We start from the raw sequence: 71,255 nt of genomic DNA on the forward strand, positions 1-71,255 counted from the left end.
CATTCCTTCTTTTCCCGGAGTCAGAAAGCTTATTTGGGGTGACCAAAAATGGCCATGGAAGGGGCGGCCTGCATGGCTGGTCCAGGGCCTCGGAAGTACAAAGCAGGTCCTCTGGTGGCTGATAAACCTAGGGCGACCCACACTGGCCAGCACACTTTGGTGAACTCCCAGAGGGAGCCGAGAAGCCTCCAGCAAAGCAGTATCCTGTGTTCTTTTTTTAGGACCCAGGACTCTGCATTTCTGGACAAAGCGCCCTTTTCCCATATAGTGACTTTGGAAAGCCCATAAACGAAAAGGATTTAATGAAGGATTGTGGGAAACAGAAAATAACCTGGCATCCCGGGCACACTCTGAGCACGTCTGGCATTCCCTCTTTCCCCCGGGTCTGACAGGTCGTTGTGGCAACCAAGGATGACCTGGAAGGAGACGGCCTGCATGGCTGGTCCAGGTTCTCGGCAGTACCAGGCAGGTGATCCGGTATTTGTGAAGTTAAGGGCGACCCACACTGGCCAGCACACATTGGTGAACTCCCAGAGGGACCTGAGAAGCCTCCAACAAAGGAGTATCCTGTGTTCTTTTTTGGGAACCAGGACTCTGCATTTCTGGATCAAAAGCCCTTTTCCCATATAGTGACTTTGGAAAATCCAGCAAACGAAAAGGATTTAATGAAGGATTGTGGGAAATACAAAATAACCCGGTACCCCGGGCACACTCTGCGCCCACCTGGCATTCCCTCTTTTCCCTGAGTCAGAAAGCATCTTTGGGGCGAACAAGGATGACCTTGAAGGGGACGGCCTGCAGGGCGAGTCCAGGGCCTCGGCAGTACAAGGCAGGTCCTCTGGTCGCTGCTAAACCTCGGGCGACCCACACTGGCCAGCACACTTTGGTGAACTCCCAGAGGGACCTGAGAAGCCTCCAACAAAGGAGTATCCTGTGTTCTTTTTTGGGAACCAGGACTCTGCATTTCTGGACAAAGCGCCCTTTTCCCATATAGCGACTTTGGAAAGTCCATAAACGAAAAGGATTTAATGAAGGATTGTGGGAAACAAAAATAACCCGGCACCCCGGCCACACTCTGCGCACACCTGGCATTCCCTTTCCCCGGGTCTGACAGGTCGTTGGGGCGACCAAGGATGACCTCGAAGAGGACGGCCTGCATGGCGAGTCCAGGTTCTCAGCAGTACCAGGCAGGTGATCCGGTATTTGTGAAGTTAAGGGCGACCCACACTGGCCAGCACACATTGGTGAACTCCCAGAGGGAGCTGAGAAGCCTCCAGCAAAGGAGTATCCCGTGTGTTGTTTTTTTCGGACCCATGAATGTGCATTTCTGGACCAAAATCCCTTTTCCCATATAATGACTAAAAAAACAACTTTGGAAAGTCCAGGAAACAAAAAGGATTTCATGAAGGATTGTGGGAAATGCAAAATAACCTGGGAGTAAATTTCACTGGATACTGCGTAATTCAACAACAGAGCTCTTCAGAAAGTGAGGGAGAAGGCGGGAACACCGCAGATGCAAGCAGCAAGTAAACACGGGATACAAGCAAAGAACATGGAAAACGCAAAAGAAAGAATGAAAACACTGCCTCCAAAGGGAAACAGTCCTACCCTTTCATGAAACCTCTATACAGTCCCGGAAGTCTCCAGGATGAGGAAGACAAGGACTGCAAAGAGAAAAACAAAAGCACCGCGGAGGGGTAACAGGCTAGCAAAGTCACACAACTTCAGACCTGTAGAAAACCAGCCCAGGGAACTAACCACCCTGGAGAACGCTGTATGTTTAGAGAAACCACAGAAAGGTTGTGCACTTGCTTGTCTCTTATTCTCAGATTCGATAGGAACCAACACGGTCCTTGTCGTCTCTGAATTAACCCCAGTTGGCCTGGACTGATTAACGTAGCCCTTCTGTGTTTTGAGAATGAAAGAAAGAAAAAAAAAAAGACATTTTTACCCGTGTTTAAGTCATTGGTATAGGGCGGTGGCGTGGGGCAGGCCTTGATTTTCCGGTCCCGCTGTACCCCGTACATGCCCTGCGCCCATCTGGCATTCCCCCTTTCCCTTTCGTCAACCAGCATCTTCGGAGCAACCAAGGATGACCAGAAGGGGAGCGGCCTGCATGGCGAGTCCAGGGCCTCGGCAGTACAAGGCGGGTCCTCTGGTGGCTGCTAAACCTAGGGCGACCCGCACTGGCCAGCACACATTGGTGAACTCCCAGAGGGAGCTGAGAAGCCTCCAGCAAAGGAGTATCCTGTGTTCTTTTTTTGGGAACCAGGACTCTGCATTTCTGGACCAAAAGCCCTTTTCCCACATAGCAACTAAAAAGACAACTTTGCAAAGCCCAGCAAACGAAAAGGATTTAATGAAGGATTGTGGGAAACAGAAAGTAATCCGACACCCCGGGCACACTCTGCGCCCACCTGGCATTCCTTCTTTTCCCGGAGTCAGAAAGCTTATTTGGGGTGACCAAGAATGGCCATGGAAGGGGCGGCCTGCATGGCTGGTCCAGGGCCTCGGAAGTACAAAGCAGGTCCTCTGGTGGCTGATAAACCTAGGGCGACCCACACTGGCCAGCACACTTTGGTTAACTCCCAGAGGGAGCCGAGAAGCCTCCAGCAAAGCAGTATCCTGTGTTCTTTTTTTAGGACCCAGGACTCTGCATTTCTGGACAAAGCGCCATTTTCCCATATAGTGACTTTGGAAAGCCCATAAACGAAAAGGATTTAATGAAGGATTGTGGGAAACAGAAAATAACCTGGCATCCCGGGCACACTCTGAGCCCTTCTGGCATTCCCTCTTTCCCCCGGGTCTGACAGGTCGTTGTGGCAACCAAGGATGACCTGGAAGGAGACGGCCTGCATGGCTGGTCCAGGTTCTCGGCAGTACCAGGCAGGTGATCCGGTATTTGTGAAGTTAAGGGCGACCCGCACTGGCCGGCACACATTGGTGAACTCCCAGAGGGACCTGAGAAGCCTCCAGCAAAGGAGTATCCTGTGTTCTTTTTTGGGAACCAGGACTCTGCATTTCTGGACAAAGCGCCCTTTTCCCATATAGCGACTTTGGAAAGCCCATAAACGAAAAGGATTTAATGAAGGATTGCGGGAAACAGAAAATAACCCGGCACCCCGGCCACACTCTGCGCACACCTGGCATTCCCTTTCCCCGGGTCTGACAGGTCGTTGGGGCGACCAAGGATGACCTCCAAGAGGACGGCCTGCATGGCGAGTCCAGGTTCTCAGCAGTACCAGGCAGGTGATCCGGTATTTGTGAAGTTAAGGGCGACCCACACTGGCCAGCACACATTGGTGAACTCCCAGAGGGAGCTGAGAAGCCTCCAGCAAAGGAGTATCCCGTGTGTTGTTTTTTTCGGACCCATGAATGTGCATTTCTGGACCAAAATCCCTTTTCCCATATAATGACTAAAGAAACAACTTTGGAAAGTCCAGGAAACAAAAAGGATTTCATGAAGGATTGTGGGAAATGCAAAATAACCTGGGAGTAAATTTCACTGGATACTGCGTAATTCAACAACAGAGCTCTTCAGAAAGTGAGGGAGAAGGCGGGAACACCGCAGATGCAAGCAGCAAGTAAACACGGGATACAAGCAAAGAACATGGAAAACGCAAAAGAAAGAATGAAAACACTGCCTCCAAAGGGAAACAGTCCTACCCTTTCATGAAACCTCTATACAGTCCCGGAAGTCTCCAGGATGAGGAAGACAAGGACTGCAAAGAGAAAAACAAAAGCACCGCGGAGGGGTAACAGGCTAGCAAAGTCACACAACTTCAGACCTGTAGAAAACCAGCCCAGGGAACTAACCACCCTGGAGAACGCTGTATGTTTAGAGAAACCACAGAAAGGTTGTGCACTTGCTTGTCTCTTATTGTCCGATTCGATAGGAACCAACACGGTCCTTGTCGTCTCTGAATTAACCCCAGTTGGCCTGGACTGATTAACGTAGCCCTTCTGTGTTTTGAGAATGAAAGAAAGAAAAAAAAAAAAGACATTTTTACCCGTGTTTAAGTCATTGGTATAGGGCGGTGGCGTGGGGCAGGCCTTGATTTTCCGGTCCCGCTGTACCCCGTGCATGCCCTGCGCCCATCTGGCATTCCCCCTTTCCCTTTCGTCAACCAGCATCTTCGGAGCAACCAAGGATGACCTGAAGGGGAGCGGCCTGCATGGCGAGTCCAGGGCCTCGGCAGTACAAGGCGGGTCCTGTGGTGGCTGCTAAACCTAGGGCGACCCGCACTGGCCAGCACACATTGGTGAACTCCCAGAGGGAGCTGAGAAGCCTCCAGCAAAGGAGTATCCTGTGTTCTTTTTTTGGGAACCAGGACTCTGCATTTCTGGACCAAAAGCCCTTTTCCCATATAGCAACTAAAAAGACAACTTTGCAAAGCCCAGCAAACGAAAAGGATTTAATGAAGGATTGTGGGAAACAGAAAGTAACCCGACACCCCGGGCACACTCTGCGCCCACCTGGCATTCCTTCTTTTCCCGGAGTCAGAAAGCTTATTTGGGGTGACCAAGAATGGCCATGGAAGGGGCGGCCTGCATGGCTGGTCCAGGGCCTCGAAAGTACAAAGCAGGTCCTCTGGTGGCTGATAAACCTAGGGCGACCCACACTGGCCAGCACACTTTGGTGAACTCCCAGAGGGAGCCGAGAAGCCTCCAGCAAAGCAGTATCCTGTGTTCTTTTTTTAGGACCCAGGACTCTGCATTTCCGGACAAAGCACCCTTTTCCCATATAGTGACTTTGGAAAGCCCATAAACGAAAAGGATTTAATGAAGGATTGTGGGAAACAGAAAATAACCTGGCATCCCGGGCACACTCTGAGCCCTTCTGGCATTCCCTCTTTCCCCCGGGTCTGACAGGTCGTTGTGGCAACCAAGGATGACCTGGAAGGAGACGGCCTGCATGGCTGGTCCAGGTTCTCGGCAGTACCAGGCAGGTGATCCGGTATTTGTGAAGTTAAGGGCGACCCACACTGGCCAGCACACATTGGTGAACTCCCAGAGGGACCTGAGAAGCCTCCAACAAAGGAGTATCCTGTGTTCTTTTTTGGGAACCAGGACTCTGCATTTCTGGATCAAAAGCCCTTTTCCCATATAGTGACTTTGGAAAATCCAGCAAACGAAAAGGATTTAATGAAGGATTGTGGGAAATACAAAATAACCCGGTACCCCGGGCACACTCTGCGCCCACCTGGCATTCCCTCTTTTCCCTGAGTCAGAAAGCATCTTTGGGGCGAACAAGGATGACCTTGAAGGGGACGGCCTGCAGGGCGAGTCCAGGGCCTCGGCAGTACAAGGCAGGTCCTCTGGTCGCTGCTAAACCTCGGGCGACCCACACTGGCCAGCACACTTTGGTGAACTCCCAGAGGGACCTGAGAAGCCTCCAACAAAGGAGTATCCTGTGTTCTTTTTTGGGAACCAGGACTCTGCATTTCTGGACAAAGCGCCCTTTTCCCATATAGCGACTTTGGAAAGTCCATAAACGAAAAGGATTTAATGAAGGATTGTGGGAAACAAAAATAACCCGGCACCCCGGCCACACTCTGCGCACACCTGGCATTCCCTTTCCCCGGGTCTGACAGGTCGTTGGGGCGACCAAGGATGACCTCGAAGAGGACGGCCTGCATGGCGAGTCCAGGTTCTCAGCAGTACCAGGCAGGTGATCCGGTATTTGTGAAGTTAAGGGCGACCCACACTGGCCAGCACACATTGGTGAACTCCCAGAGGGAGCTGAGAAGCCTCCAGCAAAGGAGTATCCCCGTGTGTTGTTTTTTTCGGACCCATGAATGTGCATTTCTGGACCAAAACCCTTTTCCCATATAATGACTAAAAAAACAACTTTGGAAAGTCCAGGAAACAAAAAGGATTTCATGAAGGATTGTGGGAAATGCAAAATAACCTGGGAGTAAATTTCACTGGATACTGCGTAATTCAACAACAGAGCTCTTCAGAAAGTGAGGGAGAAGGCGGGAACACCGCAGATGCAAGCAGCAAGTAAACACGGGATACAAGCAAAGAACATGGAAAACGCAAAAGAAAGAATGAAAACACTGCCTCCAAAGGGAAACAGTCCTACCCTTTCATGAAACCTCTATACAGTCCCGGAAGTCTCCAGGATGAGGAAGACAAGGACTGCAAAGAGAACAACAAAAGCACCGCGGAGCGGTAACAGGCTAGCAAAGTCACACAACTTCAGACCTGTAGAAAACCAGCCCAGGGAACTAACCACCCTGGAGAACGCTGTATGTTTAAAGAAACCACAGAAAGGTTGTGCACTTGCTTGTCTCTTATTCTCAGATTCGATAGGAACCAACACGGTCCTTGTCGTCTCTGAATTAACCCCAGTTGGCCTGGACTGATTAACGTAGCCCTTCTGTGTTTTGAGAATGAAAGAAAGGAAAAAAAAAGACATTTTTACCCGTGTTTAAGTCATTGGTATAGGGCGGTGGCGTGGGGCAGGCCTTGATTTTCCGGTCCCGCTGTACCCCGTGCATGCCCTGCGCCCATCTGGCATTCCCCCTTTCCCTTTCGTCAACCAGCATCTTCAGAGCAACCAAGGATGACCTGAAGGGGAGCGGCCTGCATGGCGAGTCCAGGGCCTCGGCAGTACAAGGCGGGTCCTCTGCTCGCTGCTAAACCTAGGGCGACCCGCACTGGCCAGCACACATTGGTGAACTCCCAGAGGGAGCTGAGAAGCCTCCAGCAAAGGAGTATCCTGTGTTCTTTTTTGGGAACCAGGACTCTGCATTTCTGGACCAAAAGCCCTTTTCCCATATAGCAACTAAAAAGACAACTTTGCAAAGCCCAGCAAACGAAAAGGATTTAATGAAGGATTGTGGGAAACAGAAAGTAAGCCGACACCCCGGGCACACTCTGCGCCCACCTGGCATTCCTTCTTTTCCCGGAGTCAGAAAGCTTATTTGGGGTGACCAAGAATGGCCATGGAAGGGGCGGCCTGCATGGCTGGTCCAGGGCCTCGGAAGTACAAAGCAGGTCCTCTGGTGGCTGATAAACCTAGGGCGACCCACACTGGCCAGCACACTTTGGTGAACTCCCAGAGGGAGCCGAGAAGCCTCCAGCAAAGCAGTATCCTGTGTTCTTTTTTTAGGACCCAGGACTCTGCATTTCCGGACAAAGCACCCTTTTCCCATATAGTGACTTTGGAAAGCCCATAAACGAAAAGGATTTAATGAAGGATTGTGGGAAACAGAAAATAACCTGGCATCCCGGGCACACTCTGAGCCCTTCTGGCATTCCCTCTTTCCCCCGGGTCTGACAGGTCGTTGTGGCAACCAAGGATGACCTGGAAGGAGACGGCCTGCATGGCTGGTCCAGGTTCTCGGCAGTACCAGGCAGGTGATCCGGTATTTGTGAAGTTAAGGGCGACCCACACTGGCCAGCACACATTGGTGAACTCCCAGAGGGACCTGAGAAGCCTCCAACAAAGGAGTATCCTGTGTTCTTTTTTGGGAACTAGGACTCTGCATTTCTGGATCAAAAGCCCTTTTCCCATATAGTGACTTTGGAAAGTCCAGGAAACAAAAAGGATTTCATGAAGGATTGTGGGAAATACAAAATAACCCGGTACCCCGGGCACACTCTGCGCCCACCTGGCATTCCCTCTTTTCCCTGAGTCAGAAAGCATCTTTGGGGCGAACAAGGATGACCTTGAAGGGGACGGCCTGCAGGGCGAGTCCAGGGCCTCGGCAGTACAAGGCAGGTCCTCTGGTCGCTGCTAAACCTCGGGCGACCCACACTGGCCAGCACACTTTGGTGAACTCCCAGAGGGACCTGAGAAGCCTCCAACAAAGGAGTATCCTGTGTTCTTTTTTGGGAACCAGGACTCTGCATTTCTGGACAAAGCGCCCTTTTCCCATATAGCGACTTTGGAAAGTCCATAAACGAAAAGGATTTAATGAAGGATTGTGGGAAACAAAAATAACCCGGCACCCCGGCCACACTCTGCGCACACCTGGCATTCCCTTTCCCCGGGTCTGACTGGTCGTTGGGGCGACCAAGGATGACCTCCAAGAGGACGGCCTGCATGGCGAGTCCAGGTTCTCAGCAGTACCAGGCAGGTGATCCGGTATTTGTGAAGTTAAGGGCGACCCACACTGGCCAGCACACATTGGTGAACTCCCAGAGGGAGCTGAGAAGCCTCCAGCAAAGGAGTATCCCGTGTGTTGTTTTTTTCGGACCCATGAATGTGCATTTCTGGAACAAAATCCCTTTTCCCATATAATGACTAAAAAAACAACTTTGGAAAGTCCAGGAAACAAAAAGGATTTCATGAAGGATTGTGGGAAATGCAAAATAACCTGGGAGTAAATTTCACTGGATACTGCGTAATTCAACAACAGAGCTCTTCAGAAAGTGAGGGAGAAGGCGGGAACACCGCAGATGCAAGCAGCAAGTAAACACGGGATACAAGCAAAGAACATGGAAAACGCAAAAGAAAGAATGAAAACACTGCCTCCAAAGGGAAACAGTCCTACCCTTTCATGAAACCTCTATACAGTCCCGGAAGTCTCCAGGATGAGGAAGACAAGGACTGCAAAGAGAAAAACAAAAGCACCGCGGAGGGGTAACAGGCTAGCAAAGTCACACAACTTCAGACCTGTAGAAAACCAGCCCAGGGAACTAACCACCCTGGAGAACGCTGTATGTTTAGAGAAACCACAAAAAGGTTGTGCACTTGCTTGTCTCTTATTCTCAGATTCGATAGGAACCAACACGGTCCTTGTCGTCTCTGAATTAACCCCAGTTGGCCTGGACTGATTAACGTAGCCCTTCTGTGTTTTGAGAATGAAAGAAAGAAAAAAAAAAAGACATTTTTACCCGTGTTTAAGTCATTGGTATAGGGCGGTGGCGTGGGGCAGGCCTTGATTTTCCGGTCCCGCTGTACCCCGTGCATGCCCTGCGCCCATCTGGCATTCCCCCTTTCCCTTTCGTCAACCAGCATCTTCGGAGCAACCAAGGATGACCTGAAGGGGAGCGGCCTGCATGGCGAGTCCAGGGCCTCGGCAGTACAAGGCGGGTCCTCTGCTCGCTGCTAAACCTAGGGCGACCCGCACTGGCCAGCACACATTGGTGAACTCCCAGAGGGAGCTGAGAAGCCTCCAGCAAAGGAGTATCCTGTGTTCTTTTTTTGGGAACCAGGACTCTGCATTTCTGGACCAAAAGCCCTTTTCCCATATAGCAACTAAAAAGACAACTTTGCAAAGCCCAGCAAACGAAAAGGATTTAATGAAGGATTGTGGGAAACAGAAAGTAAGCCGACACCCCGGGCACACTCTGCGCCCACCTGGCATTCCTTCTTTTCCCGGAGTCAGAAAGCTTATTTGGGGTGACCAAGAATGGCCATGGAAGGGGCGGCCTGCATGGCTGGTCCAGGGCCTCGGAAGTACAAAGCAGGTCCTCTGGTGGCTGATAAACCTAGGGCGACCCACACTGGCCAGCACACTTTGGTGAACTCCCAGAGGGAGCCGAGAAGCCTCCAGCAAAGCAGTATCCTGTGTTCTTTTTTTAGGACCCAGGACTCTGCATTTCCGGACAAAGCACCCTTTTCCCATATAGTGACTTTGGAAAGCCCATAAACGAAAAGGATTTAATGAAGGATTGTGGGAAACAGAAAATAACCTGGCATCCCGGGCACACTCTGAGCCCTTCTGGCATTCCCTCTTTCCCCCGGGTCTGACAGGTCGTTGTGGCAACCAAGGATGACCTGGAAGGAGACGGCCTGCATGGCTGGTCCAGGTTCTCGGCAGTACCAGGCAGGTGATCCGGTATTTGTGAAGTTAAGGGCGACCCACACTGGCCAGCACACATTGGTGAACTCCCAGAGGGACCTGAGAAGCCTCCAACAAAGGAGTATCCTGTGTTCTTTTTTGGGAACCAGGACTCTGCATTTCTGGATCAAAAGCCCTTTTCCCATATAGTGACTTTGGAAAATCCAGCAAACGAAAAGGATTTCATGAAGGATTGTGGGAAATACAAAATAACCCGGTACCCCGGGCACACTCTGCGCCCACCTGGCATTCCTTCTTTTCCCGGAGTCAGAAAGCATCTTTGGGGCGAACAAGGATGACCTTGAAGGGGACGGCCTGCAGGGCGAGTCCAGGGCCTCGGCAGTACAAGGCAGGTCCTCTGGTCGCTGCTAAACCTCGGGCGACCCACACTGGCCAGCACACTTTGGTGAACTCCCAGAGGGACCTGAGAAGCCTCCAACAAAGGAGTATCCTGTGTTCTTTTTTGGGAACCAGGACTCTGCATTTCTGGACAAAGCGCCCTTTTCCCATATAGCGACTTTGGAAAGTCCATAAACGAAAAGGATTTAATGAAGGATTGTGGGAAACAAAAATAACCCGGCACCCCGGCCACACTCTGCGCACACCTGGCATTCCCTTTCCCCGGGTCTGACAGGTCGTTGGGGCGACCAAGGATGACCTCCAAGAGGACGGCCTGCATGGCGAGTCCAGGTTCTCAGCAGTACCAGGCAGGTGATCCGGTATTTGTGAAGTTAAGGGCGACCCACACTGGCCAGCACACATTGGTGAACTCCCAGAGGGAGCTGAGAAGCCTCCAGCAAAGGAGTATCCCCGTGTGTTGTTTTTTTCGGACCCATGAATGTGCATTTCTGGACCAAAATCCCTTTTCCCATATAATGACTAAAAAAACAACTTTGGAAAGTCCAGGAAACAAAAAGGATTTCATGAAGGATTGTGGGAAATGCAAAATAACCTGGGAGTAAATTTCACTGGATACTGCGTAATTCAACAACAGAGCTCTTCAGAAAGTGAGGGAGAAGGCGGGAACACCGCAGATGCAAGCAGCAAGTAAACACGGGATACAAGCAAAGAACATGGAAAACGCAAAAGAAAGAATGAAAACACTGCCTCCAAAGGGAAACAGTCCTACCCTTTCATGAATCCTCTATACAGTCCCGGAAGTCTCCAGGATGAGGAAGACAAGGACTGCAAAGAGAAAAACAAAAGCACCGCGGAGCAGTAACAGGCTAGCAAAGTCACACAACTTCAGACCTGTAGAAAACCAGCCCAGGGAACTAACCACCCTGGAGAACGCTGTATGTTTAAAGAAACCACAGAAAGGTTGTGCACTTGCTTGTCTCTTATTCTCAGATTCGATAGGAACCAACACGGTCCTTGTCGTCTCGGAATTAACCCCAGTTGGCCTGGACTGATTAACGTAGCCCTTCTGTGTTTTGAGAATGAAAGAAAGGAAAAAAAAAGACATTTTTACCCGTGTTTAAGTCATTGGTATAGGGCGGTGGCGTGGGGCAGGCCTTGATTTTCCGGTCCCGCTGTACCCCGTGCATGCCCTGCGCCCATCTGGCATTCCCCCTTTCCCTTTCGTCAACCAGCATCTTCGGAGCAACCAAGGATGACCTGAAGGGGAGCGGCCTGCATGGCGAGTCCAGGTCCTCGGCTGTACAAGGCGGGTCCTCTGGTCGCTGCTAAACCTAGGGCGACCCGCACTGGCCAGCACACATTGGTGAACTCCCAGAGGGAGCTGAGAAGCCTCCAGCAAAGGAGTATCCTGTGTTCTTTTTTTGGGAACCAGGACTCTGCATTTCTGGACCAAAAGCCCTTTTCCCATATAGCAACTAAAAAGACAACTTTGCAAAGCCCAGCAAACAAAAAGGATTTAATGAAGGATTGTGGGAAACAGAAAGTAACCCGACACCCTGGGCACACTCTGCGCCCACCTGGCATTCCTTCTTTTCCCGGAGTCAGAAAGCTTATTTGGGGTGACCAAGAATGGCCATGGAAGGGGCGGCCTGCATGGCTGGTCCAGGGCCTCGAAAGTACAAAGCAGGTCCTCTGGTGGCTGATAAACCTAGGGCGACCCACACTGGCCAGCACACTTTGGTGAACTCCCAGAGGGAGCCGAGAAGCCTCCAGCAAAGCAGTATCCTGTGTTCTTTTTTTAGGACCCAGGACTCTGCATTTCTGGACAAAGCGCCCTTTTCCCATATAGTGACTTTGGAAAGCCCATAAACGAAAAGGATTTAATGAAGGATTGTGGGAAACAGAAAATAACCTGGCATCCCGGGCACACTCTGAGCCCTTCTGGCATTCCCTCTTTCCCCCGGGTCTGACAGGTCGTTGTGGCAACCAAGCATGACCTGGAAGGAGACGGCCTGCATGGCTGGTCCAGGTTCTCGGCAGTACCAGGCAGGTGATCCGGTGTTTGTGAAGTTAAGGGCGACCCACACTGGCCAGCACACATTGGTGAACTCCCAGAGGGAGCTGAGAAGCCTCCAGCAAAGGAGTATCCCGTGTGTTGTTTTTTTCGGACCCATGAATGTGCATTTCTGGACCAATATCCCTTTTCCCATATAATGACTAAAAAAACAACTTTGGAAAGTCCAGGAAACAAAAAGGATTTCATGAAGGATTGTGGGAAATGCAAAATAACCTGGGAGTAAATTTCACTGGATACTGCGTAATTCAACAACAGAGCTCTTCAGAAAGTGAGGGAGAAGGCGGGAACACCGCAGATGCAAGCAGCAAGTAAACACGGGATACAAGCAAAGAACATGGAAAACGCAAAAGAAAGAATGAAAACACTGCCTCCAAAGGGAAACAGTCCTACCCTTTCATGAAACCTCTATGCAGTCCCGGAAGTCTCCAGGATGAGGAAGACAAGGACTGCAAAGAGAAAAACAAAAGCACCGCGGAGGGGTAACAGGCTAGCAAAGTCACACAACTTCAGACCTGTAGAAAACCAGCCCAGGGAACTAACCACCCTGGAGAACGCTGTATGTTTAGAGAAACCACAGAAAGGTTGTGCACTTGCTTGTCTCTTATTCTCAGATTCGATAGGAACCAACACGGTCCTTGTCGTCTCTGAATTAACCCCAGTTGGCCTGGACTGATTAACGTAGCCCTTCTGTGTTTTGAGAATGAAAGAAAGAAAAAAAAAAAGACATTTTTACCCGTGTTTAAGTCATTGGTATAGGGCGGTGGCGTGGGGCAGGCCTTGATTTTCCGGTCCCGCTGTACCCCGTGCATGCCCTGCGCCCATCTGGCATTCCCCCTTTCCCTTTCGTCAACCAGCATCTTCGGAGCAACCAAGGATGACCTGAAGGGGAGCGGCCTGCATGGCGAGTCCAGGGCCTCGGCAGTACAAGGCGGGTCCTCTGGTGGCTGCTAAACCTAGGGCGACCCGCACTGGCCAGCACACATTGGTGAACTCCCAGAGGGAGCTGAGAAGCCTCCAGCAAAGGAGTATCCTGTGTTCTTTTTTTGGGAACCAGGACTCTGCATTTCTGGACCAAAAGCCCTTTTCCCATATAGCAACTAAAAAGACAACTTTGCAAAGCCCAGCAAACGAAAAGGATTTAATGAAGGATTGTGGGAAACAGAAAGTAAGCCGACACCCCGGGCACACTCTGCGCCCACCTGGCATTCCTTCTTTTCCCGGAGTCAGAAAGCTTATTTGGGGTGACCAAGAATGGCCATGGAAGGGGCGGCCTGCATGGCTGGTCCAGTGCCTCGAAAGTACAAAGCAGGTCCTCTGGTGGCTGATAAACCTAGGGCGACCCACACTGGCCAGCACACTTTGGTGAACTCCCAGAGGGAGCCGAGAAGCCTCCAGCAAAGCAGTATCCTGTGTTCTTTTTTTTGGACCCAGGACTCTGCATTTCCGGACAAAGCACCCTTTTCCCATATAGTGACTTTGGAAAGCCCATAAACGAAAAGGATTTAATGAAGGATTGTGGGAAACAGAAAATAACCTGGCATCCCGGGCACACTCTGAGCCCTTCTGGCATTCCCTCTTTCCCCCGGGTCTGACAGGTCGTTGTGGCAACCAAGGATGACCTGGAAGGAGACGGCCTGCATGGCTGGTCCAGGTTCTCGGCAGTACCAGGCAGGTGATCCGGTATTTGTGAAGTTAAGGGCGACCCACACTGGCCAGCACACATTGGTGAACTCCCAGAGGGACCTGAGAAGCCTCCAACAAAGGAGTATCCTGTGTTCTTTTTTGGGAACCAGGACTCTGCATTTCTGGATCAAAAGCCCTTTTCCCATATAGTGACTTTGGAAAATCCAGCAAACGAAAAGGATTTCATGAAGGATTGTGGGAAATACAAAATAACCCGGTACCCCGGGCACACTCTGCGCCCACCTGGCATTCCCTCTTTTCCCTGAGTCAGAAAGCATCTTTGGGGCGAACAAGGATGACCTTGAAGGGGACGGCCTGCAGGGCGAGTCCAGGGCCTCGGCAGTACAAGGCAGGTCCTCTGGTCGCTGCTAAACCTCGGGCGACCCACACTGGCCAGCACACTTTGGTGAACTCCCAGAGGGACCTGAGAAGCCTCCAACAAAGGAGTATCCTGTGTTCTTTTTTGGGAACCAGGACTCTGCATTTCTGGACAAAGCGCCCTTTTCCCATATAGCGACTTTGGAAAGTCCATAAACGAAAAGGATTTAATGAAGGATTGTGGGAAACAAAAATAACCCGGCACCCCGGCCACACTCTGCGCACACCTGGCATTCCCTTTCCCCGGGTCTGACAGGTCGTTGGGGCGACCAAGGATGACCTCGAAGAGGACGGCCTGCATGGCGAGTCCAGGTTCTCAGCAGTACCAGGCAGGTGATCCGGTATTTGTGAAGTTAAGGGCGACCCACACTGGCCAGCACACATTGGTGAACTCCCAGAGGGAGCTGAGAAGCCTCCAGCAAAGGAGTATCCCCGTGTGTTGTTTTTTTCGGACCCATGAATGTGCATTTCTGGACCAAAATCCCTTTTCCCATATAATGACTAAAAAAACAACTTTGGAAAGTCCAGGAAACAAAAAGGATTTCATGAAGGATTGTGGGAAATGCAAAATAACCTGGGAGTAAATTTCACTGGATACTGCGTAATTCAACAACAGAGCTCTTCAGAAAGTGAGGGAGAAGGCGGGAACACCGCAGATGCAAGCAGCAAGTAAACACGGGATACAAGCAAAGAACATGGAAAACGCAAAAGAAAGAATGAAAACACTGCCTCCAAAGGGAAACAGTCCTACCCTTTCATGAAACCTCTATACAGTCCCGGAAGTCTCCAGGATGAGGAAGACAAGGACTGCAAAGAGAAAAACAAAAGCACCGCGGAGGGGTAACAGGCTAGCAAAGTCACACAACTTCAGACCTGTAGAAAACCAGCCCAGGGAACTAACCACCCTGGAGAACGCTGTATGTTTAGAGAAACCACAGAAAGGTTGTGCACTTGCTTGTCTCTTATTCTCAGATTCGATAGGAACCAACACGGTCCTTGTCGTCTCTGAATTAACCCCAGTTGGCCTGGACTGATTAACGTAGCCCTTCTGTGTTTTGAGAATGAAAGAAAGAAAAAAAAAAAGACATTTTTACCCGTGTTTAAGTCATTGGTATAGGGCGGTGGCGTGGGGCAGGCCTTGATTTTCCGGTCCCGCTGTACCCCGTGCATGCCCTGCGCCCATCTGGCATTCCCCCTTTCCCTTTCGTCAACCAGCATCTTCGGAGCAACCAAGGATGACCTGAAGGGGAGCGGCCTGCATGGCGAGTCCAGGGCCTCGGCAGTACAAGGCGGGTCCTCTGGTGGCTGCTAAACCTAGGGCGACCCGCACTGGCCAGCACACATTGGTGAACTCCCAGAGGGAGCTGAGAAGCCTCCAGCAAAGGAGTATCCTGTGTTCTTTTTTTGGGAACCAGGACTCTGCATTTCTGGACCAAAAGCCCTTTTCCCATATAGCAACTAAAAAGACAACTTTGCAAAGCCCAGCAAACGAAAAGGATTTAATGAAGGATTGTGGGAAACAGAAAGTAAGCCGACACCCCGGGCACACTCTGCGCCCACCTGGCATTCCTTCTTTTCCCGGAGTCAGAAAGCTTATTTGGGGTGACCAAGAATGGCCATGGAAGGGGCGGCCTGCATGGCTGGTCCAGGGCCTCGAAAGTACAAAGCAGGTCCTCTGGTGGCTGATAAACCTAGGGCGACCCACACTGGCCAGCACACTTTGGTGAACTCCCAGAGGGAGCCGAGAAGCCTCCAGCAAAGCAGTATCCTGTGTTCTTTTTTTAGGACCCAGGACTCTGCATTTCCGGACAAAGCACCCTTTGCCCATATAGTGACTTTGGAAAGCCCATAAACGAAAAGGATTTAATGAAGGATTGTGGGAAACAGAAAATAACCTGGCATCCCGGGCACACTCTGAGCCCTTCTGGCATTCCCTCTTTCCCCCGGGTCTGACAGGTCGTTGTGGCAACCAAGGATGACCTGGAAGGAGACGGCCTGCATGGCTGGTCCAGGTTCTCGGCAGTACCAGGCAGGTGATCCGGTATTTGTGAAGTTAAGGGCGACCCACACTGGCCGGCACACATTGGTGAACTCCCAGAGGGACCTGAGAAGCCTCCAGCAAAGGAGTATCCTGTGTTCTTTTTTGGGAACCAGGACTCTGCATTTCTGGACAAAGCGCCCTTTTCCCATATAGCGACTTTGGAAAGCCCATAAACGAAAAGGATTTAATGAAGGATTGTGGGAAACAGAAAATAACCCGGCACCCCGGCCACACTCTGCGCACACCTGGCATTCCCTTTCCCCGGGTCTGACAGGTCGTTGGGGCGACCAAGGATGACCTCCAAGAGGACGGCCTGCATGGCGAGTCCAGGTTCTCAGCAGTACCAGGCAGGTGATCCGGTATTTGTGAAGTTAAGGGCGACCCACACTGGCCAGCACACATTGGTGAACTCCCAGAGGGAGCTGAGAAGCCTCCAGCAAAGGAGTATCCCGTGTGTTGTTTTTTTCGGACCCATGAATGTGCATTTCTGGACCAAAATCCCTTTTCCCATATAATGACTAAAGAAACAACTTTGGAAAGTCCAGGAAACAAAAAGGATTTCATGAAGGATTGTGGGAAATGCAAAATAACCTGGGAGTAAATTTGACTGGATACTGCGTAATTCAACAACAGAGCTCTTCAGAAAGTGAGGGAGAAGGCGGGAACACCGCAGATGCAAGCAGCAAGTAAACACGGGATACAAGCAAAGAACATGGAAAACGCAAAAGAAAGAATGAAACACTGCCTCCAAAGGGAAACAGTCCTACCCTTTCATGAAACCTCTATACAGTCCCGGAAGTCTCCAGGATGAGGAAGACAAGGACTGCAAAGAGAAAAACAAAAGCACCGCGGAGGGGTAACAGGCTAGCAAAGTCACACAACTTCAGACCTGTAGAAAACCAGCCCAGGGAACTAACCACCCTGGAGAACGCTGTATGTTTAGAGAAACCACAGAAAGGTTGTGCACTTGCTTGTCTCTTATTCTCAGATTCGATAGGAACCAACACGGTCCTTGTCGTCTCTGAATTAACCCCAGTTGGCCTGGACTGATTAACGTAGCCCTTCTGTGTTTTGAGAATGAAAGAAAAAAAAAAAAAAAAGACATTTTTACCCGTGTTTAAGTCATTGGTATAGGGCGGTGGCGTGGGGCAGGCCTTGATTTTCCGGTCCCGCTGCACCCCGTGCATGCCCTGCGCCCATCTGGCATTCCCCCTTTCCCTTTCGTCAACCAGCATCTTCGGAGCAACCAAGGATGACCTGAAGGGGAGCGGCCTGCATGGCGAGTCCAGGGCCTGGGCAGTACAAGGCGGGTCCTCTGCTCGCTGCTAAACCTAGGGCGACCCGCACTGGCCAGCACACATTGGTGAACTCCCAGAGGGAGCTGAGAAGCCTCCAGCAAAGGAGTATCCTGTGTTCTTTTTTTGGGAACCAGGACTCTGCATTTCTGGACCAAAAGCCCTTTTCCCATATAGCGACTAAAAAGACAACTTTGCAAAGCCCAGCAAACGAAAATGATTTAATGAAGGACTGTGGGAAACAGAAAGTAACCCGACACCCCGGGCACACTCTGCGCCCACGTGGCATTCCTTCTTTTCCCGGAGTCAGAAAGCTTATTTGGGGTGACCAAGAATGGCCATGGAAGGGGCGGCCTGCATGGCTGGTCCAGGGCCTCGGAAGTACAAAGCAGGTCCTCTGGTGGCTGATAAACCTAGGGCGACCCACACTGGCCAGCACACTTTGGTGAACTCCCAGAGGGAGCCGAGAAGTCTCCAGCAAAGCAGTATCCTGTGTTCTTTTTTTAGGACCCAGGACTCTGCATTTCTGGACAAAGCGCCCTTTTCCCATATAGTGACTTTGGAAAGCCCATAAACGAAAAGGATTTAATGAAGGATTGTGGGAAACAGAAAATAACCTGGCATCCCGGGCACACTCTGAGCCCTTCTGGCATTCCCTCTTTCCCCCGGGTCTGACAGGTCGTTGTGGCAACCAAGGATGACCTGGAAGGAGACGGCCTGCATGGCTGGTCCAGGTTCTCGGCAGTACCAGGCAGGTGATCCGGTATTTGTGAAGTTAAGGGCGACCCGCACTGGCCGGCACACATTGGTGAACTCCCAGAGGGAGCTGAGAAGCCTCCAGCAAAGGAGTATCCTGTGTTCTTTTTTGGGAACCAGGACTCTGCATTTCTGGACAAAGCGCCCTTTTCCCATATAGCGACTTTGGAAAGCCCATAAACGAAAAGGATTTAATGAAGGATTGTGGGAAACAGAAAATAACCCGGCACCCCGGCCACACTCTGCGCACACCTGGCATTCCCTTTCCCCGGGTCTGACAGGTCGTTGGGGCGACCAAGGATGACCTCCAAGAGGACGGCCTGCATGGCGAGTCCAGGTTCTCAGCAGTACCAGGCAGGTGATCCGGTATTTGTGAAGTTAAGGGCGACCCACACTGGCCAGCACACATTGGTGAACTCCCAGAGGGAGCTGAGAAGCCTCCAGCAAAGGAGTATCCCGTGTGTTGTTTTTTTCGGACCCATGAATGTGCATTTCTGGACCAAAATCCCTTTTCCCATATAATGACTAAAGAAACAACTTTGGAAAGTCCAGGAAACAAAAAGGATTTCATGAAGGATTGTGGGAAATGCAAAATAACCTGGGAGTAAATTTGACTGGATACTGCGTAATTCAACAACAGAGCTCTTCAGAAAGTGAGGGAGAAGGCGGGAACACCGCAGATGCAAGCAGCAAGTAAACACGGGATACAAGCAAAGAACATGGAAAACGCAAAAGAAAGAATGAAAACACTGCCTCCAAAGGGAAACAGTCCTACCCTTTCATGAAACCTCTATACAGTCCCGGAAGTCTCCAGGATGAGGAAGACAAGGACTGCAAAGAGAAAAACAAAAGCACCGCGGAGGGGTAACAGGCTAGCAAAGTCACACAACTTCAGACCTGTAGAAAACCAGCCCAGGGAACTAACCACCCTGGAGAACGCTGTATGTTTAGAGAAACCACAGAAAGGTTGTGCACTTGCTTGTCTCTTATTCTCAGATTCGATAGGAACCAACACGGTCCTTGTCGTCTCTGAATTAACCCCAGTTGGCCTGGACTGATTAACGTAGCCCTTCTGTGTTTTGAGAATGAAAGAAAGAAAAAAAAAAGACATTTTTACCCGTGTTTAAGTCATTGGTATAGGGCGGTGGCGTGGGGCAGGCCTTGATTTTCCGGTCCCGCTGTACCCCGTGCATGCCCTGCGCCCATCTGGCATTCCCCCTTTCCCTTTCGTCAACCAGCATCTTCGGAGCAACCAAGGATGACCTGAAGGGGAGCGGCCTGCATGGCGAGTCCAGGGCCTCGGCAGTACAAGGCGGGTCCTGTGGTGGCTGCTATACCTAGGGCGACCCTCACTGGCCAGCACACATTGGTGAACTCCCAGAGGGAGCTGAGAAGCCTCCAGCAAAGGAGTATCCTGTGTTCTTTTTTTGGGAACCAGGACTCTGCATTTCTGGACCAAAAGCCCTTTTCCCATATAGCAACTAAAAAGACAACTTTGCAAAGGCCAGCAAACGAAAAGGATTTAATGAAGGACTGTGGGAAACAGAAAGTAACCCGACACCCCGGGCACACTCTGCGCCCACCTGGCATTCCTTCTTTTCCCGGAGTCAGAAAGCTTATTTGGGGTGACCAAGAATGGCCATGGAAGGGGCGGCCTGCATGGCTAGTCCAGGGCCTCGGAAGTACAAAGCAGGTCCTCTGGTGGCTGATAAACCTAGGGCGACCCACACTGGCCAGCACACTTTGGTGAACTCCCAGAGGGAGCCGAGAAGCCTCCAGCAAAGCAGTATCCTGTGTTCCTTTTTTAGGACCCAGGACTCTGCATTTCTGGACAAAGCGCCCTTTTCCCATATAGTGACTTTGGAAAGCCCATAAACGAAAAGGATTTAATGAAGGATTGTGGGAAACAGAAAATAACCTGGCATCCCGGGCACACTCTGAGCCCTTCTGGCATTCCCTCTTTCCCCCGGGTCTGACAGGTCGTTGTGGCAACCAAGGATGACCTGGAAGGAGACGGCCTGCATGGCTGGTCCAGGTTCTCGGCAGTACCAGGCAGGTGATCCGGTATTTGTGAAGTTAAGGGCGACCCGCACTGGCCGGCACACATTGGTGAACTCCCAGAGGGAGCTGAGAAGCCTCCAGCAAAGGAGTATCCTGTGTTCTTTTTTGGGAACCAGGACTCTGCATTTCTGGACAAAGCGCCCTTTTCCCATATAGCGACTTTGGAAAGCCCATAAACGAAAAGGATTTAATGAAGGATTGTGGGAAACAGAAAATAACCCGGCACCCCGGCCACACTCTGCGCACACCTGGCATTCCCTTTCCCCGGGTCTGACAGGTCGTTGGGGCGACCAAGGATGACCTCCAAGAGGACGGCCTGCATGGCGAGTCCAGGTTCTCAGCAGTACCAGGCAGGTGATCCGGTATTTGTGAAGTTAAGGGCGACCCACACTGGCCAGCACACATTGGTGAACTCCCAGAGGGAGCTGAGAAGCCTCCAGCAAAGGAGTATCCCGTGTGTTGTTTTTTTCGGACCCATGAATGTGCATTTCTGGACCAAAATCCCTTTTCCCATATAATGACTAAAGAAACAACTTTGGAAAGTCCAGGAAACAAAAAGGATTTCATGAAGGATTGTGGGAAATGCAAAATAACCTGGGAGTAAATTTGACTGGATACTGCGTAATTCAACAACAGAGCTCTTCAGAAAGTGAGGGAGAAGGCGGGAACACCGCAGATGCAAGCAGCAAGTAAACACGGGATACAAGCAAAGAACATGGAAAACGCAAAAGAAAGAATGAAAACACTGCCTCCAAAGGGAAACAGTCCTACCCTTTCATGAAACCTCTATACAGTCCCGGAAGTCTCCAGGATGAGGAAGACAAGGACTGCAAAGAGAAAAACAAAAGCACCGCGGAGGGGTAACAGGCTAGCAAAGTCACACAACTTCAGACCTGTAGAAAACCAGCCCAGGGAACTAACCACCCTGGAGAACGCTGTATGTTTAGAGAAACCACAGAAAGGTTGTGCACTTGCTTGTCTCTTATTCTCAGATTCGATAGGAACCAACACGGTCCTTGTCGTCTCTGAATTAACCCCAGTTGGCCTGGACTGATTAACGTAGCCCTTCTGTGTTTTGAGAATGAAAGAAAGAAAAAAAAAAGACATTTTTACCCGTGTTTAAGTCATTGGTATAGGGCGGTGGCGTGGGGCAGGCCTTGATTTTCCGGTCCCGCTGTACCCCGTGCATGCCCTGCGCCCATCTGGCATTCCCCCTTTCCCTTTCGTCAACCAGCATCTTCGGAGCAACCAAGGATGACCTGAAGGGGAGCGGCCTGCATGGCGAGTCCAGGGCCTCGGCAGTACAAGGCGGGTCCTGTGGTGGCTGCTATACCTAGGGCGACCCTCACTGGCCAGCACACATTGGTGAACTCCCAGAGGGAGCTGAGAAGCCTCCAGCAAAGGAGTATCCTGTGTTCTTTTTTTGGGAACCAGGACTCTGCATTTCTGGACCAAAAGCCCTTTTCCCATATAGCGACTAAAAAGACAACTTTGCAAAGGCCAGCAAACGAAAAGGATTTAATGAAGGACTGTGGGAAACAGAAAGTAACCCGACACCCCGGGCACACTCTGCGCCCACCTGGCATTCCTTCTTTTCCCGGAGTCAGAAAGCTTATTTGGGGTGACCAAGAATGGCCATGGAAGGGGCGGCCTGCATGGCTGGTCCAGGGCCTCGGAAGTACAAAGCAGGTCCTCTGGTGGCTGATAAACCTAGGGCGACCCACACTGGCCAGCACACTTTGGTGAACTCCCAGAGGGAGCCGAGAAGCCTCCAGCAAAGCAGTATCCTGTGTTCTTTTTTTAGGACCCCGGACTCTGCATTTCTGGACAAAGCGCCATTTTCCCATATAGTGACTTTGGAAAGCCCATAAACGAAAAGGATTTAATGAAGGATTGTGGGAAACAGAAAATAACCCGGCACCCCGGCCACACTCTGCGCACACCTGGCATTCCCTTTCCCCGGGTCTGACAGGTCGTTGGGGCGACCAAGGATGACCTCTAAGAGGACGGCCTGCATGTCCAGTCCAGGTTCTCAGCAGTACCAGGCAGGTGATCCGGTATTTGTGAAGTTAAGGGCGACCCACACTGGCCAGCACACATTGGTGAACTCCCAGAGGGAGCTGAGAAGCCTCCAGCAAAGGAGTATCCCGTGTGTTGTTTTTTTCGGACCCATGAATGTGCATTTCTGGACCAAAATCCCTTTTCCCATATAATGACTAAAGAAACAACTTTGGAAAGTCCAGGAAACAAAAAGGATTTCATGAAGGATTGTGGGAAATGCAAAATAACCTGGGAGTAAATTTGACTGGATACTGCGTAATTCAACAACAGAGCTCTTCAGAAAGTGAGGGAGAAGGCGGGAACACCGCAGATGCAAGCAGCAAGTAAACACGGGATACAAGCAAAGAACATGGAAAACGCAAAAGAAAGAATGAAAACACTGCCTCCAAAGGGAAACAGTCCTACCCTTTCATGAAACCTCTATACAGTCCCGGAAGTCTCCAGGATGAGGAAGACAAGGACTGCAAAGAGAAAAACAAAAGCACCGCGGAGGGGTAACAGGCTAGCAAAGTCACACAACTTCAGACCTGTAGAAAACCAGCCCAGGGAACTAACCACCCTGGAGAACGCTGTATGTTTAGAGAAACCACAGAAAGGTTGTGCACTTGCTTGTCTCTTATTCTCAGATTCGATAGGAACCAACACGGTCCTTGTCGTCTCTGAATTAACCCCAGTTGGCCTGGACTGATTAACGTAGCCCTTCTGTGTTTTGAGAATGAAAGAAAAAAAAAAAAAAAAGACATTTTTACCCGTGTTTAAGTCATTGGTATAGGGCGGTGGCGTGGGGCAGGCCTTGATTTTCCGGTCCCGCTGCACCCCGTGCATGCCCTGCGCCCATCTGGCATTCCCCCTTTCCCTTTCGTCAACCAGCATCTTCGGAGCAACCAAGGATGACCTGAAGGGGAGCGGCCTGCATGGCGAGTCCAGGGCCTGGGCAGTACAAGGCGGGTCCTCTGCTCGCTGCTAAACCTAGGGCGACCCGCACTGGCCAGCACACATTGGTGAACTCCCAGAGGGAGCTGAGAAGCCTCCAGCAAAGGAGTATCCTGTGTTCTTTTTTTGGGAACCAGGACTCTGCATTTCTGGACCAAAAGCCCTTTTCCCATATAGCGACTAAAAAGACAACTTTGCAAAGCCCAGCAAACGAAAAGGATTTAATGAAGGATTGTGGGAAACAGAAAGTAACCCGACACCCCGGGCACACTCTGCGCCCACCTGGCATTCCTTCTTTTCCCGGAGTCAGAAAGCTTATTTGTGGTGACCAAGAATGGCCATGGAAGGGGCGGCCTGCATGGCTGGTCCAGGGCCTCGGAAGTACAAAGCAGGTCCTCTGGTGGCTGATAAACCTAGGGCGACCCACACTGGCCAGCACACTTTGGTGAACTCCCAGAGGGAGCCGAGAAGCCTCCAGCAAAGCAGTATCCTGTGTTCTTTTTTTAGGACCCAGGACTCTGCATTTCTGGACAAAGCGCCCTTTTCCCATATAGCGACTTTGGAAAGCCCATAAACGAAAAGGATTTAATGAAGGATTGTGGGAAATAGAAAATAACCTGGCATCCCGGGCACACTCTGAGCCCTTCTGGCATTCCCTCTTTCCCCCGGGTCTGACAGGTCGTTGTGGCAACCAAGGATGACCTGGAAGGAGACGGCCTGCATGGCTGGTCCAGGTTCTCGGCAGTACCAGGCAGGTGATCCGGTATTTGTGAAGTTAAGGGCGACCCACACTGGCCGGCACACATTGGTGAACTCCCAGAGGGACCTGAGAAGCCTCCAACAAAGCAGTATCCTGTGTTCTTTTTTGGGAACCAGGACTCTGCATTTCTGGACAAAGCGCCCTTTTCCCATATAGCGACTTTGGAAAGCCCATAAACGAAAAGGATTTAATGAAGGATTGTGGGAAACAGAAAATAACCCGGCACCCCGGCCACACTCTGCGCACACCTGGCATTCCCTTTCCCCGGGTCTGACAGGTCGTTGGGGCGACCAAGGATGACCTCCAAGAGGACGGCCTGCATGGCGAGTCCAGGTTCTCAGCAGTGCCAGGCAGGTGATCCGGTATTTGTGAAGTTAACGGCGACCCACACTGGCCAGCACACATTGGTGAACTCCCAGAGGGAGCTGAGAAGCCTCCAGCAAAGGAGTATCCCGTGTGTTGTTTTTTTCGGACCCATGAATGTGCATTTCTGGACCAAAATCCCTTTTCCCATATAATGACTAAAGAAACAACTTTGGAAAGTCCAGGAAACAAAAAGGATTTCATGAAGGATTGTGGGAAATGCAAAATAACCTGGGAGTAAATTTGACTGGATACTGCGTAATTCAACAACAGAGCTCTTCAGAAAGTGAGGGAGAAGGCGGGAACACCGCAGATGCAAGCAGCAAGTAAACACGGGATACAAGCAAAGAACATGGAAAACGCAAAAGAAAGAATGAAAACACTGCCTCCAAAGGGAAACAGTCCTACCCTTTCATGAAACCTCTATACAGTCCCGGAAGTCTCCAGGATGAGGAAGACAAGGACTGCAAAGAGAAAAACAAAAGCACCGCGGAGGGGTAACAGGCTAGCAAAGTCACACAACTTCAGACCTGTAGAAAACCAGCCCAGGGAACTAACCACCCTGGAGAACGCTGTATGTTTAGAGAAACCACAGAAAGGTTGTGCACTTGCTTGTCTCTTATTCTCAGATTCGATAGGAACCAACACGGTCCTTGTCGTCTCTGAATTAACCCCAGTTGGCCTGGACTGATTAACGTAGCCCTTCTGTGTTTTGAGAATGAAAGAAAGAAAAAAAAAAGACATTTTTACCGTGTTTAAGTCATTGGTATAGGGCGGTGGCGTGGGGCAGGCCTTGATTTTCCGGTCCCGCTGTACCCCGTGCATGCCCTGTGCCCATCTGGCATTCCCCCTTTCCCTTTCGTCAACCAGCATCTTCGGAGCAACCAAGGATGACCTAAAGGGGAGCGGCCTGCATGGCGAGTCCAGGGCCTCGGCAGTACAAGGCGGGTCCTCTGCTCGCTGCTAAACCTAGAGCGACCCGCACTGGCCAGCACACATTGGTGAACTCCCAGAGGGAGCTGAGAAGCCTCCAGCAAAGGAGTATCCTGTGTTCTTTTTTTGGGAACCAGGACTCTGCATTTCTGGACCAAAAGCCCTTTTCCCATATAGCGACTAAAAAGACAACTTTGCAAAGCCCAGCAAACGAAAAGGATTTAATGAAGGATTGTGGGAAACAGAAAGTAACCCGACACCCCGGGCACACTCTGCGCCCACCTGGCATTCCTTCTTTTCCCGGAGTCAGAAAGCTTATTTGGGGTGACCAAGAATGGCCATGGAAGGGGCGGCCTGCATGGCTGGTCCAGGGCCTCGGAAGTACAAAGCAGGTCCTCTGGTGGCTGATAAACCTAGGGCGACCCACACTGGCCAGCACACTTTGGTGAACTCCCAGAGGGAGCCGAGAAGTCTCCAGCAAAGCAGTATCCTGTGTTCTTTTTTTAGGACCCAGGACTCTGCATTTCTGGACAAAGCGCCCTTTTCCCATATAGTGACTTTGGAAAGCCCATAAACGAAAAGGATTTAATGAAGGATTGTGGGAAACAGAAAATAACCTGGCATCCCGGGCACACTCTGAGCCCTTCTGGCATTCCCTCTTTCCCCCGGGTCTGACAGGTCGTTGTGGCAACCAAGGATGACCTGGAAGGAGACGGCCTGCATGGCTGGTCCAGGTTCTCGGCAGTACCAGGCAGGTGATCCGGTATTTGTGAAGTTAAGGGCGACCCGCACTGGCCGGCACACATTGGTGAACTCCCAGAGGGACCTGAGAAGCCTCCAGCAAAGGAGTATCCTGTGTTCTTTTTTGGGAACCAGGACTCTGCATTTCTGGACAAAGCGCCCTTTTCCCATATAGCGACTTTGGAAAGCCCATAAACGAAAAGGATTTAATGAAGGATTGTGGGAAACAGAAAATAACCCGGCACCCCGGCCACACTCTGCGCACACCTGGCATTCCCTCTTTGCCCTGAGTCAGAAAGCATCTTTGGGGCGAACAAGGATGACCTTGAAGGGGACGGCCTGCAGGGCGAGTCCAGGGCCTCGGCAGTACAAGGCAGGTCCTCTGGTCGCTGCTAAACCTCGGGCGACCCACACTGGCCAGCACACTTTGGTGAACTCCCAGAGGGACCTGAGAAGCCTCCAACAAAGGAGTATCCTGTGTTCTTTTTTGGGAACCAGGACTCTGCATTTCTGGACAAAGCGCCCTTTTCCCATATAGCGACTTTGGAAAGTCCATAAACGAAAAGGATTTAATGAAGGATTGTGGGAAACAAAAATAACCCGGCACCCCGGCCACACTCTGCGCACACCTGGCATTCCCTTTCCCCGGGTCTGACAGGTCGTTGGGGCGACCAAGGATGACCTCGAAGAGGACGGCCTGCATGGCGAGTCCAGGTTCTCAGCAGTACCAGGCAGGTGATCCGGTATTTGTGAAGTTAAGGGCGACCCACACTGGCCAGCACACATTGGTGAACTCCCAGAGGGAGCTGAGAAGCCTCCAGCAAAGGAGTATCCCCGTGTGTTGTTTTTTTCGGACCCATGAATGTGCATTTCTGGACCAAAACCCTTTTCCCATATAATGACTAAAAAAACAACTTTGGAAAGTCCAGGAAACAAAAAGGATTTCATGAAGGATTGTGGGAAATGCAAAATAACCTGGGAGTAAATTTCACTGGATACTGCGTAATTCAACAACAGAGCTCTTCAGAAAGTGAGGGAGAAGGCGGGAACACCGCAGATGCAAGCAGCAAGTAAACACGGGATACAAGCAAAGAACATGGAAAACGCAAAAGAAAGAATGAAAACACTGCCTCCAAAGGGAAACAGTCCTACCCTTTCATGAAACCTCTATACAGTCCCGGAAGTCTCCAGGATGAGGAAGACAAGGACTGCAAAGAGAAAAACAAAAGCACCGCGGAGGGGTAACAGGCTAGCAAAGTCACACAACTTCAGACCTGTAGAAAACCAGCCCAGGGAACTAACCACCCTGGAGAACGCTGTATGTTTAGAGAAACCACAGAAAGGTTGTGCACTTGCTTGTCTCTTATTCTCAGATTCGATAGGAACCAACACGGTCCTTGTCGTCTCTGAATTAACCCCAGTTGGCCTGGACTGATTAACGTAGCCCTTCTGTGTTTTGAGAATGAAAGAAAGAAAAAAAAAAAGACATTTTTACCCGTGTTTAAGTCATTGGTATAGGGCGGTGGCGTGGGGCAGGCCTTGATTTTCCGGTCCCGCTGTACCCCGTGCATGCCCTGCGCCCATCTGGCATTCCCCCTTTCCCTTTCGTCAACCAGCATCTTCGGAGCAACCAAGGATGACCTGAAGGGGAGCGGCCTGCATGGCGAGTCCAGGGCCTCGGCAGTACAAGGCGGGTCCTCTGGTGGCTGCTAAACCTAGGGCGACCCGCACTGGCCAGCACACATTGGTGAACTCCCAGAGGGAGCTGAGAAGCCTCCAGCAAAGGAGTATCCTGTGTTCTTTTTTTGGGAACCAGGACTCTGCATTTCTGGACCAAAAGCCCTTTTCCCATATAGCAACTAAAAAGACAACTTTGCAAAGCCCAGCAAACGAAAAGGATTTAATGAAGGATTGTGGGAAACAGAAAGTAAGCCGACACCCCGGGCACACTCTGCGCCCACCTGGCATTCCTTCTTTTCCCGGAGTCAGAAAGCTTATTTGGGGTGACCAAGAATGGCCATGGAAGGGGCGGCCTGCATGGCTGGTCCAGGGCCTCGAAAGTACAAAGCAGGTCCTCTGGTGGCTGATAAACCTAGGGCGACCCACACTGGCCAGCACACTTTGGTGAACTCCCAGAGGGAGCCGAGAAGCCTCCAGCAAAGCAGTATCCTGTGTTCTTTTTTTAGGACCCAGGACTCTGCATTTCCGGACAAAGCACCCTTTGCCCATATAGTGACTTTGGAAAGCCCATAAACGAAAAGGATTTAATGAAGGATTGTGGGAAACAGAAAATAACCTGGCATCCCGGGCACACTCTGAGCCCTTCTGGCATTCCCTCTTTCCCCCGGGTCTGACAGGTCGTTGTGGCAACCAAGGATGACCTGGAAGGAGACGGCCTGCATGGCTGGTCCAGGTTCTCGGCAGTACCAGGCAGGTGATCCGGTATTTGTGAAGTTAAGGGCGACCCACACTGGCCGGCACACATTGGTGAACTCCCAGAGGGACCTGAGAAGCCTCCAGCAAAGGAGTATCCTGTGTTCTTTTTTGGGAACCAGGACTCTGCATTTCTGGACAAAGCGCCCTTTTCCCATATAGCGACTTTGGAAAGCCCATAAACGAAAAGGATTTAATGAAGGATTGTGGGAAACAGAAAATAACCCGGCACCCCGGCCACACTCTGCGCACACCTGGCATTCCCTTTCCCCGGGTCTGACAGGTCGTTGGGGCGACCAAGGATGACCTCCAAGAGGACGGCCTGCATGGCGAGTCCAGGTTCTCAGCAGTACCAGGCAGGTGATCCGGTATTTGTGAAGTTAAGGGCGACCCACACTGGCCAGCACACATTGGTGAACTCCCAGAGGGAGCTGAGAAGCCTCCAGCAAAGGAGTATCCCGTGTGTTGTTTTTTTCGGACCCATGAATGTGCATTTCTGGACCAAAATCCCTTTTCCCATATAATGACTAAAGAAACAACTTTGGAAAGTCCAGGAAACAAAAAGGATTTCATGAAGGATTGTGGGAAATGCAAAATAACCTGGGAGTAAATTTGACTGGATACTGCGTAATTCAACAACAGAGCTCTTCAGAAAGTGAGGGAGAAGGCGGGAACACCGCAGATGCAAGCAGCAAGTAAACACGGGATACAAGCAAAGAACATGGAAAACGCAAAAGAAAGAATGAAACACTGCCTCCAAAGGGAAACAGTCCTACCCTTTCATGAAACCTCTATACAGTCCCGGAAGTCTCCAGGATGAGGAAGACAAGGACTGCAAAGAGAAAAACAAAAGCACCGCGGAGGGGTAACAGGCTAGCAAAGTCACACAACTTCAGACCTGTAGAAAACCAGCCCAGGGAACTAACCACCCTGGAGAACGCTGTATGTTTAGAGAAACCACAGAAAGGTTGTGCACTTGCTTGTCTCTTATTCTCAGATTCGATAGGAACCAACACGGTCCTTGTCGTCTCTGAATTAACCCCAGTTGGCCTGGACTGATTAACGTAGCCCTTCTGTGTTTTGAGAATGAAAGAAAAAAAAAAAAAAAGACATTTTTACCCGTGTTTAAGTCATTGGTATAGGGCGGTGGCGTGGGGCAGGCCTTGATTTTCCGGTCCCGCTGCACCCCGTGCATGCCCTGCGCCCATCTGGCATTCCCCCTTTCCCTTTCGTCAACCAGCATCTTCGGAGCAACCAAGGATGACCTGAAGGGGAGCGGCCTGCATGGCGAGTCCAGGGCCTGGGCAGTACAAGGCGGGTCCTCTGCTCGCTGCTAAACCTAGGGCGACCCGCACTGGCCAGCACACATTGGTGAACTCCCAGAGGGAGCTGAGAAGCCTCCAGCAAAGGAGTATCCTGTGTTCTTTTTTTGGGAACCAGGACTCTGCATTTCTGGACCAAAAGCCCTTTTCCCATATAGCGACTAAAAAGACAACTTTGCAAAGCCCAGCAAACGAAAATGATTTAATGAAGGACTGTGGGAAACAGAAAGTAACCCGACACCCCGGGCACACTCTGCGCCCACGTGGCATTCCTTCTTTTCCCGGAGTCAGAAAGCTTATTTGGGGTGACCAAGAATGGCCATGGAAGGGGCGGCCTGCATGGCTGGTCCAGGGCCTCGGAAGTACAAAGCAGGTCCTCTGGTGGCTGATAAACCTAGGGCGACCCACACTGGCCAGCACACTTTGGTGAACTCCCAGAGGGAGCCGAGAAGTCTCCAGCAAAGCAGTATCCTGTGTTCTTTTTTTAGGACCCAGGACTCTGCATTTCTGGACAAAGCGCCCTTTTCCCATATAGTGACTTTGGAAAGCCCATAAACGAAAAGGATTTAATGAAGGATTGTGGGAAACAGAAAATAACCTGGCATCCCGGGCACACTCTGAGCCCTTCTGGCATTCCCTCTTTCCCCCGGGTCTGACAGGTCGTTGTGGCAACCAAGGATGACCTGGAAGGAGACGGCCTGCATGGCTGGTCCAGGTTCTCGGCAGTACCAGGCAGGTGATCCGGTATTTGTGAAGTTAAGGGCGACCCGCACTGGCCGGCACACATTGGTGAACTCCCAGAGGGAGCTGAGAAGCCTCCAGCAAAGGAGTATCCTGTGTTCTTTTTTGGGAACCAGGACTCTGCATTTCTGGACAAAGCGCCCTTTTCCCATATAGCGACTTTGGAAAGCCCATAAACGAAAAGGATTTAATGAAGGATTGTGGGAAACAGAAAATAACCCGGCACCCCGGCCACACTCTGCGCACACCTGGCATTCCCTTTCCCCGGGTCTGACAGGTCGTTGGGGCGACCAAGGATGACCTCCAAGAGGACGGCCTGCATGGCGAGTCCAGGTTCTCAGCAGTACCAGGCAGGTGATCCGGTATTTGTGAAGTTAAGGGCGACCCACACTGGCCAGCACACATTGGTGAACTCCCAGAGGGAGCTGAGAAGCCTCCAGCAAAGGAGTATCCCGTGTGTTGTTTTTTTCGGACCCATGAATGTGCATTTCTGGACCAAAATCCCTTTTCCCATATAATGACTAAAGAAACAACTTTGGAAAGTCCAGGAAACAAAAAGGATTTCATGAAGGATTGTGGGAAATGCAAAATAACCTGGGAGTAAATTTGACTGGATACTGCGTAATTCAACAACAGAGCTCTTCAGAAAGTGAGGGAGAAGGCGGGAACACCGCAGATGCAAGCAGCAAGTAAACACGGGATACAAGCAAAGAACATGGAAAACGCAAAAGAAAGAATGAAAACACTGCCTCCAAAGGGAAACAGTCCTACCCTTTCATGAAACCTCTATACAGTCCCGGAAGTCTCCAGGATGAGGAAGACAAGGACTGCAAAGAGAAAAACAAAAGCACCGCGGAGGGGTAACAGGCTAGCAAAGTCACACAACTTCAGACCTGTAGAAAACCAGCCCAGGGAACTAACCACCCTGGAGAACGCTGTATGTTTAGAGAAACCACAGAAAGGTTGTGCACTTGCTTGTCTCTTATTCTCAGATTCGATAGGAACCAACACGGTCCTTGTCGTCTCTGAATTAACCCCAGTTGGCCTGGACTGATTAACGTAGCCCTTCTGTGTTTTGAGAATGAAAGAAAGAAAAAAAAAAGACATTTTTACCCGTGTTTAAGTCATTGGTATAGGGCGGTGGCGTGGGGCAGGCCTTGATTTTCCGGTCCCGCTGTACCCCGTGCATGCCCTGCGCCCATCTGGCATTCCCCCTTTCCCTTTCGTCAACCAGCATCTTCGGAGCAACCAAGGATGACCTGAAGGGGAGCGGCCTGCATGGCGAGTCCAGGGCCTCGGCAGTACAAGGCGGGTCCTGTGGTGGCTGCTATACCTAGGGCGACCCTCACTGGCCAGCACACATTGGTGAACTCCCAGAGGGAGCTGAGAAGCCTCCAGCAAAGGAGTATCCTGTGTTCTTTTTTTGGGAACCAGGACTCTGCATTTCTGGACCAAAAGCCCTTTTCCCATATAGCAACTAAAAAGACAACTTTGCAAAGGCCAGCAAACGAAAAGGATTTAATGAAGGACTGTGGGAAACAGAAAGTAACCCGACACCCCGGGCACACTCTGCGCCCACCTGGCATTCCTTCTTTTCCCGGAGTCAGAAAGCTTATTTGGGGTGACCAAGAATGGCCATGGAAGGGGCGGCCTGCATGGCTAGTCCAGGGCCTCGGAAGTACAAAGCAGGTCCTCTGGTGGCTGATAAACCTAGGGCGACCCACACTGGCCAGCACACTTTGGTGAACTCCCAGAGGGAGCCGAGAAGCCTCCAGCAAAGCAGTATCCTGTGTTCCTTTTTTAGGACCCAGGACTCTGCATTTCTGGACAAAGCGCCCTTTTCCCATATAGTGACTTTGGAAAGCCCATAAACGAAAAGGATTTAATGAAGGATTGTGGGAAACAGAAAATAACCTGGCATCCCGGGCACACTCTGAGCCCTTCTGGCATTCCCTCTTTCCCCCGGGTCTGACAGGTCGTTGTGGCAACCAAGGATGACCTGGAAGGAGACGGCCTGCATGGCTGGTCCAGGTTCTCGGCAGTACCAGGCAGGTGATCCGGTATTTGTGAAGTTAAGGGCGACCCGCACTGGCCGGCACACATTGGTGAACTCCCAGAGGGAGCTGAGAAGCCTCCAGCAAAGGAGTATCCTGTGTTCTTTTTTGGGAACCAGGACTCTGCATTTCTGGACAAAGCGCCCTTTTCCCATATAGCGACTTTGGAAAGCCCATAAACGAAAAGGATTTAATGAAGGATTGTGGGAAACAGAAAATAACCCGGCACCCCGGCCACACTCTGCGCACACCTGGCATTCCCTTTCCCCGGGTCTGACAGGTCGTTGGGGCGACCAAGGATGACCTCCAAGAGGACGGCCTGCATGGCGAGTCCAGGTTCTCAGCAGTACCAGGCAGGTGATCCGGTATTTGTGAAGTTAAGGGCGACCCACACTGGCCAGCACACATTGGTGAACTCCCAGAGGGAGCTGAGAAGCCTCCAGCAAAGGAGTATCCCGTGTGTTGTTTTTTTCGGACCCATGAATGTGCATTTCTGGACCAAAATCCCTTTTCCCATATAATGACTAAAGAAACAACTTTGGAAAGTCCAGGAAACAAAAAGGATTTCATGAAGGATTGTGGGAAATGCAAAATAACCTGGGAGTAAATTTGACTGGATACTGCGTAATTCAACAACAGAGCTCTTCAGAAAGTGAGGGAGAAGGCGGGAACACCGCAGATGCAAGCAGCAAGTAAACACGGGATACAAGCAAAGAACATGGAAAACGCAAAAGAAAGAATGAAAACACTGCCTCCAAAGGGAAACAGTCCTACCCTTTCATGAAACCTCTATACAGTCCCGGAAGTCTCCAGGATGAGGAAGACAAGGACTGCAAAGAGAAAAACAAAAGCACCGCGGAGGGGTAACAGGCTAGCAAAGTCACACAACTTCAGACCTGTAGAAAACCAGCCCAGGGAACTAACCACCCTGGAGAACGCTGTATGTTTAGAGAAACCACAGAAAGGTTGTGCACTTGCTTGTCTCTTATTCTCAGATTCGATAGGAACCAACACGGTCCTTGTCGTCTCTGAATTAACCCCAGTTGGCCTGGACTGATTAACGTAGCCCTTCTGTGTTTTGAGAATGAAAGAAAGAAAAAAAAAAGACATTTTTACCCGTGTTTAAGTCATTGGTATAGGGCGGTGGCGTGGGGCAGGCCTTGATTTTCCGGTCCCGCTGTACCCCGTGCATGCCCTGCGCCCATCTGGCATTCCCCCTTTCCCTTTCGTCAACCAGCATCTTCGGAGCAACCAAGGATGACCTGAAGGGGAGCGGCCTGCATGGCGAGTCCAGGGCCTCGGCAGTACAAGGCGGGTCCTGTGGTGGCTGCTATACCTAGGGCGACCCTCACTGGCCAGCACACATTGGTGAACTCCCAGAGGGAGCTGAGAAGCCTCCAGCAAAGGAGTATCCTGTGTTCTTTTTTTGGGAACCAGGACTCTGCATTTCTGGACCAAAAGCCCTTTTCCCATATAGCGACTAAAAAGACAACTTTGCAAAGGCCAGCAAACGAAAAGGATTTAATGAAGGACTGTGGGAAACAGAAAGTAACCCGACACCCCGGGCACACTCTGCGCCCACCTGGCATTCCTTCTTTTCCCGGAGTCAGAAAGCTTATTTGGGGTGACCAAGAATGGCCATGGAAGGGGCGGCCTGCATGGCTGGTCCAGGGCCTCGGAAGTACAAAGCAGGTCCTCTGGTGGCTGATAAACCTAGGGCGACCCACACTGGCCAGCACACTTTGGTGAACTCCCAGAGGGAGCCGAGAAGCCTCCAGCAAAGCAGTATCCTGTGTTCTTTTTTTAGGACCCCGGACTCTGCATTTCTGGACAAAGCGCCATTTTCCCATATAGTGACTTTGGAAAGCCCATAAACGAAAAGGATTTAATGAAGGATTGTGGGAAACAGAAAATAACCCGGCACCCCGGCCACACTCTGCGCACACCTGGCATTCCCTTTCCCCGGGTCTGACAGGTCGTTGGGGCGACCAAGGATGACCTCTAAGAGGACGGCCTGCATGTCCAGTCCAGGTTCTCAGCAGTACCAGGCAGGTGATCCGGTATTTGTGAAGTTAAGGGCGACCCACACTGGCCAGCACACATTGGTGAACTCCCAGAGGGAGCTGAGAAGCCTCCAGCAAAGGAGTATCCCGTGTGTTGTTTTTTTCGGACCCATGAATGTGCATTTCTGGACCAAAATCCCTTTTCCCATATAATGACTAAAGAAACAACTTTGGAAAGTCCAGGAAACAAAAAGGATTTCATGAAGGATTGTGGGAAATGCAAAATAACCTGGGAGTAAATTTGACTGGATACTGCGTAATTCAACAACAGAGCTCTTCAGAAAGTGAGGGAGAAGGCGGGAACACCGCAGATGCAAGCAGCAAGTAAACACGGGATACAAGCAAAGAACATGGAAAACGCAAAAGAAAGAATGAAAACACTGCCTCCAAAGGGAAACAGTCCTACCCTTTCATGAAACCTCTATACAGTCCCGGAAGTCTCCAGGATGAGGAAGACAAGGACTGCAAAGAGAAAAACAAAAGCACCGCGGAGGGGTAACAGGCTAGCAAAGTCACACAACTTCAGACCTGTAGAAAACCAGCCCAGGGAACTAACCACCCTGGAGAACGCTGTATGTTTAGAGAAACCACAGAAAGGTTGTGCACTTGCTTGTCTCTTATTCTCAGATTCGATAGGAACCAACACGGTCCTTGTCGTCTCTGAATTAACCCCAGTTGGCCTGGACTGATTAACGTAGCCCTTCTGTGTTTTGAGAATGAAAGAAAAAAAAAAAAAAAAGACATTTTTACCCGTGTTTAAGTCATTGGTATAGGGCGGTGGCGTGGGGCAGGCCTTGATTTTCCGGTCCCGCTGCACCCCGTGCATGCCCTGCGCCCATCTGGCATTCCCCCTTTCCCTTTCGTCAACCAGCATCTTCGGAGCAACCAAGGATGACCTGAAGGGGAGCGGCCTGCATGGCGAGTCCAGGGCCTGGGCAGTACAAGGCGGGTCCTCTGCTCGCTGCTAAACCTAGGGCGACCCGCACTGGCCAGCACACATTGGTGAACTCCCAGAGGGAGCTGAGAAGCCTCCAGCAAAGGAGTATCCTGTGTTCTTTTTTTGGGAACCAGGACTCTGCATTTCTGGACCAAAAGCCCTTTTCCCATATAGCGACTAAAAAGACAACTTTGCAAAGCCCAGCAAACGAAAAGGATTTAATGAAGGATTGTGGGAAACAGAAAGTAACCCGACACCCCGGGCACACTCTGCGCCCACCTGGCATTCCTTCTTTTCCCGGAGTCAGAAAGCTTATTTGTGGTGACCAAGAATGGCCATGGAAGGGGCGGCCTGCATGGCTGGTCCAGGGCCTCGGAAGTACAAAGCAGGTCCTCTGGTGGCTGATAAACCTAGGGCGACCCACACTGGCCAGCACACTTTGGTGAACTCCCAGAGGGAGCCGAGAAGCCTCCAGCAAAGCAGTATCCTGTGTTCTTTTTTTAGGACCCAGGACTCTGCATTTCTGGACAAAGCGCCCTTTTCCCATATAGCGACTTTGGAAAGCCCATAAACGAAAGGATTTAATGAAGGATTGTGGGAAATAGAAAATAACCTGGCATCCCGGGCACACTCTGAGCACTTCTGGCATTCCCTCTTTCCCCCGGGTCTGACAGGTCGTTGTGGCAACCAAGGATGACCTGGAAGGAGACGGCCTGCATGGCTGGTCCAGGTTCTCGGCAGTACCAGGCAGGTGATCCGGTATTTGTGAAGTTAAGGGCGACCCACACTGGCCGGCACACATTGGTGAACTCCCAGAGGGACCTGAGAAGCCTCCAACAAAGCAGTATCCTGTGTTCTTTTTTGGGAACCAGGACTCTGCATTTCTGGACAAAGCGCCCTTTTCCCATATAGCGACTTTGGAAAGCCCATAAACGAAAAGGATTTAATGAAGGATTGTGGGAAACAGAAAATAACCCGGCACCCCGGCCACACTCTGCGCACACCTGGCATTCCCTTTCCCCGGGTCTGACAGGTCGTTGGGGCGACCAAGGATGACCTCCAAGAGGACGGCCTGCATGGCGAGTCCAGGTTCTCAGCAGTGCCAGGCAGGTGATCCGGTATTTGTGAAGTTAACGGCGACCCACACTGGCCAGCACACATTGGTGAACTCCCAGAGGGAGCTGAGAAGCCTCCAGCAAAGGAGTATCCCGTGTGTTGTTTTTTTCGGACCCATGAATGTGCATTTCTGGACCAAAATCCCTTTTCCCATATAATGACTAAAGAAACAACTTTGGAAAGTCCAGGAAACAAAAAGGATTTCATGAAGGATTGTGGGAAATGCAAAATAACCTGGGAGTAAATTTGACTGGATACTGCGTAATTCAACAACAGAGCTCTTCAGAAAGTGAGGGAGAAGGCGGGAACACCGCAGATGCAAGCAGCAAGTAAACACGGGATACAAGCAAAGAACATGGAAAACGCAAAAGAAAGAATGAAAACACTGCCTCCAAAGGGAAACAGTCCTACCCTTTCATGAAACCTCTATACAGTCCCGGAAGTCTCCAGGATGAGGAAGACAAGGACTGCAAAGAGAAAAACAAAAGCACCGCGGAGGGGTAACAGGCTAGCAAAGTCACACAACTTCAGACCTGTAGAAAACCAGCCCAGGGAACTAACCACCCTGGAGAACGCTGTATGTTTAGAGAAACCACAGAAAGGTTGTGCACTTGCTTGTCTCTTATTCTCAGATTCGATAGGAACCAACACGGTCCTTGTCGTCTCTGAATTAACCCCAGTTGGCCTGGACTGATTAACGTAGCCCTTCTGTGTTTTGAGAATGAAAGAAAGAAAAAAAAAAGACATTTTTACCGTGTTTAAGTCATTGGTATAGGGCGGTGGCGTGGGGCAGGCCTTGATTTTCCGGTCCCGCTGTACCCCGTGCATGCCCTGTGCCCATCTGGCATTCCCCCTTTCCCTTTCGTCAACCAGCATCTTCGGAGCAACCAAGGATGACCTAAAGGGGAGCGGCCTGCATGGCGAGTCCAGGGCCTCGGCAGTACAAGGCGGGTCCTCTGCTCGCTGCTAAACCTAGAGCGACCCGCACTGGCCAGCACACATTGGTGAACTCCCAGAGGGAGCTGAGAAGCCTCCAGCAAAGGAGTATCCTGTGTTCTTTTTTTGGGAACCAGGACTCTGCATTTCTGGACCAAAAGCCCTTTTCCCATATAGCGACTAAAAAGACAACTTTGCAAAGCCCAGCAAACGAAAAGGATTTAATGAAGGATTGTGGGAAACAGAAAGTAACCCGACACCCCGGGCACACTCTGCGCCCACCTGGCATTCCTTCTTTTCCCGGAGTCAGAAAGCTTATTTGGGGTGACCAAGAATGGCCATGGAAGGGGCGGCCTGCATGGCTGGTCCAGGGCCTCGGAAGTACAAAGCAGGTCCTCTGGTGGCTGATAAACCTAGGGCGACCCACACTGGCCAGCACACTTTGGTGAACTCCCAGAGGGAGCCGAGAAGTCTCCAGCAAAGCAGTATCCTGTGTTCTTTTTTTAGGACCCAGGACTCTGCATTTCTGGACAAAGCGCCCTTTTCCCATATAGTGACTTTGGAAAGCCCATAAACGAAAAGGATTTAATGAAGGATTGTGGGAAACAGAAAATAACCTGGCATCCCGGGCACACTCTGAGCCCTTCTGGCATTCCCTCTTTCCCCCGGGTCTGACAGGTCGTTGTGGCAACCAAGGATGACCTGGAAGGAGACGGCCTGCATGGCTGGTCCAGGTTCTCGGCAGTACCAGGCAGGTGATCCGGTATTTGTGAAGTTAAGGGCGACCCGCACTGGCCGGCACACATTGGTGAACTCCCAGAGGGACCTGAGAAGCCTCCAGCAAAGGAGTATCCTGTGTTCTTTTTTGGGAACCAGGACTCTGCATTTCTGGACAAAGCGCCCTTTTCCCATATAGCGACTTTGGAAAGCCCATAAACGAAAAGGATTTAATGAAGGATTGTGGGAAACAGAAAATAACCCGGCACCCCGGCCACACTCTGCGCACACCTGGCATTCCCTCTTTGCCCTGAGTCAGAAAGCATCTTGGGGCGAACAAGGATGACCTTGAAGGGGACGGCCTGCAGGGCGAGTCCAGGGCCTCGGCAGTACAAGGCAGGTCCTCTGGTCGCTGCTAAACCTCGGGCGACCCACACTGGCCAGCACACTTTGGTGAACTCCCAGAGGGACCTGAGAAGCCTCCAACAAAGGAGTATCCTGTGTTCTTTTTTGGGAACCAGGACTCTGCATTTCTGGACAAAGCGCCCTTTTCCCATATAGCGACTTTGGAAAGTCCATAAACGAAAAGGATTTAATGAAGGATTGTGGGAAACAAAAATAACCCGGCACCCCGGCCACACTCTGCGCACACCTGGCATTCCCTTTCCCCGGGTCTGACAGGTCGTTGGGGCGACCAAGGATGACCTCGAAGAGGACGGCCTGCATGGCGAGTCCAGGTTCTCAGCAGTACCAGGCAGGTGATCCGGTATTTGTGAAGTTAAGGGCGACCCACACTGGCCAGCACACATTGGTGAACTCCCAGAGGGAGCTGAGAAGCCTCCAGCAAAGGAGTATCCCCGTGTGTTGTTTTTTTCGGACCCATGAATGTGCATTTCTGGACCAAAATCCCTTTTCCCATATAATGACTAAAAAAACAACTTTGGAAAGTCCAGGAAACAAAAAGGATTTCATGAAGGATTGTGGGAAATGCAAAATAACCTGGGAGTAAATTTCACTGGATACTGCGTAATTCAACAACAGAGCTCTTCAGAAAGTGAGGGAGAAGGCGGGAACACCGCAGATGCAAGCAGCAAGTAAACACGGGATACAAGCAAAGAACATGGAAAACGCAAAAGAAAGAATGAAAACACTGCCTCCAAAGGGAAACAGTCCTACCCTTTCATGAAACCTCTATACAGTCCCGGAAGTCTCCAGGATGAGGAAGACAAGGACTGCAAAGAGAAAAACAAAAGCACCGCGGAGGGGTAACAGGCTAGCAAAGTCACACAACTTCAGACCTGTAGAAAACCAGCCCAGGGAACTAACCACCCTGGAGAACGCTGTATGTTTAGAGAAACCACAGAAAGGTTGTGCACTTGCTTGTCTCTTATTCTCAGATTCGATAGGAACCAACACGGTCCTTGTCGTCTCTGAATTAACCCCAGTTGGCCTGGACTGATTAACGTAGCCCTTCTGTGTTTTGAGAATGAAAGAAAGAAAAAAAAAAAGACATTTTTACCCGTGTTTAAGTCATTGGTATAGGGCGGTGGCGTGGGGCAGGCCTTGATTTTCCGGTCCCGCTGTACCCCGTGCATGCCCTGCGCCCATCTGGCATTCCCCCTTTCCCTTTCGTCAACCAGCATCTTCGGAGCAACCAAGGATGACCTGAAGGGGAGCGGCCTGCATGGCGAGTCCAGGGCCTCGGCAGTACAAGGCGGGTCCTCTGCTCGCTGCTAAACCTAGGGCGACCCGCACTGGCCAGCACACATTGGTGAACTCCCAGAGGGAGCTGAGAAGCCTCCAGCAAAGGAGTATCCTGTGTTCTTTTTTTGGGAACCAGGACTCTGCATTTCTGGACCAAAAGCCCTTTTCCCATATAGCAACTAAAAAGACAACTTTGCAAAGCCCAGCAAACGAAAAGGATTTAATGAAGGATTGTGGGAAACAGAAAGTAATCCGACACCCCGGGCACACTCTGCGCCCACCTGGCATTCCTTCTTTTCCCGGAGTCAGAAAGCTTATTTGGGGTGACCAAGAATGGCCATGGAAGGGGCGGCCTGCATGGCTGGTCCAGGGCCTCGGAAGTACAAAGCAGGTCCTCTGGTGGCTGATAAACCTAGGGCGACCCACACTGGCCAGCACACTTTGGTGAACTCCCAGAGGGAGCCGAGAAGCCTCCAGCAAAGCAGTATCCTGTGTTCCTTTTTTAGGACCCAGGACTCTGCATTTCTGGACAAAGCGCCCTTTTCCCATATAGTGACTTTGGAAAGCCCATAAACGAAAAGGATTTAATGAAGGATTGTGGGAAACAGAAAATAACCTGGCATCCCGGGCACACTCTGAGCCCTTCTGGCATTCCCTCTTTCCCCCGGGTCTGACAGGTCGTTGTGGCAACCAAGGATGACCTGGAAGGAGACGGCCTGCATTGCTGGTCCAGGTTCTCGGCAGTACCAGGCAGGTGATCCGGTATTTGTGAAGTTAAGGGCGACCCGCACTGGCCGGCACACATTGGTGAACTCCCAGAGGGAGCTGAGAAGCCTCCAGCAAAGGAGTATCCTGTGTTCTTTTTTGGGAACCAGGACTCTGCATTTCTGGACAAAGCGCCCTTTTCCCATATAGCGACTTTGGAAAGCCCATAAACGAAAAGGATTTAATGAAGGATTGTGGGAAACAGAAAATAACCCGGCACCCCGGCCACACTCTGCGCACACCTGGCATTCCCTTTCCCCGGGTCTGACAGGTCGTTGGGGCGACCAAGGATGACCTCCAAGAGGACGGCCTGCATGGCGAGTCCAGGTTCTCAGCAGTACCAGGCAGGTGATCCGGTATTTGTGAAGTTAAGGGCGACCCACACTGGCCAGCACACATTGGTGAACTCCCAGAGGGAGCTGAGAAGCCTCCAGCAAAGGAGTATCCCGTGTGTTGTTTTTTTCGGACCCATGAATGTGCATTTCTGGACCAAAATCCCTTTTCCCATATAATGACTAAAGAAACAACTTTGGAAAGTCCAGGAAACAAAAAGGATTTCATGAAGGATTGTGGGAAATGCAAAATAACCTGGGAGTAAATTTCACTGGATACTGCGTAATTCAACAACAGAGCTCTTCAGAAAGTGAGGGAGAAGGCGGGAACACCGCAGATGCAAGCAGCAAGTAAACACGGGATACAATCAAAGAACATGGAAAACGCAAAAGAAAGAATGAAAACACTGCCTCCAAAGGGAAACAGTCCTACCCTTTCATGAAACCTCTATACAGTCCCGGAAGTCTCCAGGATGAGGAAGACAAGGACTGCAAAGAGAAAAACAAAAGCACCGCGGAGGGGTAACAGGCTAGCAAAGTCACACAACTTCAGACCTGTAGAAAACCAGCCCAGGGAACTAACCACCCTGGAGAACGCTGTATGTTTAGAGAAACCACAGAAAGGTTGTGCACTTGCTTGTCTCTTATTGTCAGATTCGATAGGAACCAACACGGTCCTTGTCGTCTCTGAATTAACCCCAGTTGGCCTGGACTGATTAACGTAGCCCTTCTGTGTTTTGAGAATGAAAGAAAAAAAAAAAAAAGACATTTTTACCCGTGTTTAAGTCATTGGTATAGGGCGGTGGCGTGGGGCAGGCCTTGATTTTCCGGTCCCGCTGCACCCCGTGCATGCCCTGCGCCCATCTGGCATTCCCCCTTTCCCTTTCGTCAACCAGCATCTTCGGAGCAACCAAGGATGACCTGAAGGGGAGCGGCCTGCATGGCGAGTCCAGGGCCTCGGCAGTACAAGGCGGGTCCTCTGCTCGCTGCTAAACCTAGAGCGACCCGCACTGGCCAGCACACATTGGTGAACTCCCAGAGGGAGCTGAGAAGCCTCCAGCAAAGGAGTATCCTGTGTTCTTTTTTTGGGAACCAGGACTCTGCATTTCTGGACCAAAAGCCCTTTTCCCATATAGCGACTAAAAAGACAACTTTGCAAAGCCCAGCAAACGAAAAGGATTTAATGAAGGATTGTGGGAAACAGAAAGTAACCCGACACCCCGGGCACACTCTGCGCCCACCTGGCATTCCTTCTTTTCCCGGAGTCAGAAAGCTTATTTGGGGTGACCAAGAATGGCCATGGAAGGGGCGGCCTGCATGGCTGGTCCAGGGCCTCGGAAGTACAAAGCAGGTCCTCTGGTGGCTGATAAACCTAGGGCGACCCACACTGGCCAGCACACTTTGGTGAACTCCCAGAGGGAGCCGAGAAGTCTCCAGCAAAGCAGTATCCTGTGTTCTTTTTTTAGGACCCAGGACTCTGCATTTCTGGACAAAGCGCCCTTTTCCCATATAGTGACTTTGGAAAGCCCATAAACGAAAAGGATTTAATGAAGGATTGTGGGAAACAGAAAATAACCTGGCATCCCGGGCACACTCTGAGCCCTTCTGGCATTCCCTCTTTCCCCCGGGTCTGACAGGTCGTTGTGGCAACCAAGGATGACCTGGAAGGAGACGGCCTGCATGGCTGGTCCAGGTTCTCGGCAGTACCAGGCAGGTGATCCGGTATTTGTGAAGTTAAGGGCGACCCGCACTGGCCGGCACACATTGGTGAACTCCCAGAGGGACCTGAGAAGCCTCCAGCAAAGGAGTATCCTGTGTTCTTTTTTGGGAACCAGGACTCTGCATTTCTGGACAAAGCGCCCTTTTCCCATATAGCGACTTTGGAAAGCCCATAAACGAAAAGGATTTAATGAAGGATTGTGGGAAACAGAAAATAACCCGGCACCCCGGCCACACTCTGCGCACACCTGGCATTCCCTCTTTTCCCTGAGTCAGAAAGCATCTTTGGGGCGAACAAGGATGACCTTGAAGGGGACGGCCTGCAGGGCGAGTCCAGGGCCTCGGCAGTACAAGGCAGGTCCTCTGGTCGCTGCTAAACCTCGGGCGACCCACACTGGCCAGCACACTTTGGTGAACTCCCAGAGGGACCTGAGAAGCCTCCAACAAAGGAGTATCCTGTGTTCTTTTTTGGGAACCAGGACTCTGCATTTCTGGACAAAGCGCCCTTTTCCCATATAGCGACTTTGGAAAGTCCATAAACGAAAAGGATTTAATGAAGGATTGTGGGAAACAAAAATAACCCGGCACCCCGGCCACACTCTGCGCACACCTGGCATTCCCTTTCCCCGGGTCTGACAGGTCGTTGGGGCGACCAAGGATGACCTCGAAGAGGACGGCCTGCATGGCGAGTCCAGGTTCTCAGCAGTACCAGGCAGGTGATCCGGTATTTGTGAAGTTAAGGGCGACCCACACTGGCCAGCACACATTGGTGAACTCCCAGAGGGAGCTGAGAAGCCTCCAGCAAAGGAGTATCCCCGTGTGTTGTTTTTTTCGGACCCATGAATGTGCATTTCTGGACCAAAACCCTTTTCCCATATAATGACTAAAAAAACAACTTTGGAAAGTCCAGGAAACAAAAAGGATTTCATGAAGGATTGTGGGAAATGCAAAATAACCTGGGAGTAAATTTCACTGGATACTGCGTAATTCAACAACAGAGCTCTTCAGAAAGTGAGGGAGAAGGCGGGAACACCGCAGATGCAAGCAGCAAGTAAACACGGGATACAAGCAAAGAACATGGAAAACGCAAAAGAAAGAATGAAAACACTGCCTCCAAAGGGAAACAGTCCTACCCTTTCATGAAACCTCTATACAGTCCCGGAAGTCTCCAGGATGAGGAAGACAAGGACTGCAAAGAGAAAAACAAAAGCACCGCGGAGGGGTAACAGGCTAGCAAAGTCACACAACTTCAGACCTGTAGAAAACCAGCCCAGGGAACTAACCACCCTGGAGAACGCTGTATGTTTAGAGAAACCACAGAAAGGTTGTGCACTTGCTTGTCTCTTATTCTCAGATTCGATAGGAACCAACACGGTCCTTGTCGTCTCTGAATTAACCCCAGTTGGCCTGGACTGATTAACGTAGCCCTTCTGTGTTTTGAGAATGAAAGAAAGAAAAAAAAAAAGACATTTTTACCCGTGTTTAAGTCATTGGTATAGGGCGGTGGCGTGGGGCAGGCCTTGATTTTCCGGTCCCGCTGTACCCCGTGCATGCCCTGCGCCCATCTGGCATTCCCCCTTTCCCTTTCGTCAACCAGCATCTTCGGAGCAACCAAGGATGACCTGAAGGGGAGCGGCCTGCATGGCGAGTCCAGGGCCTCGGCAGTACAAGGCGGGTCCTCTGCTCGCTGCTAAACCTAGGGCGACCCGCACTGGCCAGCACACATTGGTGAACTCCCAGAGGGAGCTGAGAAGCCTCCAGCAAAGGAGTATCCTGTGTTCTTTTTTTGGGAACCAGGACTCTGCATTTCTGGACCAAAAGCCCTTTTCCCATATAGCAACTAAAAAGACAACTTTGCAAAGCCCAGCAAACGAAAAGGATTTAATGAAGGATTGTGGGAAACAGAAAGTAATCCGACACCCCGGGCACACTCTGCGCCCACCTGGCATTCCTTCTTTTCCCGGAGTCAGAAAGCTTATTTGGGGTGACCAAGAATGGCCATGGAAGGGGCGGCCTGCATGGCTGGTCCAGGGCCTCGGAAGTACAAAGCAGGTCCTCTGGTGGCTGATAAACCTAGGGCGACCCACACTGGCCAGCACACTTTGGTGAACTCCCAGAGGGAGCCGAGAAGCCTCCAGCAAAGCAGTATCCTGTGTTCTTTTTTTAGGACCCAGGACTCTGCATTTCTGGACAAAGCGCCCTTTTCCCATATAGCGACTTTGGAAAGCCCATAAACGAAAAGGATTTAATGAAGGATTGTGGGAAACAGAAAATAACCTGGCATCCCGGGCACACTCTGAGCCCTTCTGGCATTCCCTCTTTCCCCCGGGTCTGACAGGTCGTTGTGGCAACCAAGGATGACCTGGAAGGAGACGGCCTGCATGGCTGGTCCAGGTTCTCGGCAGTACCAGGCAGGTGATCCGGTATTTGTGAAGTTAAGGGCGACCCACACTGGCCGGCACACATTGGTGAACTCCCAGAGGGACCTGAGAAGCCTCCAACAAAGGAGTATCCTGTGTTCTTTTTTGGGAACCAGGACTCTGCATTTCTGGACAAAGCGCCCTTTTCCCATATAGCGACTTTGGAAAGCCCATAAACGAAAAGGATTTAATGAAGGATTGTGGGAAACAGAAAATAACCCGGCACCCCGGCCACACTCTGCGCACACCTGGCATTCCCTTTCCCCGGGTCTGACAGGTCGTTGGGGCGACCAAGGATGACCTCCAAGAGGACGGCCTGCATGGCGAGTCCAGGTTCTCAGCAGTACCAGGCAGGTGATCCGGTATTTGTGAAGTTAAGGGCGACCCACACTGGCCAGCACACATTGGTGAACTCCCAGAGGGAGCTGAGAAGCCTCCAGCAAAGGAGTATCCCGTGTGTTGTTTTTTTCGGACCCATGAATGTGCATTTCTGGACCAAAATCCCTTTTCCCATATAATGACTAAAGAAACAACTTTGGAAAGTCCAGGAAACAAAAAGGATTTCATGAAGGATTGTGGGAAATGCAAAATAACCTGGGAGTAAATTTCACTGGATACTGCGTAATTCAACAACAGAGCTCTTCAGAAAGTGAGGGAGAAGGCGGGAACACCGCAGATGCAAGCAGCAAGTAAACACGGGATACAAGCAAAGAACATGGAAAACGCAAAAGAAAGAATGAAAACACTGCCTCCAAAGGGAAACAGTCCTACCCTTTCATGAAACCTCTATACAGTCCCGGAAGTCTCCAGGATGAGGAAGACAAGGACTGCAAAGAGAAAAACAAAAGCACCGCGGAGGGGTAACAGGCTAGCAAAGTCACACAACTTCAGACCTGTAGAAAACCAGCCCAGGGAACTAACCACCCTGGAGAACGCTGTATGTTTAGAGAAACCACAAAAAGGTTGTGCACTTGCTTGTCTCTTATTCTCAGATTCGATAGGAACCAACACGGTCCTTGTCGTCTCTGAATTAACCCCAGTTGGCCTGGACTGATTAACGTAGCCCTTCTGTGTTTTGAGAATGAAAGAAAAAAAAAAAAAAAAGACATTTTTACCCGTGTTTAAGTCATTGGTATAGGGCGGTGGCGTGGGGCAGGCCTTGATTTTCCGGTCCCGCTGCACCCCGTGCATGCCCTGCGCCCATCTGGCATTCCCCCTTTCCCTTTCGTCAACCAGCATCTTCGGAGCAACCAAGGATGACCTGAAGGGGAGCGGCCTGCATGGCGAGTCCAGGGCCTGGGCAGTACAAGGCGGGTCCTCTGCTCGCTGCTAAACCTAGGGCGACCCGCACTGGCCAGCACACATTGGTGAACTCCCAGAGGGAGCTGAGAAGCCTCCAGCAAAGGAGTATCCTGTGTTCTTTTTTTGGGAACCAGGACTCTGCATTTCTGGACCAAAAGCCCTTTTCCCATATAGCAACTAAAAAGACAACTTTGCAAAGCCCAGCAAACGAAAAGGATTTAATGAAGGATTGTGGGAAACAGAAAGTAACCCGACACCCCGGGCACACTCTGCGCCCACCTGGCATTCCTTCTTTTCCCGGAGTCAGAAAGCTTATTTGGGGTGACCAAGAATGGCCATGGAAGGGGCGGCCTGCATGGCTGGTCCAGGGCCTCGGAAGTACAAAGCAGGTCCTCTGGTGGCTGATAAACCTAGGGCGACCCACACTGGCCAGCACACTTTGGTGAACTCCCAGAGGGAGCCGAGAAGTCTCCAGCAAAGCAGTATCCTGTGTTCTTTTTTTAGGACCCAGGACTCTGCATTTCTGGACAAAGCGCCCTTTTCCCATATAGTGACTTTGGAAAGCCCATAAACGAAAAGGATTTAATGAAGGATTGTGGGAAACAGAAAATAACCTGGCATCCCGGGCACACTCTGAGCCCTTCTGGCATTCCCTCTTTCCCCCGGGTCTGACAGGTCGTTGTGGCAACCAAGGATGACCTGGAAGGAGACGGCCTGCATGGCTGGTCCAGGTTCTCGGCAGTACCAGGCAGGTGATCCGGTATTTGTGAAGTTAAGGGCGACCCGCACTGGCCGGCACACATTGGTGAACTCCCAGAGGGACCTGAGAAGCCTCCAGCAAAGGAGTATCCTGTGTTCTTTTTTGGGAACCAGGACTCTGCATTTCTGGACAAAGCGCCCTTTTCCCATATAGCGACTTTGGAAAGCCCATAAACGAAAAGGATTTAATGAAGGATTGTGGGAAACAGAAAATAACCCGGCACCCCGGCCACACTCTGCGCACACCTGGCATTCCCTCTTTTCCCTGAGTCAGAAAGCATCTTTGGGGCGAACAAGGATGACCTTGAAGGGGACGGCCTGCAGGGCGAGTCCAGGGCCTCGGCAGTACAAGGCAGGTCCTCTGGTCGCTGCTAAACCTCGGGCGACCCACACTGGCCAGCACACTTTGGTGAACTCCCAGAGGGACCTGAGAAGCCTCCAACAAAGGAGTATCCTGTGTTCTTTTTTGGGAACCAGGACTCTGCATTTCTGGACAAAGCGCCCTTTTCCCATATAGCGACTTTGGAAAGTCCATAAACGAAAAGGATTTAATGAAGGATTGTGGGAAACAAAAATAACCCGGCACCCCGGCCACACTCTGCGCACACCTGGCATTCCCTTTCCCCGGGTCTGACAGGTCGTTGGGGCGACCAAGGATGACCTCGAAGAGGACGGCCTGCATGGCGAGTCCAGGTTCTCAGCAGTACCAGGCAGGTGATCCGGTATTTGTGAAGTTAAGGGCGACCCACACTGGCCAGCACACATTGGTGAACTCCCAGAGGGAGCTGAGAAGCCTCCAGCAAAGGAGTATCCCCGTGTGTTGTTTTTTTCGGACCCATGAATGTGCATTTCTGGACCAAAATCCCTTTTCCCATATAATGACTAAAAAAACAACTTTGGAAAGTCCAGGAAACAAAAAGGATTTCATGAAGGATTGTGGGAAATGCAAAATAACCTGGGAGTAAATTTCACTGGATACTGCGTAATTCAACAACAGAGCTCTTCAGAAAGTGAGGGAGAAGGCGGGAACACCGCAGATGCAAGCAGCAAGTAAACACGGGATACAAGCAAAGAACATGGAAAACGCAAAAGAAAGAATGAAAACACTGCCTCCAAAGGGAAACAGTCCTACCCTTTCATGAAACCTCTATACAGTCCCGGAAGTCTCCAGGATGAGGAAGACAAGGACTGCAAAGAGAAAAACAAAAGCACCGCGGAGGGGTAACAGGCTAGCAAAGTCACACAACTTCAGACCTGTAGAAAACCAGCCCAGGGAACTAACCACCCTGGAGAACGCTGTATGTTTAGAGAAACCACAGAAAGGTTGTGCACTTGCTTGTCTCTTATTCTCAGATTCGATAGGAACCAACACGGTCCTTGTCGTCTCTGAATTAACCCCAGTTGGCCTGGACTGATTAACGTAGCCCTTCTGTGTTTTGAGAATGAAAGAAAAAAAAAAAAAAAAGACATTTTTACCCGTGTTTAAGTCATTGGTATAGGGCGGTGGCGTGGGGCAGGCCTTGATTTTCCGGTCCCGCTGCACCCCGTGCATGCCCTGCGCCCATCTGGCATTCCCCCTTTCCCTTTCGTCAACCAGCATCTTCGGAGCAACCAAGGATGACCTGAAGGGGAGCGGCCTGCATGGCGAGTCCAGGGCCTCGGCAGTACAAGGCGGGTCCTCTGCTCGCTGCTAAACCTAGGGCGACCCGCACTGGCCAGCACACATTGGTGAACTCCCAGAGGGAGCTGAGAAGCCTCCAGCAAAGGAGTATCCTGTGTTCTTTTTTTGGGAACCAGGACTCTGCATTTCTGGACCAAAAGCCCTTTTCCCATATAGCGACTAAAAAGACAACTTTGCAAAGCCCAGCAAACGAAAAGGATTTAATGAAGGATTGTGGGAAACAGAAAGTAACCCGACACCCCGGGCACACTCTGCGCCCACCTGGCATTCCTTCTTTTCCCGGAGTCAGAAAGCTTATTTGGGGTGACCAAGAATGGCCATGGAAGGGGCGGCCTGCATGGCTGGTCCAGGGCCTCGGAAGTACAAAGCAGGTCCTCTGGTGGCTGATAAACCTAGGGCGACCCACACTGGCCAGCACACTTTGGTGAACTCCCAGAGGGAGCCGAGAAGTCTCCAGCAAAGCAGTATCCTGTGTTCTTTTTTTAGGACCCAGGACTCTGCATTTCTGGACAAAGCGCCCTTTTCCCATATAGTGACTTTGGAAAGCCCATAAACGAAAAGGATTTAATGAAGGATTGTGGGAAACAGAAAATAACCTGGCATCCCGGGCACACTCTGAGCCCTTCTGGCATTCCCTCTTTCCCCCGGGTCTGACAGGTCGTTGTGGCAACCAAGGATGACCTGGAAGGAGACGGCCTGCATGGCTGGTCCAGGTTCTCGGCAGTACCAGGCAGGTGATCCGGTATTTGTGAAGTTAAGGGCGACCCGCACTGGCCGGCACACATTGGTGAACTCCCAGAGGGACCTGAGAAGCCTCCAGCAAAGGAGTATCCTGTGTTCTTTTTTGGGAACCAGGACTCTGCATTTCTGGACAAAGCGCCCTTTTCCCATATAGCGACTTTGGAAAGCCCATAAACGAAAAGGATTTAATGAAGGATTGTGGGAAACAGAAAATAACCCGGCACCCCGGCCACACTCTGCGCACACCTGGCATTCCCTCTTTTCCCTGAGTCAGAAAGCATCTTTGGGGCGAACAAGGATGACCTTGAAGGGGACGGCCTGCAGGGCGAGTCCAGGGCCTCGGCAGTACAAGGCAGGTCCTCTGGTCGCTGCTAAACCTCGGGCGACCCACACTGGCCAGCACACTTTGGTGAACTCCCAGAGGGACCTGAGAAGCCTCCAACAAAGGAGTATCCTGTGTTCTTTTTTGGGAACCAGGACTCTGCATTTCTGGACAAAGCGCCCTTTTCCCATATAGCGACTTTGGAAAGTCCATAAACGAAAAGGATTTAATGAAGGATTGTGGGAAACAAAAATAACCCGGCACCCCGGCCACACTCTGCGCACACCTGGCATTCCCTTTCCCCGGGTCTGACAGGTCGTTGGGGCGACCAAGGATGACCTCGAAGAGGACGGCCTGCATGGCGAGTCCAGGTTCTCAGCAGTACCAGGCAGGTGATCCGGTATTTGTGAAGTTAAGGGCGACCCACACTGGCCAGCACACATTGGTGAACTCCCAGAGGGAGCTGAGAAGCCTCCAGCAAAGGAGTATCCCCGTGTGTTGTTTTTTTCGGACCCATGAATGTGCATTTCTGGACCAAAATCCCTTTTCCCATATAATGACTAAAAAAACAACTTTGGAAAGTCCAGGAAACAAAAAGGATTTCATGAAGGATTGTGGGAAATGCAAAATAACCTGGGAGTAAATTTCACTGGATACTGCGTAATTCAACAACAGAGCTCTTCAGAAAGTGAGGGAGAAGGCGGGAACACCGCAGATGCAAGCAGCAAGTAAACACGGGATACAAGCAAAGAACATGGAAAACGCAAAAGAAAGAATGAAAACACTGCCTCCAAAGGGAAACAGTCCTACCCTTTCATGAAACCTCTATACAGTCCCGGAAGTCTCCAGGATGAGGAAGACAAGGACTGCAAAGAGAAAAACAAAAGCACCGCGGAGGGGTAACAGGCTAGCAAAGTCACACAACTTCAGACCTGTAGAAAACCAGCCCAGGGAACTAACCACCCTGGAGAACGCTGTATGTTTAGAGAAACCACAGAAAGGTTGTGCACTTGCTTGTCTCTTATTCTCAGATTCGATAGGAACCAACACGGTCCTTGTCGTCTCTGAATTAACCCCAGTTGGCCTGGACTGATTAACGTAGCCCTTCTGTGTTTTGAGAATGAAAGAAAGAAAAAAAAAAAGACATTTTTACCCGTGTTTAAGTCATTGGTATAGGGCGGTGGCGTGGGGCAGGCCTTGATTTTCCGGTCCCGCTGTACCCCGTGCATGCCCTGCGCCCATCTGGCATTCCCCCTTTCCCTTTCGTCAACCAGCATCTTCGGAGCAACCAAGGATGACCTGAAGGGGAGCGGCCTGCATGGCGAGTCCAGGGCCTCGGCAGTACAAGGCGGGTCCTCTGCTCGCTGCTAAACCTAGGGCGACCCGCACTGGCCAGCACACATTGGTGAACTCCCAGAGGGAGCTGAGAAGCCTCCAGCAAAGGAGTATCCTGTGTTCTTTTTTTGGGAACCAGGACTCTGCATTTCTGGACCAAAAGCCCTTTTCCCATATAGCAACTAAAAAGACAACTTTGCAAAGCCCAGCAAACGAAAAGGATTTAATGAAGGATTGTGGGAAACAGAAAGTAACCCGACACCCCGGGCACACTCTGCGCCCACCTGGCATTCCTTCTTTTCCCGGAGTCAGAAAGCTTATTTGGGGTGACCAAGAATGGCCATGGAAGGGGCGGCCTGCATGGCTGGTCCAGGGCCTCGGAAGTACAAAGCAGGTCCTCTGGTGGCTGATAAACCTAGGGCGACCCACACTGGCCAGCACACTTTGGTGAACTCCCAGAGGGAGCCGAGAAGTCTCCAGCAAAGCAGTATCCTGTGTTCTTTTTTTAGGACCCAGGACTCTGCATTTCTGGACAAAGCGCCCTTTTCCCATATAGTGACTTTGGAAAGCCCATAAACGAAAAGGATTTAATGAAGGATTGTGGGAAACAGAAAATAACCTGGCATCCCGGGCACACTCTGAGCCCTTCTGGCATTCCCTCTTTCCCCCGGGTCTGACAGGTCGTTGTGGCAACCAAGGATGACCTGGAAGGAGACGGCCTGCATGGCTGGTCCAGGTTCTCGGCAGTACCAGGCAGGTGATCCGGTATTTGTGAAGTTAAGGGCGACCCGCACTGGCCGGCACACATTGGTGAACTCCCAGAGGGACCTGAGAAGCCTCCAGCAAAGGAGTATCCTGTGTTCTTTTTTGGGAACCAGGACTCTGCATTTCTGGACAAAGCGCCCTTTTCCCATATAGCGACTTTGGAAAGCCCATAAACGAAAAGGATTTAATGAAGGATTGTGGGAAACAGAAAATAACCCGGCACCCCGGCCACACTCTGCGCACACCTGGCATTCCCTCTTTTCCCTGAGTCAGAAAGCATCTTTGGGGCGAACAAGGATGACCTTGAAGGGGACGGCCTGCAGGGCGAGTCCAGGGCCTCGGCAGTACAAGGCAGGTCCTCTGGTCGCTGCTAAACCTCGGGCGACCCACACTGGCCAGCACACTTTGGTGAACTCCCAGAGGGACCTGAGAAGCCTCCAACAAAGGAGTATCCTGTGTTCTTTTTTGGGAACCAGGACTCTGCATTTCTGGACAAAGCGCCCTTTTCCCATATAGCGACTTTGGAAAGTCCATAAACGAAAAGGATTTAATGAAGGATTGTGGGAAACAAAAATAACCCGGCACCCCGGCCACACTCTGCGCACACCTGGCATTCCCTTTCCCCGGGTCTGACAGGTCGTTGGGGCGACCAAGGATGACCTCGAAGAGGACGGCCTGCATGGCGAGTCCAGGTTCTCAGCAGTACCAGGCAGGTGATCCGGTATTTGTGAAGTTAAGGGCGACCCACACTGGCCAGCACACATTGGTGAACTCCCAGAGGGAGCTGAGAAGCCTCCAGCAAAGGAGTATCCCCGTGTGTTGTTTTTTTCGGACCCATGAATGTGCATTTCTGGACCAAAATCCCTTTTCCCATATAATGACTAAAAAAACAACTTTGGAAAGTCCAGGAAACAAAAAGGATTTCATGAAGGATTGTGGGAAATGCAAAATAACCTGGGAGTAAATTTCACTGGATACTGCGTAATTCAACAACAGAGCTCTTCAGAAAGTGAGGGAGAAGGCGGGAACACCGCAGATGCAAGCAGCAAGTAAACACGGGATACAAGCAAAGAACATGGAAAACGCAAAAGAAAGAATGAAAACACTGCCTCCAAAGGGAAACAGTCCTACCCTTTCATGAAACCTCTATACAGTCCCGGAAGTCTCCAGGATGAGGAAGACAAGGACTGCAAAGAGAAAAACAAAAGCACCGCGGAGGGGTAACAGGCTAGCAAAGTCACACAACTTCAGACCTGTAGAAAACCAGCCCAGGGAACTAACCACCCTGGAGAACGCTGTATGTTTAGAGAAACCACAGAAAGGTTGTGCACTTGCTTGTCTCTTATTCTCAGATTCGATAGGAACCAACACGGTCCTTGTCGTCTCTGAATTAACCCCAGTTGGCCTGGACTGATTAACGTAGCCCTTCTGTGTTTTGAGAATGAAAGAAAGAAAAAAAAAAAGACATTTTTACCCGTGTTTAAGTCATTGGTATAGGGCGGTGGCGTGGGGCAGGCCTTGATTTTCCGGTCCCGCTGTACCCCGTGCATGCCCTGCGCCCATCTGGCATTCCCCCTTTCCCTTTCGTCAACCAGCATCTTCGGAGCAACCAAGGATGACCTGAAGGGGAGCGGCCTGCATGGCGAGTCCAGGGCCTCGGCAGTACAAGGCGGGTCCTCTGCTCGCTGCTAAACCTAGGGCGACCCGCACTGGCCAGCACACATTGGTGAACTCCCAGAGGGAGCTGAGAAGCCTCCAGCAAAGGAGTATCCTGTGTTCTTTTTTTGGGAACCAGGACTCTGCATTTCTGGACCAAAAGCCCTTTTCCCATATAGCAACTAAAAAGACAACTTTGCAAAGCCCAGCAAACGAAAAGGATTTAATGAAGGATTGTGGGAAACAGAAAGTAACCCGACACCCCGGGCACACTCTGCGCCCACCTGGCATTCCTTCTTTTCCCGGAGTCAGAAAGCTTATTTGGGGTGACCAAGAATGGCCATGGAAGGGGCGGCCTGCATGGCTGGTCCAGGGCCTCGGAAGTACAAAGCAGGTCCTCTGGTGGCTGATAAACCTAGGGCGACCCACACTGGCCAGCACACTTTGGTGAACTCCCAGAGGGAGCCGAGAAGTCTCCAGCAAAGCAGTATCCTGTGTTCTTTTTTTAGGACCCAGGACTCTGCATTTCTGGACAAAGCGCCCTTTTCCCATATAGTGACTTTGGAAAGCCCATAAACGAAAAGGATTTAATGAAGGATTGTGGGAAACAGAAAATAACCTGGCATCCCGGGCACACTCTGAGCCCTTCTGGCATTCCCTCTTTCCCCCGGGTCTGACAGGTCGTTGTGGCAACCAAGGATGACCTGGAAGGAGACGGCCTGCATGGCTGGTCCAGGTTCTCGGCAGTACCAGGCAGGTGATCCGGTATTTGTGAAGTTAAGGGCGACCCGCACTGGCCGGCACACATTGGTGAACTCCCAGAGGGACCTGAGAAGCCTCCAGCAAAGGAGTATCCTGTGTTCTTTTTTGGGAACCAGGACTCTGCATTTCTGGACAAAGCGCCCTTTTCCCATATAGCGACTTTGGAAAGCCCATAAACGAAAAGGATTTAATGAAGGATTGTGGGAAACAGAAAATAACCCGGCACCCCGGCCACACTCTGCGCACACCTGGCATTCCCTCTTTTCCCTGAGTCAGAAAGCATCTTTGGGGCGAACAAGGATGACCTTGAAGGGGACGGCCTGCAGGGCGAGTCCAGGGCCTCGGCAGTACAAGGCAGGTCCTCTGGTCGCTGCTAAACCTCGGGCGACCCACACTGGCCAGCACACTTTGGTGAACTCCCAGAGGGACCTGAGAAGCCTCCAACAAAGGAGTATCCTGTGTTCTTTTTTGGGAACCAGGACTCTGCATTTCTGGACAAAGCGCCCTTTTCCCATATAGCGACTTTGGAAAGTCCATAAACGAAAAGGATTTAATGAAGGATTGTGGGAAACAAAAATAACCCGGCACCCCGGCCACACTCTGCGCACACCTGGCATTCCCTTTCCCCGGGTCTGACAGGTCGTTGGGGCGACCAAGGATGACCTCGAAGAGGACGGCCTGCATGGCGAGTCCAGGTTCTCAGCAGTACCAGGCAGGTGATCCGGTATTTGTGAAGTTAAGGGCGACCCACACTGGCCAGCACACATTGGTGAACTCCCAGAGGGAGCTGAGAAGCCTCCAGCAAAGGAGTATCCCCGTGTGTTGTTTTTTTCGGACCCATGAATGTGCATTTCTGGACCAAAATCCCTTTTCCCATATAATGACTAAAAAAACAACTTTGGAAAGTCCAGGAAACAAAAAGGATTTCATGAAGGATTGTGGGAAATGCAAAATAACCTGGGAGTAAATTTCACTGGATACTGCGTAATTCAACAACAGAGCTCTTCAGAAAGTGAGGGAGAAGGCGGGAACACCGCAGATGCAAGCAGCAAGTAAACACGGGATACAAGCAAAGAACATGGAAAACGCAAAAGAAAGAATGAAAACACTGCCTCCAAAGGGAAACAGTCCTACCCTTTCATGAAACCTCTATACAGTCCCGGAAGTCTCCAGGATGAGGAAGACAAGGACTGCAAAGAGAAAAACAAAAGCACCGCGGAGGGGTAACAGGCTAGCAAAGTCACACAACTTCAGACCTGTAGAAAACCAGCCCAGGGAACTAACCACCCTGGAGAACGCTGTATGTTTAGAGAAACCACAGAAAGGTTGTGCACTTGCTTGTCTCTTATTCTCAGATTCGATAGGAACCAACACGGTCCTTGTCGTCTCTGAATTAACCCCAGTTGGCCTGGACTGATTAACGTAGCCCTTCTGTGTTTTGAGAATGAAAGAAAGAAAGAAAAAAAGACATTTTTACCCGTGTTTAAGTCATTGGTATAGGGCGGTGGCGTGGGGCAGGCCTTGATTTTCCGGTCCCGCTGTACCCCGTGCATGCCCTGCGCCCATCTGGCATTCCCCCTTTCCCTTTCGTCAACCAGCATCTTCGGAGCAACCAAGGATGACCTGAAGGGGAGCGGCCTGCATGGCGAGTCCAGGGCCTCGGCAGTACAAGGCGGGTCCTCTGCTCGCTGCTAAACCTAGGGCGACCCGCACTGGCCAGCACACATTGGTGAACTCCCAGAGGGAGCTGAGAAGCCTCCAGCAAAGGAGTATCCTGTGTTCTTTTTTTGGGAACCAGGACTCTGCATTTCTGGACCAAAAGCCCTTTTCCCATATAGCAACTAAAAAGACAACTTTGCAAAGCCCAGCAAACGAAAAGGATTTAATGAAGGATTGTGGGAAACAGAAAGTAACCCGACACCCCGGGCACACTCTGCGCCCACCTGGCATTCCTTCTTTTCCCGGAGTCAGAAAGCTTATTTGGGGTGACCAAGAATGGCCATGGAAGGGGCGGCCTGCATGGCTGGTCCAGGGCCTCGGAAGTACAAAGCAGGTCCTCTGGTGGCTGATAAACCTAGGGCGACCCACACTGGCCAGCACACTTTGGTGAACTCCCAGAGGGAGCCGAGAAGTCTCCAGCAAAGCAGTATCCTGTGTTCTTTTTTTAGGACCCAGGACTCTGCATTTCTGGACAAAGCGCCCTTTTCCCATATAGTGACTTTGGAAAGCCCATAAACGAAAAGGATTTAATGAAGGATTGTGGGAAACAGAAAATAACCTGGCATCCCGGGCACACTCTGAGCCCTTCTGGCATTCCCTCTTTCCCCCGGGTCTGACAGGTCGTTGTGGCAACCAAGGATGACCTGGAAGGAGACGGCCTGCATGGCTGGTCCAGGTTCTCGGCAGTACCAGGCAGGTGATCCGGTATTTGTGAAGTTAAGGGCGACCCGCACTGGCCGGCACACATTGGTGAACTCCCAGAGGGACCTGAGAAGCCTCCAGCAAAGGAGTATCCTGTGTTCTTTTTTGGGAACCAGGACTCTGCATTTCTGGACAAAGCGCCCTTTTCCCATATAGCGACTTTGGAAAGCCCATAAACGAAAAGGATTTAATGAAGGATTGTGGGAAACAGAAAATAACCCGGCACCCCGGCCACACTCTGCGCACACCTGGCATTCCCTCTTTTCCCTGAGTCAGAAAGCATCTTTGGGGCGAACAAGGATGACCTTGAAGGGGACGGCCTGCAGGGCGAGTCCAGGGCCTCGGCAGTACAAGGCAGGTCCTCTGGTCGCTGCTAAACCTCGGGCGACCCACACTGGCCAGCACACTTTGGTGAACTCCCAGAGGGACCTGAGAAGCCTCCAACAAAGGAGTATCCTGTGTTCTTTTTTGGGAACCAGGACTCTGCATTTCTGGACAAAGCGCCCTTTTCCCATATAGCGACTTTGGAAAGTCCATAAACGAAAAGGATTTAATGAAGGATTGTGGGAAACAAAAATAACCCGGCACCCCGGCCACACTCTGCGCACACCTGGCATTCCCTTTCCCCGGGTCTGACAGGTCGTTGGGGCGACCAAGGATGACCTCGAAGAGGACGGCCTGCATGGCGAGTCCAGGTTCTCAGCAGTACCAGGCAGGTGATCCGGTATTTGTGAAGTTAAGGGCGACCCACACTGGCCAGCACACATTGGTGAACTCCCAGAGGGAGCTGAGAAGCCTCCAGCAAAGGAGTATCCCCGTGTGTTGTTTTTTTCGGACCCATGAATGTGCATTTCTGGACCAAAATCCCTTTTCCCATATAATGACTAAAAAAACAACTTTGGAAAGTCCAGGAAACAAAAAGGATTTCATGAAGGATTGTGGGAAATGCAAAATAACCTGGGAGTAAATTTCACTGGATACTGCGTAATTCAACAACAGAGCTCTTCAGAAAGTGAGGGAGAAGGCGGGAACACCGCAGATGCAAGCAGCAAGTAAACACGGGATACAAGCAAAGAACATGGAAAACGCAAAAGAAAGAATGAAAACACTGCCTCCAAAGGGAAACAGTCCTACCCTTTCATGAAACCTCTATACAGTCCCGGAAGTCTCCAGGATGAGGAAGACAAGGACTGCAAAGAGAAAAACAAAAGCACCGCGGAGGGGTAACAGGCTAGCAAAGTCACACAACTTCAGACCTGTAGAAAACCAGCCCAGGGAACTAACCACCCTGGAGAACGCTGTATGTTTAGAGAAACCACAGAAAGGTTGTGCACTTGCTTGTCTCTTATTCTCAGATTCGATAGGAACCAACACGGTCCTTGTCGTCTCTGAATTAACCCCAGTTGGCCTGGACTGATTAACGTAGCCCTTCTGTGTTTTGAGAATGAAAGAAAGAAAAAAAAAAAGACATTTTTACCCGTGTTTAAGTCATTGGTATAGGGCGGTGGCGTGGGGCAGGCCTTGATTTTCCGGTCCCGCTGTACCCCGTGCATGCCCTGCGCCCATCTGGCATTCCCCCTTTCCCTTTCGTCAACCAGCATCTTCGGAGCAACCAAGGATGACCTGAAGGGGAGCGGCCTGCATGGCGAGTCCAGGGCCTCGGCAGTACAAGGCGGGTCCTCTGCTCGCTGCTAAACCTAGGGCGACCCGCACTGGCCAGCACACATTGGTGAACTCCCAGAGGGAGCTGAGAAGCCTCCAGCAAAGGAGTATCCTGTGTTCTTTTTTTGGGAACCAGGACTCTGCATTTCTGGACCAAAAGCCCTTTTCCCATATAGCAACTAAAAAGACAACTTTGCAAAGCCCAGCAAACGAAAAGGATTTAATGAAGGATTGTGGGAAACAGAAAGTAATCCGACACCCCGGGCACACTCTGCGCCCACCTGGCATTCCTTCTTTTCCCGGAGTCAGAAAGCTTATTTGGGGTGACCAAGAATGGCCATGGAAGGGGCGGCCTGCATGGCTGGTCCAGGGCCTCGAAAGTACAAAGCAGGTCCTCTGGTGGCTGATAAACCTAGGGCGACCCACACTGGCCAGCACACTTTGGTGAACTCCCAGAGGGAGCCGAGAAGCCTCCAGCAAAGCAGTATCCTGTGTTCTTTTTTTAGGACCCAGGACTCTGCATTTCCGGACAAAGCACCCTTTTCCCATATAGTGACTTTGGAAAGCCCATAAACGAAAAGGATTTAATGAAGGATTGTGGGAAACAGAAAATAACCTGGCATCCCGGGCACACTCTGAGCCCTTCTGGCATTCCCTCTTTCCCCCGGGTCTGACAGGTCGTTGTGGCAACCAAGGATGACCTGGAAGGAGACGGCCTGCATGGCTGGTCCAGGTTCTCGGCAGTACCAGGCAGGTGATCCGGTATTTGTGAAGTTAAGGGCGACCCACACTGGCCAGCACACATTGGTGAACTCCCAGAGGGAGCTGAGAAGCCTCCAGCAAAGGAGTATCCCGTGTGTTGTTTTTTTCGGACCCATGAATGTGCATTTCTGGACCAATATCCCTTTTCCCATATAATGACTAAAAAAACAACTTTGGAAAGTCCAGGAAACAAAAAGGATTTCATGAAGGATTGTGGGAAATGCAAAATAACCTGGGAGTAAATTTCACTGGATACTGCGTAATTCAACAACAGAGCTCTTCAGAAAGTGAGGGAGAAGGCGGGAACACCGCAGATGCAAGCAGCAAGTAAACACGGGATACAAGCAAAGAACATGGAAAACGCAAAAGAAAGAATGAAAACACTGCCTCCAAAGGGAAACAGTCCTACCCTTTCATGAAACCTCTATACAGTCCCGGAAGTCTCCAGGATGAGGAAGACAAGGACTGCAAAGAGAAAAACAAAAGCACCGCGGAGGGGTAACAGGCTAGCAAAGTCACACAACTTCAGACCTGTAGAAAACCAGCCCAGGGAACTAACCACCCTGGAGAACGCTGTATGTTTAGAGAAACCACAGAAAGGTTGTGCACTTGCTTGTCTCTTATTCTCAGATTCGATAGGAACCAACACGGTCCTTGTCGTCTCTGAATTAACCCCAGTTGGCCTGGACTGATTAACGTAGCCCTTCTGTGTTTTGAGAATGAAAGAAAGAAAAAAAAAAAGACATTTTTACCCGTGTTTAAGTCATTGGTATAGGGCGGTGGCGTGGGGCAGGCCTTGATTTTCCGGTCCCGCTGTACCCCGTGCATGCCCTGCGCCCATCTGGCATTCCCCCTTTCCCTTTCGTCAACCAGCATCTTCGGAGCAACCAAGGATGACCTGAAGGGGAGCGGCCTGCATGGCGAGTCCAGGGCCTCGGCAGTACAAGGCGGGTCCTCTGCTCGCTGCTAAACCTAGGGCGACCCGCACTGGCCAGCACACATTGGTGAACTCCCAGAGGGAGCTGAGAAGCCTCCAGCAAAGGAGTATCCTGTGTTCTTTTTTTGGGAACCAGGACTCTGCATTTCTGGACCAAAAGCCCTTTTCCCATATAGCAACTAAAAAGACAACTTTGCAAAGCCCAGCAAACGAAAAGGATTTAATGAAGGATTGTGGGAAACAGAAAGTAAGCCGACACCCCGGGCACACTCTGCGCCCACCTGGCATTCCTTCTTTTCCCGGAGTCAGAAAGCTTATTTGGGGTGACCAAGAATGGCCATGGAAGGGGCGGCCTGCATGGCTGGTCGTTGCTAAACCTAGGGCTACCCACACTGGCCAGCACACATTGATGAACTCCCAGAGGGAGCTGAGAAGCCTCCAGCAAAGGAGTATCCTGTGTTTTTTTTTGGGACCAATGACTCTGCATTTCTGGATCAAAAGCCCTTTTCCCATATAGTGACTTTGGAAAATCCAGCAAACGAAAAGGATTTAATGAAGGATTGTTGGAAATTCAAAATAACCCGGTACCCCGGGCACACTCTGCGCCCACCTGGCATTCCCTCTTTTCCCTGAGTCAGAAAGCATCTTTGGGGTGAACAAGGATGACCTTGAAGGGGACGGCCTGCAGGGCGAGTCCAGGGCCTCGGCAGTACAAGGCAGGTCCTCTGGTCACTGCTAAACCTAGGGCTACCCACACTGGCCAGCACACTTTGGTGAACTCCCAGAGGGAGCCGAGAAGCCTCCAGCAAAGCAGTATCCTGTGTTCTTTTTTTAGGACCCAGGACTCTGCATTTCTGGACCAAAATCCCTTTTCCCATATAGCCACTAAAAAGACAACTTTGCAAGCCCAGCAAACGAAAAGGATTTAATGAAGGATTGTGGGAAACAGAAAGTAGCCCGGCACCCCGGGCACACTCTGCGCCCATCTGGCATTCCCCTTTTCTCCCGGGTCAGATTTTGTTTCGCAAGTGGCATGGAGCTGTGCAGAACACCAAGGTACAAGGGAAGAAACTGCATACGCCGTTGCTGAAGCAACAATAGCTTTATCATAACATCAAAGCTGCACATGACTAGTTCATACCGGATATGGCACGCTTACAGAATGACGAAGAACAGCATCTTGCCAATGAAAATGAAGAATTTAGAGATGAATTGCCCAAATTGCTCCTGAATGATGCTCAAAGGCAAGATCGGGAGAATATTGAAAAATCTCTTTACTGCCTGCATGACGTCCTGCAATTTGAGGACTCTGAAGAAAGAACTTGAACTTAAGTTACGTGATGCAAGTAGCAGCTTGGTTTTTATGTGCAAGAATCCTTGTCTGTTAAGCACCAAGTTAAAGAGAAAATAACCCGAAACCCCGGGCACACTCTGCACACACCTGGCATTCCTTCTTTTCCCCGAGTCAGAAAGCGTCTTTGGGGCGACCAGGAATGACCTGGAAGGGGAGCAGCATGCATGGCTGGTCCAGGGCTTCAGAAGTACAAGGCAGGTCCTCTGGTCGCTGCTAAACCTAGGGCGACCCACACTGGCCAGCACACTTTGGTGAACTCCCACAGGGACCTGAGAAGCCTCCAGCAAAGGAGTATCCTGTGTTCTTTTTTGGGAACCAGGACTCTGCATTTCTGGACCAAAATCCCTTTTCCCATATAGTGACTTTGGAAAGTCCATAAACGAAAATGATTTAATGAAGGATTGTGGGAAACAGAAAATAACCCGGCACCCCGGCCACACTCTGCGCACACCTGGCATTCCCTTTCTTCCGGGTCTGACAGGTCGTTGTGGCGACCAAGGATGACCTCGAAGAGGAGGCCTGCATGGCTGGTCCAGGTTCTCGGCAGTACCAGGCAGGTGATCCGGTATTTGTGAAGTTAAGGGCGACCCACACTGGCCAGCACACATTGGTGAACTCCCAGAGGGAGCTGAGAAGCCTCCAGCAAAGGAGTATCCTGTGTTCTTTTTTTGGGACCCATGACTCTGCATTTCTGTACCAAAATTCCTGGAAACATACAATCTTCCAAAACTCAACCAAAAAGTAGCTTTGTTTTTCCTCTTGAGAGTTGTGGGACAGTGTTGAGAAACATTTTCCACTTGGTTGAACAGCAAGGAACACAACACAGCCAGAAACTGTTTCAGAGTGGGACATGTGCAAAATAATTTTATTTTGGTGCAAAATTTCACCTGCACCAGGAGCAGCAAGTGAAAGAGAAGGCTTTCATAAGAGGTGTGGATAGGGTCTCACGTGCAAAGTGCTGCAGTTTCAATGTGTCCCCGAAGCGTTTTACCTGTGGGGAGGTTGCGGAGGATGTCCTTACCAGCTCAGGACATATCTAACAATAGGCTACTCATACTAGGGACAGGCCAAATGAAATCTTGATGTCTAGGATGACTTTTCAGAGGATAAAATATTATTATGAAAGAATAAAAGTTTTTTTAAAGCTGTCTGTTTTATCTCAACTCCCCAAGGTCCCCCGCCAGTGATGGGAACATAACCCTTAAAACTGCTCCAGGAAACAGCCCCGAGCAAGGAGCAAACAGAGCAAACAGTGCTCTGACAGTTAAGAAAAACAGGATATGAGATTACCAGATGGGACTGTTGACTAAGCATAAGCCCTGTCACGAAACATATTAACGAGCCCAGTTCCCCTTTTGGAATTCCTCAGCGGCTTTGTTCCCCTCCTCCCCCTCCGTGTGTAACCCCTCCCAATGTGTGATTTCGCCTATATATACTTGTAAGATTTTCTGCTCGGGGCTCGTCTCCTCTGCTCCTGCGTGAGCTATGAGTTGAGCCCCAGCGCGCTGGAATAAAGCCTCTTGATGTTTGCATCAAGTGACGCCTCCTGCGGTTGATTGGGGTCGCCGTCGATCCGTGGGACAGAGTGAGGGTCTCCCTCTGGGGGTCTTTCAATTACACTAGGAAAGAATGTAAGAACGCTATTGGCTTTAACCACATACTTGTTGAGGACCAGGACTTTCATACTGCAAGACAGTGTTAAGTGTTTCATGAATGTGGAAAATATTTTACCAGCATCTCTGGCCTCCATTATCATCAGAGTTCACACTGGGAAAAGGCCATTAATGCAGTGAATGTGGGAAATCTTTTATCAGGAATTATGACCTTTATTATCATCAGAAAGTTCACACTGGAGAAAGGCCTTGGAAGTGCAGTTAATGTGGAAATTACTTTACCAGTAGCAGTAGCCTTCATCGTCATCAGAGAGTTCACACAGGAGAAAGACCTTATGAATTCTTTACCCAAAGAATTCAGAAAAACCAGAATAATAAACTGAAGTTTAGCTGGAGAGAACCCTAATAACCAAAGGTGGAAAATGGAGACCATAGAGATTGGTAGGAAGGGCAGAGGTGCAGGAGGGCTGACCAGGCTCCCCTTGACAGCAGCTACAGTTCCAAAGGGATATCTCAGCTGCAGGGGGTTCCCACTGAGAACTCTGGCGTCTAAACTCCAAGCTAGGCTCCCCAACCCAAAGCACCAGAACTGAGAAAGATGCCAATATAACATTTGGCTGTGAAAAGCAGCAGAGTTTCTGTTTGCCAGGGAGAAGCAGCTGGAAAAGCAGACACCCTCTTAAAGGGCCAATGCACAAAATTTTGTGTGCAGCCACTCACTTTGGGCTCCAGCATAGGTGAGTGCTGTATGATGAGAATTCAGGATTGGGGGCTCTGAGGATACAGCTCAGAGGGCCTTCAACCTGGTGTCCTGTGCTGAGTCATCCCCCCCACCCCCTCCATACCTCAGAGTACATCTTTCTAAGGCAGAACTTAGCCATCCAGGCAGCTTTTGCCTGGGGGTTGGGGAGGGGAAGCAATTGCCCACCCTGTTGGAAAACCTCTCGCCCCACTGGTGTTTACTCCTTGCTGTGGTCTACAGCCTGAGACTCATTAAGAGATTGAGAGTAACAATGAGCCTGCAGGTAAAGGTGGAACTCTGGGTGCTTTTAGTCTTTTCCTGATCTGCTTCTGGCCATAGGGCTAGGAAAAGCAGATCTTGGAGTACATCTTGGTCCTTTGCAAATGCACACAGGCCTAGCAGAGGGAGCTCCACAAGCTATGGATCACTGACAGCTCCAAACAGGGTATTCAGGGCAAGTTACAAACAGCATCTGACATTGTCCTGCACCAGAAACCCTCCAAAAAGACTGGAAGTTGTAGCAGATCTGCCTAATACATAGAAACAAACCCAAACAGGGAACCAAAACGGGGAGACAGAAAAACAAGCCCCAAATGAAAGAATAAGAGAATTCTCTACAAGAAGAGATAAATGAAATGGGAATAAGCAATTTATCAGATATAGTTAATAATGATTATTCGGATGCTCAACAGCATGAGAAAGGATATAGAAACTGTATCATTCTTGGAAAATTTATCTCCGTAGTTTTCAAACTAGCTATTGGTGATTCCCCTTGACAAATTTGAGCTTCCACTCCTTCCTTAGGACTCTACTTTGTACACTCAATCTGAAATTTGATTGATATAATGACTGAGGAGTTTACAATATCAAGTAACAGGACCTGAACTAAGGCTTTATATTTATCATCTCATTTCAGCTTCACCACACAGGGAAGGTCATGAAATACTGACACTGTAAATGTGAAAAAAAAATGTAGGCTCAAAGAGATTAAATACATCTCCCGAGGCTACAGGTCCCAAAATGGCAGTGCTCAGACTAGAATCTGCAGTGCCTCGCTCCAAAATCGATGCTCTTATGTAGAAGGAGGACATTTATCACCAGATGTAATTGCCACCCCCATATTCTCTTGAGTTAACAAATCTTCTCTCTGAGGATAGCCCTGAGGCTACAGCAGTGACCAATCATTACCACTTGATCGGACTAAAGAGCTGTGTCCAAACACCAGGGGGAGTGATTGAAATATGTCCAGTGGATAAAGAAATGCCCTCAAAATGCCTACAATAAAAGATACAGTGCATGAGGGTACTGTGGGTTAGATACATCCCTAAAAGGCTGCACTGAACAGGATGTAGAAAGCAGCATGTCCTATTGATAGTGGGGAAGAGCACATAATAAGAATAGAGCCACAGTTGTCTAATAATCATTCACCCTACTAGCTATACATAAGTTTGCTTACAGACCCTGGGAAACTGGAGGATGAAACAAGACTGTAAAAAGATTAAGATGCCTTCATGGGTCCATTACTCAGAAAATACATTTTGAGAACAGACCAAGGATAGTTAGGGCACGTTTTGATTTGGTTGCTGTGCCCAGACCCTGACCCCCTCCAGGAGTTCTGCCCCGCCCCGGCTGTTCTGGGCCTCTGTGCAGCATGTGCACAGGCAGAGAGCAGCCGGGGTGGGACACCTTCTATGAGGGGGAGGGTGGGGATGGAGGGAGCTACAGGAGGGCAGCAGGGCCGGAGCGAAGGCCCAGGTCCCGGGTGCCAGAGGGAAGTCAGTGCCGGCAGCCAGGGGAAGGAAGGCCTACTCTTGCACAAATCTTCGTGCATCGGGCCTCTAGTGTGTATATAGCCAACTGGCAAGGGGGGGACCGAGTAGAATTTCCAGGGTGACTGACTACTCTCCCCATACTGCTGGCATTATTGGAATAAATCTATCCTATCCTATCTAATAAAAGAGTAATATGCTAATTGACCGTACCTCCACTACACCCACAAGTCATGCCCACCAGCCAATCAGGAGCGAATATGCAAATAAACCCAACCAAGATGGCTGCAGCCACAGAGAGCAGGAGGGAGGCTTGGGTTTCCCTGGCAATGGAGGAAGCCAAGCTTTCCGCCTGCCCTTGCCGGCCCAGGCCTCCACTCAATGCTACAAAGTTTCAATTATAGGAGATAAATAACGCCCAACAGAAATGGCGGCAGCCACGGAGCTAGAGAGAGCAGGAGGCTAGGGTTGCCAGTGGTGATGGAGGAAGCCAAGCTTCTGCAGCCCTGGTCTGCTTTGGCCTCCACTTAAGGCTACAAAGTTTCAATTATAGAAGATACATAGATCCCAACAGAAATGGCTGCCGCCACGGAGCGAGCAAAAGGCTTGGCTCCACTCCAGGCCACAAAGTTTCAATTGTAGAAGATAAATAAATCCCAGATCCCAGGGCCTCTGCTTGGGTCACTGGGGGCTTGGCCGGCCTGCAAACCACAGGCTCCTCGCCAGGCTGCCCCACACCCCAAGAGAACCCCCACCCTAATCCGGGACACCTTCAGGGCAAACCAGCTGGCCCCCATCCATGCACCAGGCCTCTGTCCTATCTAATAATCCTATCTAATAAAAGAGTAATATGCAGATTGACCATCACTCCAACACACAAGATGGTTGCCCCCATGTGGTCAAAGATCCTGCCCCCATGTGGACACAAGATGGCCACCACGGGAGGGCAGTTGGGAGGGACCAGGCCTGCAGGGGAAGGCAGTTAGGGGCAAACAGTCTGGCAGGGGAGCAGTTAGGCATCAATCAGGCTGGCAGGGGAGTGGTTAAGGGGTGATCAGGCTGGCAGGCAGAAGCGGTCAGGGGCAATCAGGAAGGCAAGCAGGCGAGCAGTTGGGAGCCAGCAGTCCTGGATTGTGAGAGGGATATCCGACTGCCCGTTTAGGCCCAGTGGGATCGGGCCTAAACGGGCAGTCGGACATCCCTCGAGGGGTCCTAGATTGGAGAGGGTGCAGGCTGGGCTGAGGGATACCCCCCCATGCACGAATTTCGTGCACTGGGCCTCTAGTCCTATATAATCTTCCACACCAATGAAAGTGTTATATGCTAATTGACCATCACTCCCATGACAAAATGGTGGCGCCCACAGCCACAAAGATGGCGGCAGCAGCCTTGGAGGCGCCCCACGCGATTCCCCCTCCCTCTATCTCTGCTGCCACCGAGAGGCCCGGAGGTGCCCGGAGCGTGTGGGGTGCTGGGCTTGCTTCAGTTGCCGGGGTGCTCCTCCCCTCTGCTACCACAGAGGGCGCCTCTCTCAGCAGGATTTCCTCCTCCCTGCTGTCAGTCTCCACTGTGGCGATGAGGAAGCAAGCTTCCTCACAGGCGCCCTCAGTAGGAGAGGGGGAGTGCGCCGGGCGCTTGGATCTCCATGACCGCTGCTGAGAGGCACCCTCCGCGGCAGCAGAAGGGGAGCGCCCCGGCAACTGAAGCCCAGCGTCCCGCGCGCTCCCCCTCTGCTGCCCAGGGCGCCTGTGAGGAAGCTTGCTTCCTTATCACTGCTGTGGAGACTGACAGAAGGGAGGAGGAAGTCCCACCCTCACAGAATCAGCCATTGGTCAGACAGCTCTCAGCGGCCTGACAGCGAGGACTCTCATTCACCTGTATCTCAGACCATGACAGCAGGGAGGTGGACTACGTATAAAGAACAACTGTTGATACAACATAGCTCTACAGCCGAAAGATGCGGGTGTTATCAACAGAAAATGTCTGAAGAGCAACGTGCCTTTGAAGTTGAAAGAAGGCCGTGGCGAAGACAGAATATGTCTAGAGAACAGTCATCAAGTACTAGCAGTACTGGTCGGAACTGCCTTCTCAGGGAAAATGGAATACATGAGGATGCAATTCTCGAACATAGTTGTGGTGGAATGACGGTTAAGATGTCAATTTTGCCTGTCATTAAATTTCACTGATGAAAAACCATCCAATGGGAAATTTACTCAATGTTGTAGCAAAGGGAAAGTCTATCCAAATGATATACATTTTCCAGATTACCCGGCATATTTAAAAAGATTAATGACAAACGAAGATTCTGACAGTAAAAATTTCGTGGAAAATATTCGATCCATAAATAGTTCTTTTGCTTTTGCTTCCATGGGTACAAATACTGCATCGCCATCAGGGTATGGGCCATACTGTTTTAGAATACACGGACAAGTTTATCACTGTACTGGAAATGAACATCCTTCGGATGGTGTTTCTCAAAAGTTTGCTCAACTCTATATTTTGGATACAGCCGAAGCTACAACTAAGAGATTAGCAATGCCAGAAAAACAGGGCTGCTCAGAAAGACTCATGATCAACATCAACAACCTCATGCATGAAATAAATGAATTAACAAAATCATACAAGATGCTACATGAGGTAGAAAAGGAAGCCCAATCTGAAGCAGCAGCAAAAAGTATTGCTCCCACAGAAATAGCAATGGCAATAAAATACAATCGTAACAGTGACCCAGGTAGATATAATTCTCCCCATGTAACCGGGGTTGCTGTCATATTCAGAAACAAAGATGGAGAACCTCCTTTTGAAAGGGACTTGCTCATTCATTGTAAACCAGATCCCAATAATCCAAATGCCACTGAAATGAAACAAATCAGTATCCTGTTTCCTATAATAGATGCAATGACATGTCCTATTCTTTTTCCACATGGTGAAAAAGGCTGGGGAACAGATATTGCATTAAGACTTAGAGACAACAGTGTAATCGACAATACTACTAGACAAAATGTAAGGACACAAGTCACACAAATGCAGTATTATGGATTTCATCTCTCTGTGCGGGACACGTTCAATCCTATTTTAAATGCAGGAAAATTAACTCAACATTTTATCATGGATTCATATTAAATATGGAGGCCAATCGGATGAATTTCATCAAAGCAAACCAATCTAAGTTAAAAGTTGAAAAATATAGTGGTTTGATGGATTATCTCAAATCTAGATCTGAAAATGACAATGTGCCAATTGGTAAAATGATAATACTTCCATCATCTTTTGAGGGTAGTCCCAGAAATATGCAGCAGCGATATCAAGATGCTATGGCAATTGTAACGAAGTATGGCAAGCCCGATTTATTCATAACCATGACGTGCAACCCCAAATGGGCAGATATTGCAAACAATTTACAATGCTGGCAAAAAGTTTAAAACAGACCTGACTTGGTAGCCAGAGTTTTTAATATTAAGCTGAATGCTCTTTTAAATGATATATGTAAACTCCATTTATTTGGCAAAGAAATAGCTAAAATTCATGTCATTGAATTTCAGAAACGCAGACTACCTCACGCTCACATATTATTGATATTAGATAATGAATCCAAATTACAGACAGAAGATGACATTGACCGTATAGTTAAGCAAATTCCAGATGAGGACCAGTGTCCTCGACTTTTTCAAATTGTAAAATCAAATATGGTTAATCAATAAAGAAATGTTTTAAAAAATCAAATATGGTACATGGACCATGTAGAATACAAAATCCAAATAGTCCATGTATGGAAAATGGAAAATGTTCAAAGGGATATCCAAAAGAATTTCAAAATGTGACCATTGGAAATATTGATGGATCTCCCAAATACGAATGAAGGTAGTACCATTTCTATTGGAAATAAAACTGGTAGTACCATTTCTATTGGAAATAAAACTGTCCATAATACTTGGATTGTCCCTTGTAACCCGTATATTTGTGCCTCAAGTATAACTGTCATATAAATGTTGAAGTCTGTGCATCGATTAAAAGTGTCATATATCTATTTAAATACATCTATAAAGGGGAAGATTGTACAAATATTAAAATGTCTCAAAAAATATTATCAAAGGACATGAAAGGATTTAATCCCTTCCACTGTGTAGAGGGTCCCCTGGGAAGGCACCTGAGCATTCTATATTGACCCTCTTCTCACAGTCCAATTGCCCACAGCTATTGACTGTACTTTCTGTTCATGCTGAGGTTGAAGCCTTGTGGTGGCTGGTACCATGGATCTGTCTCTCGCCCAGTGGGGTGAGCTGGGCACTCCCTGGATAAGAAACCTGGGTTCCCCAAGATATGTGATTAGTGCCGGGACCCTGCCAGCAGGCGAGCAGACCCCAAGGCAGGTGCTGGACGTGGAGGCCACGGCGGCATAGGCTACCAAGGAGACAGAACTGAACCTCGCATCACCCTGCTTGGCCCCGGAGGATGGCTGGTTAGCCAGAGACGGGTAAAATTCCTCAGGGAAGGAACAACCTAAGACAGGCACAGTCACAGAGGGGCCATCAGGAGAGAACTTGGAGGTCAACAGAGGTGGGGCACAGACCCTCACCCCTTCTGAGGGAGGTCTCCTGCCCCCATGGCTGCTTCACTTCCCATGCCCAGCACAAATCGGGACCCAGGTAACATACGGAGACGGCCGACAGCAGCTGCCCTCTCACTGCAAACAAGACTTGTTTGAGTTGTCTTGTACCCATGGTATGGGGAAGTGGGTTTTTGATATCTAAATCCAACCTAGCACCAGGAATGCTCAGGGCCTACTCAAGAAGGCAAATAATCCTTTCCACTAATACCTGTGTTTCCCCGAAAATAAAACATCCTCCGAAAATAAGACCTTCTTACAGGTTTCCTTCTGAGTGAAATATAAGGCATCCCCCCGAAAATAAGTCCCCCAGGCTCTGTCTCAGAATGAAAATTAATTGACCGTAAACTGGTCGCTAGGGCCACCCCGACTGGCGTCTAGCAACCAGTGACATTACATGGAGTCCTGACGTCACTGCTGTGTGGAGGCGGAGCGGAGGTCGGAGTGAGCGGTGAGCACAGGGCGGGAGAGAGGAGGAGACTTTCGCAGATGCATGTAGAAGAACAGGAGGATTAGAGCGGACGGGATGCGGCAAAGGTGGTGAGTGCTCGTCTGTCTCTGGTGA

At 50.4% G+C, this 71,255-nt stretch overlaps 5 pseudogenes across 5 annotated transcripts; all 5 read left to right on the forward strand.

Moving 5' to 3' along the window:
- The first annotated feature begins 16,632 nt into the window (after positions 1 to 16,632).
- Positions 16,633 to 17,199, forward strand: LOC308239498 (hepatoma-derived growth factor-related protein 3-like; annotated as a pseudogene). The gene has a single exon. The product of its transcript is annotated as a hepatoma-derived growth factor-related protein 3-like (transcript).
- Positions 17,200 to 20,747: 3,548 nt separating this feature from the next.
- Positions 20,748 to 21,315, forward strand: LOC308239499 (hepatoma-derived growth factor-related protein 3-like; annotated as a pseudogene). The gene has a single exon. The product of its transcript is annotated as a hepatoma-derived growth factor-related protein 3-like (transcript).
- Positions 21,316 to 28,977: 7,662 nt separating this feature from the next.
- Positions 28,978 to 29,544, forward strand: LOC308239500 (hepatoma-derived growth factor-related protein 3-like; annotated as a pseudogene). The gene has a single exon. The product of its transcript is annotated as a hepatoma-derived growth factor-related protein 3-like (transcript).
- Positions 29,545 to 33,091: 3,547 nt separating this feature from the next.
- Positions 33,092 to 33,659, forward strand: LOC308239501 (hepatoma-derived growth factor-related protein 3-like; annotated as a pseudogene). Its single transcript has one exon. The product of its transcript is annotated as a hepatoma-derived growth factor-related protein 3-like (transcript).
- A 25,968-nt stretch (positions 33,660 to 59,627) lies between these two features.
- LOC308239502 (hepatoma-derived growth factor-related protein 3-like) lies at positions 59,628 to 61,932 on the forward strand (annotated as a pseudogene). Its single transcript has 3 exons — positions 59,628 to 60,167; positions 61,124 to 61,190; positions 61,768 to 61,932. The product of its transcript is annotated as a hepatoma-derived growth factor-related protein 3-like (transcript).
- Positions 61,933 to 71,255: the final 9,323 nt, after the last annotated feature.

Source organism: Plecotus auritus (assembly GCF_963455305.1).
Source record: "Plecotus auritus genome assembly, chromosome: X".
NCBI lineage: Eukaryota > Metazoa > Chordata > Mammalia > Chiroptera > Vespertilionidae > Plecotus > Plecotus auritus.